Source organism: Suricata suricatta, chromosome 10 (assembly GCF_006229205.1).
Source record: "Suricata suricatta isolate VVHF042 chromosome 10, meerkat_22Aug2017_6uvM2_HiC, whole genome shotgun sequence".
Taxonomy (NCBI): Eukaryota; Metazoa; Chordata; class Mammalia; order Carnivora; family Herpestidae; genus Suricata; species Suricata suricatta.
The window spans coordinates 132,166,101-132,238,189 of NC_043709.1; the positions used below are offsets into that span (position 1 = coordinate 132,166,101).

A 72,089-nucleotide genomic window follows, 5' to 3' on the forward strand; every position below is an offset into this window, starting at 1 on the left:
GGAGACAAGGGGCCATTCCCATTTGTGCTCAGAACTGTTTTGTGAAAACTCTCAGCACATAGAAGTTTATGTGCTTATAAGAGATTCACCACATGTTTTCAGCTTCAGATGATTTCATCATTTAATATTGGGCGATGCCCTGAATAGATGCATTTGCTTGTACTTTTCACATATGTAGGCGCAGGACCTGCTTTGCACGTGTCTCTCTGAAGTAATGCATTCCAGAAACAGCCAGCGGCAAAATAGACGTAATTTAATAACATTATGTCAAAGTCATTCCTCAGTCTACTTTGGGGAAGGATTTTTTCATCCCTTGGTTTCAGCCAACTCTGAGAAAAGCAGGCATGTGTGAATGGGTCCGTAAAAGTCTTCCCCAGCATGGAGATCTTTGTTTAACCCCTTGGCAAGTTAGTGATCAGACACCACATTCTTGGTGAAAAGGCTCTTTCACAGAGAGAGTGCATTCAAGAAGAAAATAAAACTTGAATTGCTATTTATAAAGCGGGGTTTGAAAGACAGATGGAGGGAGCAGATTCCATGGGAAAGGAAAGAGGGAAAGAAAGAGAAAGCGGTGACTTGCCAAAGGAAAGCTGCCTGCAGCTCAGGCTTCTTTCCAAAATGCCAGGAGCCTTGGGAGGCAAACACTCCTCTCCTGGGCGGAGACCCAGGGCCAAATAACAGTTCAATGACTGGAAATGCACTTCTCCAAGGCACAGCCCCACTTGGAAAGCACTGAAAGAGTTTGCTAAAGGCCTTCTCTCCTTTAGTGAATCACTTGTGGAATCAGTAAGAAGCACATAAAAGTCCCAAGGAAGAGGACTTCTTCACTGGGCGCTGAACCCCTGGAAGGGTCGTGAGCGAGCTCCGGAGGTCTGTGAGAACCCCTAAGTGTAGGCGACAGCTCAGGCGGCGTTCGGAAGCGTTCTAGGCCACGTCGGTCCATATTTAGAAGACATTTCCCATTAGAAGCAGTGTTCCGTGGGTGTGGTATTCCTCACGGAGGACCACAAGCTAGGTGAGACGCCCACCGTTTCTTGATGTTCCAAAGCTCCTGGTGGCAGCTTGTTCCCTGGGCTCGTGGTAGAGGGACAGAAGGAAGTTCAGGGACGGGGTTTGAGGCTGTGCTCACACTCCATCTTGGTGACACGCACTGTGTGTGTGTCTCCGGGCGGTGCTGTATGGAGGCCCTGTTCAAGAAGTCGATGGCGACACACCTCGAGACTGGCTTAATCGGATGATCCGGTCACTTCTGTTGCTTTATAGCTCACCTGGGATTGACCACTAAGCAGAGGCTGCATTTTAACTTCTTTTTTTTTCAGTGTTTATTTATTTTGAGAGACACTGAAAGAGCTCGAGCAGGGGAGGAACAGAGAGAGAGGAAGAGAGAGAACCCCAAGCAGGCTCTGCGCTGCTCCGTGTGGGGCTCACACCCACGAACCGTAAGATCGCGACCTGAGCAGAAATCAAGAGTCACACACGCCACTGATGAGCCCCCAGGTGCCTCTTCATTTAGTTCTACAAGCGATCTTTATTCACAGTGCTGCTGCCATTTTTGTCCTTTAAGAAATTTTTCTCACCAGGAAAGACAAGATTGTCATTCTTTCCTGATTGAGTTGGTGTTGGTGTAGTGTATTTTTGGTTATCAAAATACTCATGGGGGCATTTGGGTGGCTCAGTCAGTGGAGTATCTGACTCTTGATTTCTGCTTAGATCATGATCTCACAGTTCATGAGATCAAGCCCTGTATCCGGCTTCATGCTAACAGCACGGAGTCTGCCTAGGATTCTCTCTCTCTCTCTCTCTCTCTATCTTTCTCTCTTTGCCCCTCCCCTGCTCACACATACTCTTTCTCTCAAAATAAATAAACATTTAAATAAAATACCCACAGCTTTTCCTGGGCTCCTACTCCTCTTTCTGGAAGGCCTACACCCCAGGTACGACTTCTGTTCACTGCGCTATCCTTACACAGGGCTTTCTTCCCTTTTCTGGCAAATGTTGGCACTCTCCCTGGATTTTCTGGAAGGATTTATAATCTCACAGGTCACAAGGTAACTGGAAAAACTTACTTAATGGTTCCAAGAAGAGTAACCTTCCAGGTGAGTCACACTGAGGTCCCTGGTGTCACACCCTGAAGTACTAGAATCCTTCTAGATCTCTCTCTCTCTGTCTCCTCTCTCCCTCTCTTTCTGTCTGTCTCTTTCCTCTATGTCTCTGTCTCTCTGTCCCTCTCCCTCTTCCTCTCCTCTCTGTCTCGTCTTGTCTCTCTCTCACACATACACACACACGCACAAACACACACACTCATGACTTTGGAACATTGGTAAACATTCATGACATATGAAAACTCATAATACATATTCTGTGCTCTTAACTTCAGAACAATATGAAGAGCAACTTAGAAGGTCAAGGTCAAAGGTAAAGTGCCTGTAGTTACAGATGATTTCTGTGTTCTTTGCTCTTTGTATTTCACATTTTCAATAATGGACATACTGGGGCACCTGGGTGGCTCAGACGGTTAACCATTGACTTCGGCTCAAGTCCTGATCTCATGGTCCATGAGTTCGAGCCCCACATCGGGCTCTGTGCTGACAACTCAAAACTTAATACTTGCTTTGGATTCTCTGTGTGTGTGTCTCTCTCTGCCCCTCCCTTGCTTACACTCTCTCTTTTCTCAAAAATAAAAAACATTAAAAATGAATAAATAATGTACATATTCATTTTTGAAAGTTTTAAAATAATACACTTTATTTTAAAAACTATATGCTGAAACTTGTGTGTATATGTGCATATTTGTAAGGAGAGGATTTATGGGTTTTTTAAGTTTATTTTTTTGAGAAAGAGAGAACATGTAGGGGAGGGCCACAGCGAATCCCAAGCAGGTCCACACTGTTTCACAGCCCACACAGAGCCGGAAGTGGAGCTGGACCTCATGAACCAGGAGACCAGGACCTGAGCTGAGATCAAGAGTCAGATGCTTAACCAACTGGGCCACCCAGATGCTCCCAGAAGAGGATTTGCTTTTATAGACTTGAAGAAGCTGTGAACTCCTAAAATTAAAATCAACTGTGATTTCTCAATTTTCCCTTTTTTTTAAGTTTACTTATTCATTACAGGGGGTGGGGAGGAACAGAGAAAGAGCGGGAGAGCAACAGAGAATCCCAAGCAGGCTCCAAGCTCAGCTCGGAGGCTGATGCAGGGCTTGAACCCATGAACCGTGAGAGCATAATCTGAGCCAGAATCAAGACTCAGATGCTCAAACAACTGAGCCACTCAGGTTCCTCTCTTTTCTTTTTTGTGGTAAAATACAACATGAAATTTGCCGTATTGACCCTTTTTAAGTGTACAGTTTAAAGGCATTACGCCCCTGTGCAAGTATCACCATCTGTCTCCGGAACACTCTCATCTTCCTCAACTGAAACTCTACCAGTTAATCACTAATTCCCCCACTCCACCCTCTCCCCAGCCCCTGGCTGCTACCCATTCTCCGCCCTGCCCCTGTCCCCGCATGATGTCCTCTGTGTTCACCCATGTTGTAGCAGGGGCGAGAATTCCTTTCTTCTCAAGTTAGAACAAAATTCCACTGTGTACACAGACCACATTTTGCTTACCCTTTCTTCTGCTGATGGACATCTCCGTTGTTTCCACCTTTTATCTTTTGTGAATAATGCTGCTATGAACATGGATGGCAAGTAATCTGTTTGAGTCTCTGCATTCAGTTCTTTACCATAACACCCAAAAGTAGAATTTTTAAATAATTCTATGTTTAATTTTTGGAAGAATCACCATACTTTTCCCACAGCAGCATCGTCATTTTCCATTCCCACCAGCAATGCACAAAGGTTCCGACTTCTCCACATCTTCACCCACCGCTTGCTGTTTTCTGTCTATATATGTTACGTTATATATATGATGACCCTCTGACAGGGTCATCATATATATATGCTCTTTTAATTACTGTGCAGAGTCATGGAGCTAGCAATCCTGCCCTCAGATCCTCACCCGTCTTCGTGTGCAACTTGGAGCAAGTTTCTTTATCTCTAGAGGAGGTGGTTTGTTCACTGGAAAAATAGCACACTTCAATTATTTATATAGCAAATACACATCGTGTGCAAACCATTGGGCTAGGTCTTGCCCAATGGGCAAGAAGCAGGGGAAAGGATGGAAGGATGAACAAGGCAGAAGACCCCTGCTTTCAAGGGAGTTCACAGTCTGCTGAGTAAACCAGCCCAGAGCCGAGTGGGTGGAGGAGGACAAGAGAGACCAGGGACGCGCTGAGGTGGCCTCGTGCTCACAGTTCCAGACCGGAGCCTTCGGGTCACACCGGGGCAACGGGCGTTAATACGCTTTGTCCAGATCAGGTCAGGGAACAAATACCCTGTCCATCATCAACAAATGGCATCTGCACGGACTCAGTTTCCCCTCTCCCACTAAATACTCTGCATAATCCCTCCCCTTGATCTCATGTGCTACAAATCCAGCACTACAATCTGATTTGAGTTTTAGGACTCAATATAAATATAAGGAAATTTGACTACCAATGTCACAACAAGGCATGAGAAAAGCATTAGATGACTCCCAAAAGATGACTTTCCGCAGATACTACAACGTTCAATTGACAGGGTTAAAGAAGTTCTTTTAACCTTCAGAAGAGTCAAGATTGATAGGTTTACGGCACCTGTCCCATAAAAATATCAGAATACGGGTGCCTGGGTGGCTCAGTCAGTTAAGCATCTGACTCTTGGTTTTTGGCTCGGGTCATGATCTCACAGTTAATGAGTTAGAGTGCATCTTCAGGCGCTGTGCTGACAGTGCAGAGCCTGCTTGGCAGTCTCTCTCTCTCAACATAAATAAAAACTTAAAAAAAAGATTATCAGAATAGATTTGAAGAAGTCATAATATTGGCTGATGTTTTTAATTTATCTTTCTCCTTTCTCCATTGTTCCAGATGTCATTATGAGAAACCTCTGACTGATTCCAGAAAAGACCATTTCAGTCATAATGCCACCTGCACCTTCTGTCACTCACAGAATTAATTCCTCTCTAGAGACTCTTTCTTCTTCCTTTCTTCCCTCCTTTCCTTTTTCCCTTCCTTCTCATTAATGACGAGACTTAGATATATTCATAAACATTACCCTATATAGGCCTCACAAAAATAAAGTATTAAGTATCATTGTGATTATTTTTACAACTTAGAAAACTGAGCCTCAGAAACACTCAGTAACTTGCCCAGAGTCAAACCACAGAGTCAAAATTCAATCCCAGAACTGAAAGACTCCAAGTCCATGATCAGTCCATTTTATTAGTTCGTTTCTGATTTTTTAAGAAACTGTTGACTAATCCTAAAGCTTGAATGAAACCACAAAAGATTTCAAATAGCCGAAGTAATCTTGAGAAAAAGGAATAAACCTGGAGGTATCACAATCTAGACTTCAAGATATAGTACAAAGCTGTAACAAACAAAGGAGTATGCTGCTGACACAAAAATGGAAACATACATCGATGGAATAGAATAGAGAGCCCAGAAATAAACGCGTGCTTATATGATCAATGAGTTTGCAACAAAGGAGGCAAGAATACACAATACAGAAAAGACAGTCTCCTCAATAAGTGGTGTTGGCAAAACTGGACAGCTACATGCTAGAGAATAAAACTGGACCCCTTGCTTACACCACACACAAAAATAAACTTAAAAGAGCTTAAAAACCTAAGTGTGATACTTGAAACCATAAAACTGCTGTAAGAGAACATTGGTAAAAATCTCTTGGGTATCAGCATTAGCAACATAGCATGTCTCCTGAGGCAAGAGAAACAAAAACAAAAACAACTATTGGGACTACATCAAACTACAAACCTTTTGCACAGCAAAGGAAACCATAAACAAAACCAAAAGGCAACCTACCAAATGGAAGAAGATATTTGTAAATAATATATCCTATAAGGGGTTAATATCAAAAAAATAGAGAACTCAGATAACTCAACACCCCAAAACTAAATAATCTAATCAAAAATGAGCAGAGGAAAGTGAAATCAAAGACAAATATCATGACTGTACTCATATGAGGACTTTAAGATACAAAACAGGCAAACATAAGGGAAGAGAAGCAAAAATAATATAAAAACAGGGAGGGGGACAAAACATAAGAGACTCTTAAATATGGAGAACAAATAGAGGGTTCCAGGAGGGGTTGTGGGAGGGGGGATGGGCTAAATGTGTAAGGGGAATGAAGAAATCTACTCCTGAAATCAGTGTTGCACAAAACGCTAAATACGTTGGATGTAAATTTTAAAAAATAAATTACATTTTAAAAATGAGCAGAGGGTCTGAACAGCCATTTTGCAAGAAGACATCCAGATGCCAACAGACACATGAAAAGACGCTCAGCATCACTCACTATCAGGGACACACAAATCAAAGCCACATTGAGATACCACCTCTCACCTGCCAGAATAGCTTAAATTGAAAACACAAGAAACAACAGTGTTAGCAAGGGTTTTGAGAAAGGGGAACCCTCTTGCACTGTTGGGGGGAATGCAAATTGGTACAGCCACTGTGGAAAACAGCATAGAAGCTTTTCAAAACTCTAAACATGGAAATACGATATGATCCAGAAATTCTGCTACTGAGTATTTATCCAAATAAAACAAAAACACTAATTTGAAAAAAAAATGCATGCACCCTATGTTTATTACAGCATTATTTACAATTCCCAAAACATGAGAGCAGCCAAAATATGCACTGACAAATGAACAGATAAAAAAGTGATATTTATGTGTGAATATATATATGTATATATGTGTATACACACACATACACACATATTAAACGATGAATATTACTCAGCCATGAAAAGAAATGAAATCTTGCCATTTACAATAACATGGATTCTCCCAGAAGGCATTATGCTAAGTGAAATAAATCAGACAGGAAAGACAAATATATGAGTTCACTTATATGTGGAATCTAAAACACAGAACAAATGACCAAACAAATAAGCAAAAACCAGAAACAGACCCATAGATACAGAGAGTAAGTTGCTGGGTTGCCAGAGGGGAGAAGGTTTGGGGCAGGAGCAAAATAGGTGAAGGGGATTAAGAAGTACATAGTTCTAGTTACAAAATAAATAAGTCACAAAGATGAAAAGCACAGCATAGAGAATACAGCCAGTAACATTACAGTAATGTTGCAGGTGACACATGGTAACCATACTTACTGCAATGAACATACAGAAACGCGTGGAATTGTCCAATCACTACACTGAACACCTGAAATTAATATAACATTGTATGCCAACTATACTTCGATAACAAAAAGGTTTTTTTTAAGTCATTGTTAAAAAAAAAACACTAAAGTCTTTTGGGGATTATTAAAAGCTAATTTTAAAGCTCATGTTAAGGAAGAAAAAACTTGCAAAATATATGTTGAGAAGATAGCATATTTTTATATCCCATAGAAAAAGAGAGAATAGAGGAAAACAATCGAGAAAGGATTAAGTGCTTCGAGAATCTTCTTGGGTCACCTGGGTGGCTCAGTCAGTTGAGTGTCTGACTTTGGCTCAGGTCATGATCTCGCAGTCTATGAGTTCAAGCCCCGCCTCAGGCTCTGTGCTGACAGCTCAGAGCCTGGAGCCTGCTTTGGAGTCTGTGTCTCCCTCTCTCTCTGCCCCTCACTCACTCACACTATGTCTCTCTCTGTCTCAAAAATGAACAAACATTTTTAAAAAATAAGAATCTTCTTGATGCATTATCAAAATTGATCATATGTCCTTAAAAACCATAATATAATTATCTAGGGGTAAAAATCAGGAAAAGGAAGAGGAGTCAGGAAAAGAAGAAGAAAAGGAGAAAGGTATAGACATCTCACATTGTAGAAAACCTGGTAGGGAAGCAAAACAGAATTTCCATGTGGAGTTGGGTTTTCACTTAAGGATTGCAATTTATTGCGAAGCTAGTCAGGGCAGGATATTAGTTTCTCCAACAATATTCAGTAGTTCAGTTCAAGTACAAAGGAAGTAGATCATTAGATTAAACCAGTGTTGGAAGTTTGCCAGTTGAGTGCAAAGGAGAGAGAATGGACTCTTAATATCCATTTATTGACCTGAACAAGAGTAGTGCCTCTACAGCGTGATTTTTTTTCTTTCAGGGGAAAGAAAGCCAAATAAATTGATGTAAACACAGAAATATTATAGAACATACCAGAAAAGAAGAAAATGTGTCAAGGGAGGTAATGTATCAGGGATCACCAGAAAGAGTAATTCGTATCCAATTTGTTGACTACTGGATCTCCAGCATCTGGAACATATAAGGGACTCCATAAATATCTGTTGAAAGGCCTCCTCTCGTGGATAGTGAGCACCTACCATCAGGCACATGCTAGACACCGTGCTGGGATGTGGGGAAATGCAGGTCCTAGGTTATGGACCGGAGCTGTGGCAGGATGGTGACAAAGCACATGGATGGAGGCGGCCTTGGAAAATCTCCCTTGGCCTCCAAGCCTTTGCCGGGCCCGTTCATGTTTGCGCATGACACACTGCAAAGCTGGAGCTCCATGCAATGGCCTGATGCCACAGCCCCATGCAGGGCTTGCCTGCTGGGAATAATATTTTTCCCCTTTACACAAGTTGTCAGTGGCCTCCCACATGACTTGGTTCAGGCCCTTGATCTGCGAGGCTCCTGGGATTTTTCCACACTGGAGTAAGTGACATCAGTCTCTACAAAGCCACAGCCGACAAATCATAGTGGTTGGGTGTACACATCGGACGGGCGTCTGTTTCAGGTCAAAGCATCGCAGTGATCGTTGGCGGGAATGTGGCCGGCCACGGTCTGCTGGCAGAAAGCTGAAGCACAGCTCCGGAGACGGGCAGACCTCACGTCCTCCTGACTTCCTGTCCACATCTGAGCTTCCAAGAGATGAAGCTGTCAGCCAATCAGGGTGTCCTTGAACCTCAAGGCCATCTCAACACCCCTACCCCAAAAAGAAAGCAGGTGGTGTGCCCTCAAAACTCCCCACTCTGCCAGTATGGTCTCCATGGCAAGACACACCTGCCCCAGGGCCAGTCTTGAGAAGGGGCAGGTGGGCCAATGAGAGCATTGTAGGGGGGTCCTCTGGACACCTCAGTGAGTCTTCTTCCCGGAAGGAGCCCTGCACCCATCCCTTTCCCCGGAATGAGAGCATGAAACTCCAGAAGAACAAGCTCCTAGCCACAGTAGTTACCTCCTGGGAAATGGATTTAGGATGGAGGGGCCACAGGGCAGTAAAAGGGACTTGCATGTTTTGACTTTATAAATGTTTATTATCTGAATTGTTATCATGAGTACACCTTGCTTCTGTCATATTGATTTTTTTAAACCCCTGGTCACCCTGGGAGTCATTGAGGTGCTTCTCCAAGATTCTGCACCTATCCCACCAAACATAAAGCCCCTACCCCCTGAAAACACACAGTCTTTGCTCAGTTTCCCCTCTCTGCAACACCCCTTCTGCGATCTGCTCATCCTGCACAGCCAACCCCCAAACTTCTTCATGATTGTTCAGCCATTCCCACTCTAAGCCCTCATCCTCCAAATCATAACGCAGCTTACATAGGCACTCAGAAATGCGTGTCATCTTGTATCTGCTATCATCATTCTTTATGGAAGAAGATGAGATAGAAACAAATGGAAATGAGGTATTGATGTATCTAATTTGCTGAATTCTAGCCCTCAGGATTTGGAAGTGCTTGTTTTCGTACTTCAACATCCCCATCCAGTTCCCTTTCACTCCACAGGCTTGTCTGAGAACACAGCACCAACTCCCAATAGATGTGTACTCTTTATTAATAAATGAGACAATTATCCAGACTTCCTACCATCTCCCTTGCCCTGGTTGGGTTGGACAATCTAGGAAGAACCTGAAAATGGACTTTTTCCTATCCTTGAGCCCAAGATGCCAGCTTTCCTAGATTCCAATGTCTGCTACCCTACTTCTCTAGACCCAAATACACAAATCCCCTGGAACCAAAAGGTTTTGAAAGAATCTGTTACCTCCTCTTTACAAAGGCTCACTCCCAAAATTCAATGAGGAGCGTTATGGGGAAGGATGCCTGTCACCCATCAAGTTCCATCTCTCCACTGCCTCTCAAGGTTTTTTCACTCATTTTGCCATCATTGCTCCCATTAGACTTGTGTTCTTGAAAGCAACCTAAGCACACCCCTGACGGTGTACCAAGTGCAAGTGGAAAGTCAAATCTCAAGTGTTTTCAGGTGGAGTCTATGGGCTTTGAGGAATCCATGAATACCCTGAATTCAGAATTTGGATTTTCCAGGCATAGTTGGATTCTTCCAGGCAAATGAGCCATAACTTTAATTCAGTTCTCAGAATTGTCCATGTGACATTTGAGTTCTCCGAGAAGCAAACACAGAGATAGGAGTTCAGAGTGCAAAAAGTTTACTGGGGGATAATTCCTCTGAAAGAAAATTAGACACGGGGCGCTTCCGTACCATGATGCAGACCTGATAAAGCATCTTCCCACCAAATGGGAGCTCCAAAGCAGACGTTTCCTACCCCGGGGAAGGAAAGGGCAGGAAAAGATGTTGCTACCACCCTAGAATAAGACAAAGCTTGAATAAAATTTAAAATCATAACTCTTGGGGGGCACCTAGGTGGCTCAGTTGGTTAAGCGTCTGACTTTGTCTCAGGTCATGATCTCACAATTCGTGAGTTCGAGCCCCACATCAGGCTCTCTGCTGTCAGCATGAAGCCTGCTTCAGATCGTCTGTCTCCCTCTCTCTCTGTCCCTCCCCCACTCATCCTCTCCTCAAAAATAAAATAAACATTAAATAAATAAATAAAATCCAAAGTCTTCCTGAACCCACTATGTCTCATGATGGGCAGGCTCTTGTGCCACTGACTTTCTAAGTCATTTTCCAGGGCAGCCACCCTGAGGAAAACGTGCCCTGAGCTACCACCCACCTTACCCAGCCCAGCCTTTGGCTGAGGTTTCGCCAGGAGGAGGGTGGCCTCAGGAACTACTGAGGTAGATCCTGGGGAGCTAACAGAGACTCCCCCGAAACCACAGTTCTCACAGCTGGGGGTGGGGTTAGTCCTCTCCTAACGGGGAATCCAAAGATGGATCTCCATGTCTACCAGGGTCTGCCTCTTGGTCCTCACAGCTCTACTTCTCCATACACACATTTCAGGGTCAGCCCCCGAGGCCCCGGTGGGCTGCTCGTCCTGAGGACAGAGTTACCTCCTCCAAAGAAGGCAAGTGGGAAGAAATCAGTTCCCATCACTGCAGCTAGTCTCAGCACCATAACTGGTATTCATGGTCTCCTTCCTCCACCATCTTCTCTAAATTCATCTTGCTCTCAGCTACCACCTCTGCAAGCCTTGGGAGCTTACCTTGTGATATGACACAAATCTTTGTTCCCAAGGATTTGTGTCCTTGGTAACCGTACCTTTCTCTGGCAGGCTTGCTGTCCCTTTTTTATTCAGTCACAAGAGGCACCCAACTAGGTCACGTAAGGCTTACACGTACTCTCCCCCACCCCATAGTATGACAATAACTTCACACACTCTCCTGCTGGTCAGGGTCAACTCTCCCTGCCAAGATGGTGACTCCTCTCCTTGCCTGCAAGTCTCCGGATGCCAGGAGCCCAAAGTGCCTGGTCAGCAGCCATGGACTGCAATTTAGTGGGACCCTGGCTTCTCTCTTCATGAGAGCACACCCCTTGTGCAGACCTCAGAGTCATGGGAACAGTTAACAAGTTGGTGACCTTTACAAAGTGATACATAGCCATTTAATTTCTTGCCAGACACAACCCCCCTTGACACAATGGGGAAAAAATGTTATGTCCACACAAAAAAGTGTACACAAATGTTCACAGGAATAGCCATATACCTTAGGACCCTCAGATAGTGGTGCTATGTGAAGCCCTGCAGAAACAAAGGCTAAGCCCATTCCTGGAACACGAGTCTATTTCTATTATAACAAACCCTAGTCCTTCCATAATGGGAAGGGGCCCAATGTAGTAAACTGACCACTCAGTTGGTCTCCTCCAAGTATAATCCTCGTCAAGAGCTTAGCATTGGTTTCTTTTGTGACGGGTTGAATACCAGGTTGTTGAAATCTCTACATCAGCCTTAGTAAAAGGGAGTCCATGATTATGAGCCCGTGCATCACCGTCCTCTCTCCCACCATGGACACCCTGTTGAAGAGCCACCAGCGCTGAGATCTACCAATGTCACCTGGCCAAAGGATTAATGCTTCCATGTTCCCTGGTGGGTGTGAAGATGTGGTAAAATTATCTCCACACTTCATTCTACTTCTCCCCAAACTTCCTTATCCCTGGTCTTCCAAAATCTCTCCTTCCAGGCTTCCATGGCTGGCTAGCTAGTCATATCATTTTCCACTTTAAGTCAAAAAATATATTAATCTCAGGATACTTCTCCTTCAGCACAAAGTAGGCAACCAGCTTCAACACCCAAAGCTCTGCCCACTGGGAGAATTTCCCCTCACTACTGTCTGTCAAGGCCACCTCCAGCCAGCTGCATAATAGCTGCGGGACACTTCTGGCTCGCATCACCTACCGAGATGACATGTCCATAAACCAAGCTCAAAGATCTGCCTCCCCTATATTGTTACTAACCTCATGGACTTCTGTCCAATCCTGTTAATCGACCCATGAAGCTTTCCACTTCTATTCTAGAAGGCCTTGACTCTGTCAACATCCCAACTTCGTCATCAAAACTGTCAAAATCTGTGATAGAGCAGAGATTTTGCCCTCAAAGACCATCAAGTCCGCCTGACACAGCATAGATGCACAAAACTCCTGGGTCAGAAATAAATGAGAGTTTGTTACTGACAGCAAATGCAGCTTTTAAAATAGCATTTCCACTTATTTCCCACGCCCTAGTTCTCACAAGGCTACAAATGACTAGCAGGTAAGGTATGTGTAGGCATGGGGTTGCATTACAGGAGACAAATCCCGAGCTTAAGGAGCCTTTTATAAAGGGAAGTAAGACCACCTGACCCTCAGACCAGGGGGAGACACTAACTTTGTTACACTGGATAGTAAACAACATGGCCTTTCCTCCAGGAGGAGAACTGTCTCTCAAGGCTGCTTACTATACAAACATCCTTGAAAACATAATCTGAAACCAGAGCTGTGAGTGAGTACCACTGTTCACAAGACATGTAGAAACATAAGAGACCCACAGAGAACCGTCTCCTGACATAACTTGGCAATTCCATTTTGGGGATTTATCCTACAGATAAAATCACACATGTGTGAAAAGATACAAGCGTAGGGATATTCATTAAAGCCCTGCTTGTAACAGCAAAAGATTACAAACAACATAAATGGCAATCAAGAGAGACCTTATCGGATAAAGTGTGGTACATAAATCGTGGAATGAAATACTACACAATCACTAAAAAGAAAACCTGCTCTATTCAGATGTATATGGAACAATCCATGATATATTAAGTTAAAACAAAACAAGATATAGAGAATGATGAATAGTAAATTATGTCCATATACAAAAATGCATTCTGTAGATATTTGCACAAACATCTCTGAAAAGACGCATAAAAAGCTAATAATTGTAGTTGCATCCAGGGCAAGAAATTGAGAGACAGGGGTTGGAGTAAGGCTTATTTTATATTATAAGCTGTTTTGTATATTTAAAAATTTCAACATATGCCTATGTTAATTATTTGAAATGACTAAACATTTTTTAAGGAAACTGGAATGTCAAATCTTTTAATGGCTCTTGCTGCTAAGGATGGAGCGTTGGAATTAATAGCCTTTTGTTTAGGGCAGTACCTTGATGGGCTATTTTGATTGAAAAAAGTAAAATCCCCTGATGGTGGCCTAGAAAGGAAGTTTGACTTTGCATAACAAATCAGTATGACTTTGTTATGTCCCTAGTCAGAATTTCCAAGGTTTAGGGGGAGGTAAATAGAGGAGGGCTCCTAGAACTCTTAAACTGAGAAACAAATGAGAGTTCATGGCTATGCAATAATGCTCATCTAAGTGGAAAGATTGCCATGGATGATGCCCCTGGAGCATGTTGAAGCTGCTAGCATTAAGTCTTAAACCATCTCTTTTTCTGGGTTCTGCTAAACTCCGTTCTATTATTCCCAAAAAGTAGCATTACAGTCTATTATACATGATTGCACATATAGTCCATTATTTATATAGCTGTAAATTCTGCCATATGTATACAAATTTGTGTCAATGGTCCTTTGTTGAGTGGAAGAGAAAGACACTTCTCTGGACCCTATCCTTAGGGTATCAAATTTAAGAAACCTATCATTGCTAAGAGTAGGACAACCTGATGTGACGAGTCATCCGATACGATACGATATGAACACAGCATCACCTATTCTTGCCAAAGATGTTTTACCTGAATCTAATCAGTATACAAAAATACTGGGGATAGAGAAAAAAGTTAAACAACACATCAAAGAATAATCAGACGGATCTAGAATTTAGAACATTCTATAAGAAAGAAAGGTTACTGTCATGAGGGGAAAAAATAGTGGGGAGACTTTTCTGGCATAAAAGAGACTAAAGAAACACAAAAACACAGTGAAATGCAAGACCTTTGACTGATCCTGGTTCAATATGTATAAATATATTTGATGAGTGGAGATTTGAATACGGGCTGAATCTTAGAAGATATAGAAGAATTCTTAATTGTTTCGGATGACATCATGGTTTTGCAATTATGTAGGACAATGTCAACAGGAGACGTGCATAAAGTAATAAGAAGGGAAGTGTGACGTATATAGATATCCTGTACATTTGTGGAGAAAGCAGGCATGAAGTCTGAAAATGTTCACAATAACTAGTTGGGGAGAGAGCTCAGGTTTGAGCAGAAACCCAGCAGCTGGAAGCTAACCACCACCTCGAGAATCTTGGTTTCCCCAGAACTCTTGGTGAACTCTTTGCCTTTTTTTTCAAATATTTTTTAAAGGGTGCCCCAGGGAGGACTTCCTTCAGTTCATACCTTATGAAGTACCCACTACATGTCAAGAACTCTGTTTGCAGTGGTCATGAGAAAGAAGAAACTGGGCGCTGATGAAGTTTCCAGCTGGGGCACATGTGGGTTTTGGACACACTCTGCTGGCACTGCATTCACCCTTGCAGGCCAGCAGCCTATTCCCCTGCCTCCTTCGCTGGGGAACCTGACTTGATTCGGGTAGCTTCCGCCAAGCCCCTGGAGATTTGTCATACTTCAAGTAAATCAATCAGGGTGATTTACTGGCCTAGAGACTGGCGAGTGAGACAGGTCTGGGTAAATCTCTTGGGAATCCTAGGTCAGCTTTTCCTCCTTAATAACAGAGGGGACAATGTAAGGGAAAGTCCCTTGCCCTGGACCCTCCTGCTTGGACTTTGCCATCTGCGAGCACAGTGCTTTGAGCCGTGGCATTCTGTCACTACCTGTGACAGGGGACATTGCCAACGCACAAAAAACTGACTGCAGAGAAAGCAGGGAGAGCCTGATCCTTCATGACTTCATTGGGGCAGGAACTGACTTTGGACTCCCCAACGTCCAGGCCAGACCTCTTATTACAGGACAGTAACAAACCCAAGTGAACCCTTTCCATCAGGCGGTCTACTGTCTCAGCTTATCAACTCTTAACCTTTGATCCAGCAACTCCACTTCCAAGAATTTATCTGAAGGGTCTGATCGAGCCTTTCCTTAAGGATTCATCTATAATTATAAACAGCACAGGGTTGTTCTTAAGCGGTAAAAATAAGTTTAAAACAAGCTTAAATACCCATTAATAGAATGCGGGTTAAATAAATTATGATATAATTGTACAGAGCAATACTAGTTAGCTATCACATATAATGCTGTAAAGAGTATGCACTGCCATGAGAAGATGCTGAGGATCCATTATTAGGTAGAAAAAACTAGGTCATAAAGCAGAGTGTGTATTACAGATCCCTTTGTGTAAGACAGGCCGTAGGCACAGAGCCACAGAGAGGAAGAGACAAATAAAAAATATAAACCAGAGTCAGAATGGCAATGATCTACGCACGGTGGGACAATGGACTTCTTTTCTTATTTGTATTCCTTCGTATTTTCTCACTTTTCAACAGTGAACATATGCTCTTTTCCTTATATTTTTCAGAGAACCCAGAATTGTTTTGAGCGTCAGCAAATATTCATTCGCCTAACACAAAGTTAAGGAAAGGGTTGCCAGGGCCCAGCACTCAGCCCTCTGCCATTCAGATTATTCTGGATGCTTTGCTCACAAACTCTTAAGCTCATCCTAAGCTTCAGTTCGCAAAAGAGAGTGACCATGCCACAGCCAGAGTTTAAGGGACTCTGTATAATTTCTACAATTACCCTGGATCCTACTCCTCTCCACCCTCACCCATACCTGCCCCCTGCCTGCTGCACCTGTCCCTCACCTGAGGGAAGGTGTGTGTGTGCACGTGCATGTGCGCAGGGCAGTAATGAGGATGTCGAGCTACTGAACTCCCAGGACAGAAGGGAAATTGTGTAAAGAATACAGTCCCCAAGCCAAGCCCAACTTAATAAGTACCAAGAGCCATGTCATTCTCCTTTCCCTTCTTTCCTTCATTCCAAGAGTGATTATCTGGCATCCATAATATGCCAGAGATTAGGCTCATGACTGACTATATTAAGATGAATGAACTATAAACTCTGCTCCTAATTAACTCATCCTCTAGTGGCAAAGAAATTTACAAATAAATCATTAAAATTTAGGATATTCAATGCAAGAAGAAAATAAGGCACAAAGAACAGTAAAGGCAAAAAAAGAAGGGATGACTGATCATTTGGGTGCGACCAAATCAGAAACGTTTCCCAGAGAAGGTGATGTGTGAACGGGGTCTAGAGTGCAAGACAAGAAAGTCTTCTATGCGAGGAAGAGCAGAGACGCAAGAGCCCCTGGCGCTGGGGAATCATAAGCGGTAGAAGATCTTCCATGTTCGCTTCCTGTAGCAGAACATTTACACCTCCCCTCCCACTCTATAAACTTATGTTTAGGGATGATCATGAAATGAAATGAATAATAATAAAGGCCAGAGGAGAAATGCAGAGCATGACATTTTCCTTACATTGAGCTTTGTGAGTATAATCATCCAGTTATAAAAACAATCAGTAAGGGACACCTGGGTGACTCAGTAGGTTAAGTGTCCTACTACGGCTCAGGTCACAATTTCACAGTTCGTGGGTTTGAGCCCTGCATCGGGCTCTGTGCTCTGTGCTGACCGCTTGGAGCCTGGGGCCTCCTTCAGATTCTGTGTCTCTCTCTCTCTCTCTTTCTCTCTCTGCTCATCTTCTGTCTCTCACAAATAAATAAACATCAAAAAATTTAAAAAAATCAGTTAATTTTAGTAAAATCAAAACATTTGCAAAAGGTATGATGTAGGCAACTGCTAAGTCATATCACTAACATTTAACCACTTGTTTCATCCCGTAGTTTTAAAAGAAATAATGAGCAATTAAAAAGAAGTTTTCATGCGAAGGATATTACCAAGTTTAGGAAAATATTTGAAACCTGAGCTAAAATTTGCTCTTGCAAAGCAAAAATAATATACTGCTCACTTCACACGGTTTCACCAATTTAAATTTTAAACCCTAGTGAATAAATCCAGGTGGTCACAGACCAAGTGAAATAACTTGTGTTCTGTTTCTCTGTGCTTCCAATCACTGGTCATCATCATTTATTTGAATCAGTTTAAGTATAGGAAGGTGTAGCGCCGTAGCGGCTGGAGATATTAACTGTGTCCAAAATGTGCCCGGATGGTCCTAGACTATTCTGAGCTTAGTCGTGAAACAAAGGCAGGTGGCCAAGTTTGCACATGTTGGACTGACTACCCGACTGGGAGTTCTCCGGGTTAACTTTCACATGGAAAACAATATTTACGAACAAACAAGTAATACAAATCTGCTCACTTGAGAGTTACATGCTTAAAACCCAGCCATAACCACAGCAACTGTTTAGAACTTTGACCAACAGTAAGATTTTTTTTCTGGGAGGTCTATTTTATCACTGACATTGTTTAGAATGCCAGCACCTGGTGGTACGGGGCAGACGACACGTAGGTGCATTTTAGTATTGTTCTAAAAAGTGCAGACAACACACCTTTATTGCTTGTGCCACAGTTGATGTGTTTCCTTACATCTCACAGCAGGAGAGGAGCCCAAGGACACGGGCCCCTCCAGCTGTCAGGTGGGATTTGATGACAGGTGGACAGATCCAGGCCAAAGACAACAACAGCATCAACAACAACACAGCTCTGAAAGAATTTGTGTTTGATCTGCCAAGAGAATGTGAAACTGAATCAAAGAAGCCTGCTCTAAAATGCATTTGGGAAGCCACGAAGAGAGAGCCCTCATGCTGACAGGTACCACTGTCTCAACGTCCTTGACCAGCAGGAAGAAGGAAGATCTCCATGTGCCTGGGTGACAACAAACTGCCACCTTTGCTCGCAGTGAGAAGCTGCCATCTCCGACTCTTCGTTCTCCTGCCACACGCTTACGCCCAAAAGGACTGTCCCCAATTTCCTCCTGGAACATAAAAAAAAAGCCAGCCACCCTTTGTCTCTCCACATTTGCCTGTGGTTCCCTATAGCTGGCTTGGCCTGAATTGTAGTTCCTCTGCTGTTCCTGAATAAACTCATCTTTGTTTAATGAAATGACCTTGACTTGAGGTTGACAAGGTCATCTGGACAGAGAAGAGGATCCTCCCACCTCACTCCGTGTTCACCACATAAAAGTTTGGCTGAGGCTTCCCGGCCACACCAAGTCTCCAAAGCCTTCCCAAGCGTCACCAGGACTTCTCCAGGGTATGACAACAGGCAATGAACACAAGAGATCAAAGCGGAACCCTCCCCCCCCAGCTCACTGCAACCAGGATCCTTCCACACAGCACTTTCCTATAACTGGGACTCTGGCTACTTTATCATTTTCTTTCATCATTTGGGATTTTTCCCTCCCTCCTTTTAAATGTAGTCCATGCCTCTGCTTGATGGGACATGTGATTCCAGGAGCTGTTTTACATAGAAGCCCTCACACTTTATAAGGAACGATTACAGAGAAAGGAAATGTCCCCAGCCCAGGAGCTGCCTGACTTCAACACTTTCTGGAGACTCTGGTGATATTAATACCACACACACTAGTGTGTTTGCCCCAGCAAAGTCTTTCCATGACTACAATCTGTAGTGGCTCCTTCCAGGGCTTCCTCCACTTTCATGAGACAAAAAAGAATCAGTGGAACTAAGAACCACGCCCTGCAACAGGACAAAGTACAGTCACAGGTAACAGGAGTAGAACACTGAAATGTCACCTATGACAAGAGGTAAATGTACGGCTACTTTCTACCAGGGCGAGGATGGGGAGACTACTGAAGGTGGACCACTGAAAGAAAAGTCAACTCGCACTTTCTCTGGAGCACTCTCCATATCTGGCAAGAACTGTGCGCCTCCTTTTCTACCAAGGGCAGAACAAGAGAGGTCATGCTGTAGCGAGGGCGGTTATGAAGTCACAGGTCCACGCGCATGCTCACACCACTCTTCACCAACCGTGACGCGTTAGGCAGAAACTTGATTTTTAAATCCAAATTTCAACATCTTTTTTAAAGAAGATCAAGTTAAATGGCATGGGAAACTGTTCAGAATGTACTAGTTAACTTGTTCTAAAGTGAATTAAATCATATATAATAATTCATTTTATGTATCAACAGATCATGAGAATTGACCAACATTTTCAAAAATCTTTCATTAAGAAAAGTTTTAGGGGGCGCCTGGGTGGCTCTGTCAGTTAAGCATCTGACCCTCAGTTTCAGCTCAGGTCACGATCTCACAGTTTCTTGAGATTCTTTCTCTCTCTCCCTTTCTACCACTCCCCCACTCATGCTGTCTCTGTCTCTTTCAAAATAAAGAAATAAACTAAAAAATGGTTTTAAAAAGAAAAGTTTTAGGAAAAGAAGATGGCATTAGAGTAGGAGGACCCTAGTCTTGTCTTATACCATGAACACAACCAGATCATCCTAAATACCCCACGAATCAACCTGTTGTTGACTGAGAGAACAGATTCCACAACTAAAGTGAGAGAAGAGGCCACACTGAAGAAGGTAGAAAGTGCAGAGATGTGGTTAGAGGAGAAAGAGATCACAGCTGCTCTTGAAAGGAAGGGATGAGGTCACAGAGAAGGTGGGAGAGAAGAGCACACAGGGGCACACAAGGAAAGCTTTCCCCAACGCAGTTGGCTTGGGAAACGAGAGGGGCTGAACTGGGCTGAAAGCCTGGAGTTTTAGAGGTCAGTGGGCTTTCTAAATGTCCATCACCTGATGAGTGGATCAAGAAGATGTGGTATATGTATATATATACACAATGGAGTACTACATGGCAATGAGAAAGAATGAAATCTGGCCATTTATAGAAAAGTGGATGGACCTTGAGGGTGTCATGCTAAGCGAAATAAGTCAGGCAGAGAAGGACAGATACTATATGTTTGCACTCATAGGCCTAGCAGGAGAACAGGAGAAACCTAATGGAGGACCAGGGGGAGGGGAAGAGGGAGAGGGAGTTGGGGAGAGAGAGGGACGCAAAACTTGAGAGACTACTGAATACTGAAAACGAACTGAGGGTTGAAGGGGGAGGGGGAGGGGAGAAAAGAGGTGGTGGTGATGGAGGAGGGCACTTGTGGGGAAGAGCACTGGGTGTTGTATGGAAACCAATATGACAATAAACTACTTAAGAAGTGCTCACAGAGATGCCTCTCAGGAGACAGAGTAGCTAGCTGGCCCCACTCCCTCCTTCACCCCTCGGCATAATCAGAGCCGCACGAAGGAAGTGGCTCAGAGTGGACACTGACTGCCTCCCTTGCTTCCATCAGGCTCCAGCCCTCTGCACTCTGGCCTGGCTGTCCTCCTCAGTGAAGTTTGCCTCCGTCCACATGCAGTGGGCTCCTCCCCCGAAAACCAGCACAAACCCCTGCCTAGACCACATCTTCCAACCAGAGAGTTCTATAGGGCCTCAGTTCCAGTGGAGGCGGTGATAGGCCTCGTTGTACCAGCAGATCAGAGCACATCTAGTTAAAACTCACTACCTTCAGGCAAGGGACCAAACTCTGCCCACAGCAGGCAAGGAGAGCCTCTGCAGATGGCTGGCCTGAAGCAGCCAAAACACAGCAGCCGAGTGCACAGAGCACACACTGGAGACCCTCTCTGAAGCATCAGGCTCTGGATGCTACCTAACTCTTCTTCAAAAGGCCATTACTTTTAGAAGCAGGAGACATAACTGGATTTTCTAACAAAAAGAAGAAGGCAGAGACTTCGACAAAATCAAAGATGGAGGAATTTATCTGAAATGAAGGAAGAGAAGCCCATGGCCAGCAATCTAAGTGAAACATACAAGTTACAGGCCTGAGGGAGAATTTAAAGCAGTGATCATTAGGATACTCACTGGCCTGAGATAAGAATGGAAGACATCAGTGAGACTCTTATCACAGAGATAAAAGTTAAAAAAGAATCCATTAGAGCTGAAGAATGCAATAAGTGATATTGGAAACAGGTTGATACAAGGAACAGCAGGGTGGAAGAAGCAGAGGAATAAATTAACGACCTAAAGACAAAGTTCTGGGGGAAAAAATGAAGCTGAACTAAAGAGAAAAAGAAGAATTATGCAACACAAGAATGGACCCAGAGAACTCAGTGACCCCATCCAGCATAAAAAACATTAGTATGAAAGAAGTTCCAGAAGAAGAGAGAGAAAAGGGGGCAGAAAATTTATTTGAAGAAACAATAGCTGAAAACTTCCCTAAACTGGGGAAGGAAGCAGACCTTCACATCTAGGAAGCACAGAGAATTCCCTTCAGAATCAATAAAAGCAGGCCAATATCAAGACATACTGTAGTTAAATTTGAAAATGATACAGATGAAGAAAAAAATCCTAAAGGCAGCAAGACAAAAGAAGTTCTTAATTTACAAGGGAAAATCCATAAGGCTAGCTTGAGATTTCCAACAGAAACTTGGCAAACCAGAAGGGTGTGGTATGATAAATTCAAAGTGCAGAGTGGAAAAAGTCTATAGGCAAGAATACTCTATCCAGCTAAGCTTCATTCACAACAGGAGGAGAGACAGAGTTTTCCAAACATAAACTAAAGGAGTTTGTGACCTCTAAACCAGCCTGTAAGAAACATGAAAGGGGACTTTGAATACAAAGGAGAGAACAGAGTGATGAAAACAAGAACAGAGAATCTCCAGACATAATGGCAAAACAAGTAAAAAAAAAAATGGTGCTAAATATATATCTATCAATAATTACTTTTAATGTAAATGGACTAAACACTCCAATCAAAAGCCATAGGGTGTCAGAATGGGTTTAAGAAAAAACAAGATTCATCCATAATCTGCCTACCAAAGATTCATTTTAGACCTAAAGGTATCTGCAGATTGAAAGTAAGGGGATGGAGAACCATTGATCATGCTAATGGAGGTCAAAAGAAGCCAGAGTAGCAACACTTATATCACACAAACTAGACTTTAAAGCAATTATGAGCCACTCTTAAATACTGAAAACAAACTGAGGGCTGAAGAGGGAGGGGGCAAGGGGATGGGGGGTGATGGTCATGGAGGGGGGCGCTTGTGGGGAAGAGCACTGGATGTTATATGGAAACCAACTTGGTAATAAACTATTTATAAATAAATAAATAAAGCAAAGACCGTAAGAAGAGACAAATTAGGGCACTGTATCATAATAAAGGGGGCTATCCAACAAGAAGTTATAACAATTCTAAATATTTATGCACCCCATATGAAGCACCTAAATATGTAAAAAAAATAATAACAGAAAGAAACTAATTGATAATAATACAATAATAGTAGGGAACTTTAACATTCCACTCACATCAATGGACAGATCACCTAAACATTTATTTCCTTATTTATAGGAAACAATGGCTTTGAATGACACACCAGACCCAATGAACTTAACAGCTCTATCCAGAACATTTCATCCTAAAACAGAAGAATACACATTCTTTTCAAGTGCACATGGGACATTCTCCAGAACAGACCATCTATTAGATTACAAATCAGGCCTCAACAAATACAAAAAGGTTAAAGTCATACCATTTACCTTTTCTAACCACAGTACAATGATACTAGAAGTAAACCACAAGAAAAGAATCTGGAAAGACCACAACTACATGGAGGTTAAATAATATGTTACTAAATGATGAATGGGTCAAACAGGAAATCAAAGAAGAAATTTAAAAATACATGGAAACAAATGAAAATGAAAACACAATGGTCCAAAGCATTTGGGATGTAGCAAAAGGAGTCATCAGAGGGAACTATATAACAATACAAGCCTATGTCAAGAAGGAAGAAAAATCTCAAATAAACAACCTAATGTTACATCTAAAGTAGCTAGAAAAAGAACAACAAATGAAATTAAAGCCAGTAGAAGGAAGGAAATAAAAAATATTGAAGCATAAATAAATGATATAGAAACTAAAACAATAGAATAGATCAGTGAAACAAAGAGCTGGTTCTTTGAAAAAAATCAATAAATATGATACATCTCTAGCCAGACTTATCAAAAAGAAAAAAGACCTTATAAATAAAATCACAAAGGAGAAATAACAACCAATACCACAGAAATATAAATAACTACAATAGAATATTATAAAAAAATATATGCCAACAAACTGGATAATCTGGAAGAAATGAATGACTTCCTAGAAACATATAAACCATCAAAACTGAAACAGGAAGAAATAGAAACTTGAACAGACCAGTAACCAGCAAAGATATTGAATCGGTAATCAAAAAACTCCCACAAGACAAAAGTCTAAGGTTAGAATTCTATCAAATATTGAAAGAAGATTTAACACTATTCTCCTCAAACTATTCCAGAAAATAGAAAAGGAAGGAAGACTTCCAAATTAATTCACTGCTCATCAGGGAGACACAAATCAAAACTATAGTGAGATACACCTCACTCTAGTCAAAATGACTAAAGTCAACAGTACAAGAAACAGTAGGTGTTGGTGAGGATGCAGAGAAAGGAGAACTCTCTTGCACCGTTGGTGGGATGCAAATTGGTGCAGCCACTCTGGAGAAGAGTGTGGAGCTTCCTCAAAAAGTTAAAACTAGGACTACCCTAGGATCTAGTAGTCTCACTAATAGGTGTTTACCCAAAAAACACAAAAATACTAATTCAAAGGGATACATGCACCCCAGTGTTTATAGAAGCATTATTTGCAATAGCCAAATTATGGAAGCAGCTCAAGTGTCCATTAGCTGATGAATGGATAAAGAAAATGTGGTATGTGTGTATACACACACACACACACACACACACACACACACACCACACACACACTGGAATATTACTCAGTCTTAAACAAAGAATGAAATCTTACCATCAGCAATGACATGGATGGAGTCAGAGAGTATAATGCTGAGTGAGATAAGTCAGCCAGAGAAAGACAAATATCACATTATTTCACTCCTGTGTGGAATTTAAGAAACAAAACAAATGAAGCAAAAAAGGAAGAAATTAGAGACAGAGAGAAACAAATCAAGAAACAGACTCTTAACTACAGAGTTACCAGAGGGGAGGTGGGGGGTGGGGATGGGAGAAACAGGTGATGGGGATCACGGATGCACTTTGATGAGCATCAAGTGTTGTACAGAAGTGTTGAATCACTAAATTGTATGCTTGAAAATAATATTACACTTTGTGTTAACTAATTCCAATTAGAATTGGAATGTATTATTTTTTTAGTTATGTATTTCTCTGTTTTTAATAGTTTATTGTCAAATTGGTTTCCATATAACACCCAGTGCTCTTCCCCACAAGTGCCCTCCTCCATCACCACCACCTCTCTTACCCTCCCCCCTCAACCCTTAAAGCTTTAAAAAAGAAGAAAAGTTTTAAACATTCATCAAAACAAAATAGTACAATGGATCCTCATATGCCCATTACTCAATGTCAGTAATTATTTCATAACTTATCTTGCTTCATCTACACTCTGTTCTCTTCCCTCTTCCAGATCACTTTTGAAGCAAATGATCACAGATATCATATTATTTAATCCAGAAATATTTCATTATATCTCTAAAAATATAATTCCTTACAAAACAATTGTAATGCCCTTATTATATCTTTAAGATTACTGATAATTCCTTTATGTCATCAAAAACCCATTGGTATTAAAACTTTGAATTGTCTCTGAAACGCCATAAATGTGTTGGAGTTTCTTTTTTTTTTTTACAATTTGTTTGAATCAGCATTCAAATAAGTTTCCCACATTGTGATTGGGGATTTTTTTCCTAAGTTTCTGTACAGACTCTGTACACCCCTCCTCACCCACATCTTTTATTTTCACTTGCAGTATTTTGTTGAGGAAATTAGATGGTTTGTCCTGTAGAGTTTCCTACAATTTGTATTTTGCAGATGCGTTCCCATATGTTTTTAACTTATTCCTCTTTTGTTTGTATATTTTGTAAATTGGTGGTTTGATTTTGACAAGACTACTTCATAGGAGTGGCAGACCAGCATTTTTTAAAATGAAGTTTATGAAATTATGTTCTAGTAAGTTTCAGAAACAAGAAATATTCATACAGACCAGGAAAATATAGACATAGTGCTGGTCGGATGTACAGTGATGACTAAGTAATAAAACTTACTCTCATGGGTACATGTTAACAGGTTAACTGATAACAAAGTAGACAGGAAGTTTAGAACTATGTCTAAGTGTAGACAGCAAAGTTTTTTAAAAGGCAATCATATGTTTAAGACCTATTTTTATTCCCTAAATAAATTAAAGAAGTATACATTTACTTGCTGATCTTAATGATACAGGTATATCACAAAGTTGTTTCTTGAAAGTTGTAGGGAGATGTGTGTCAAGAATGTTGAAAGGCTGTATGTGAAGTCAATCGCATCCAAAACAAATAGTGATGGCATCACCTCAGCAGCTTTTCCACGGAAAAGCTATTGCAAGAATTTTCATCATCTGTTGGCCTCTGGCACCAGACCATGAACCCTCAGATTCCCAAGGTGGTGCAAGATGCAGCAGTGGCAGAAGAAAGGAAGAAAGAAAAGAAAGCAGGGAAGGAGGGAGGGAGAGAGGAATAATCTGGGTGTTAGTTTCTCCCCAAAATTCATATACTGAAACCTAACCCCCAAGAGGATGATGTTAGAAGATGGGGCTTTGGCCGGATGGTACCATGTGGCAGAACCTTCACGAAGGGATTAGCATCCTTTAAAAAGAGCCTTCCGAGAGCTCCCATCTACCATGCGAAGACACAGCAGGAAGATGGTGGTCTATGGGCCTGAAAGGAAGTTTCACCAGACATCAGATCTGTTGGCCCCTTGATTTTGGACTTTGCAATCTCCAGAACTGCAAGAAATAAATTTCTCTTGTTTATATGCCACCCAAGATGTGGTATTTTGTTGTAGCAGTTCAAACCATCTAGGACTGAAAGAAAAGAGAGAAGGAAGGAAGGAAGGAAGGAAGGAAGGAAGGAAGGCAGGCAGGCAGGGAACCATTTTAAGCTGATCTATTCTCAAAGCATTGAAACTGTCCTTTCCCTAGGGACACCCTTGGTAGCCACCTACCTGTGGCTGTATTAATCAGGATTCTCCAGAAGAGAATAGAACCAATAGGATTATAAATATAAAGAGATGTCTTACAAGGGATTGGTTCACATAATTATGGAGGTTGGCAGGTCCAAATCTGCAGGGTGGGCAGGACCCAGAAGAGCCAGCATTCCAGTTTAAGTCTAAGAGCTGTCCGCCGTAGAAACAGGAAGCGTTGATGGTACCGAGGTGGTCTGCTGGAGAATACTTTCTTGCTTCAGGGAGGTCAGTCTTTTTGTTCTAGTCAAGTCTTCAACTGATTGCATGAGCGGCACCCACATTGTAGAGAGCAATCTGCTTCATTCCGAGTCCACCCACTTAAACGCTAATCAGTTCCACGAACACCTCCCAGATGCTCCCAAGCATAATGTTTGGCCAAATGTCTGGGCACCCAATAGCCCAGTCAGGTTGACATAAATTTAGCCATCACTCTGAAGAGTGAGGAAGTTGCCCTGAGGAGTCCTTTTATTGCCCCACAGCCCCGTTATCACACATTCTACTGGAAGAGCCCCGCGGAAGAGACCCGAGTGCAGCGTCCTCTCTGGCCAGTCCTGGGACTGCTCTGCCCTACAGGCCTGGGCCCCGGCCTTCCCTGTGCAAAGTCCTGAAAAATAACTATTCCACAAAGCAGAGGCTCTGTGGTGGGGTGAAGGACTTACCTCCTCCCTCTACTCACTGGACCTCAGTTCATCTTTCTGGGAGTTGTGTGTGTTACTTCTTTGTTTTATTGGCCTAATATGTAGGGAACTTTGTTACATTTTAGAAAAGCAAACTTGACTTCTGCCACCTGTTGATCTGAACTAATGGGCATCCCCTCCCCCATCATCCCCCCCCCTCCCACACACACACACAACACACACATCACTGCCTCTGGCCTGGCCCACAAACCTATAGGGAAGCTGCATAAACAGTCCATTTGCAACTGTGTGGAGGACTGAAAACCCCCAAACATTCTCCCAATGAAAATAACCAATAGGTTAAACATTCAACAGGTGTTTTCAAAGGCACATCTAAGAGGTAGGCAAAATCACACTCACGTGCTGAGTTTCTGCTGTGGCAGATGCACAGGGCCTGGGGACAGGAGATAAAGTCAGGACGGGCTCCGGTAGAGTCTATTACAAGCCCTGGCCCCGCCTCCGCCCCAGCTCAGGGCTCCCCAACCAAGGGCAGATCACCAGAGTAAGAGGAAGGAGAAAGGAACCCAATACATATTTTTGAAAGGCAATAGAATGTGCTTACTTGCCTTTGGCACTGTGTGGAGAGGGGGAAATCTGCCTTTAGAAATTGTTACCAGAAACCAGACTTCAGTCGTGTTTTGCGTCTGAATCACAAGTTACCTGTTTGATTTGAAACGGCTCATTTTGATATTTATATTTAAAGCGGTCAAGGTTGACAGCTCCCCCAGGCACAGGCAGAAGCAGGGAATCTCTAGAGAAATGCGCTTCAACCCGGGCCTCAAAAGAATCCCACAGATAAAGTAACCCAGAGAATCAGAGCTCTCGATAAAAGGATGACGAAACACACACACACACACACACACAAAAGCAAAGCATATGTGTGGACGTAAGCAAAAACAGCGCGCAGCAGATTCAGACTTGCCAATATTTCCAAGACAGTAGAATTATCTGATACAGAATCCTTTTTTCAATCATGTTTGCGATCTTAAAGACATTGATGGCAACTTGAAAGGAAAATCAAGGAACAAGAGACCATAAGGAATGGCCAAGCGTATGTGACCAGACACAAATTCTGTGAATGCAAGAATGCATAATACTGAACATTAACATTTCTGAGAAATGAGGGAGCATCTTGGGCACAATCATAATCTCATTGTACCCGGGTATGAGGAGGACCAGTGTCCCGGAACAGAGGCCTGAGGAAATGACGGGGACGCAGCGCAGAGGTGAGCTAACTATGGGACACCTTGGCCCCAAGTGGGTAATGACTCAAACTTAACACAGCTTTACTTCTGCTTGTAACACTGATCAAAGCAAGTGCTATTCATTCAAGCTACCCCACGAGGCAATTTGTGGACCTAGGACCCTTTCATCTGGTGTTTGTACCAGGCTCTGGGCCCTGCTTCTCCCTCGAACGCAGCCAACAGCAGAGCAAGGCACTGAGCATGGAGGTGCGCCTGGGTCTTCAAAGGTTGGCCCAGAAGTGAGCATTTCAGTTCTGTCGCTGTCCCATGGGCTAGACCTTACTAGAATCACTTATTTCTCATTTCTTAGGCTTTTATCTTTGAACCGGGAGTAAATAAATGTTATTTTGGTATATATTGAAGTCATGAGCTTATTTCGTATTAGACCAGTCTATGTGCTATTTAAATGTATAGAATCTTTTCTATTACGACATCGTGCTTTCTTTTTCCTCAAACCATCGCCGTGCAGCGGGATACTGCCGTGTTGTACCACTTCCTCAGATTTGTACTCGAATTTCCATTTCTCTAGAAAGGAAACCAGTGTATATTTTCATATCCCTTCTTCTCCTCCTTCTATTTCTTTGTATTAGGTTTCTTCTAGTTTTGTAAACGATCGTATTGCCTACACGATATATAACATTCATTATTCTTGTAAGATTATAGTGGCCCACAAATGCTTAAAGACATTAAGCTGGATTTTTAAAGGGCAAGTGAGTAAATAGTTGTTGAAAAACAAAGTATTGGTGCTTTACAAGGGCTTTCAGATGCTTGATTTTATCAGCGAGGGCCAGGCCAGCTGTTAGAGGGCTGAACCTTGCCTCTGCCCTGGCCTCCTACCCAAAAGGAAGACAGCTGTGGAAAACCCACAAAGACGCTAGCTTTGTGAAGCAGTAAAGTCAGCACGCTTCTCTGTCCCTGTCCCGTAAAGACGCGGACAAAGCAAAGTCACATTCCAGTCACTAACAGTCTCAAGGAGGAACCTGTCAGGAGCCGGTCATCAATCATTTACCAGAGCAGATAGCACAGCGGGTGACCTCCACCCCGCTCTCCGCGTGGGATACCCTGGGCGCTCCTTTCCTGGCAGGTACATGAAGGAAGGGGTGAAATGCAGTGTGGCCTCCCTTGTCAGGGTAGAGTGTCGGCGGTGAGTTTGAACCCCGTCGCCACTGCGGCTTGCCCCTATTAGGGCAATTCTGAGACAAGGTCTTTGAACTGAGCTGCTATTTAAGGCGAACTTGTTGTGCCACTAAGTCAAGTGGACACATTTATGTCAATCAGTGCTTTTCAAAAAAGGAGTAGCGGAAGCTTTCTTTAATCTCTTTGTTGTCGCACTAAGTATCTGGAAATCCGAAGTAGCACAACTCTGTTTAAACCAGGACTCCTCACTTTAAGAAGTGATGTGCTTCCCTAGGATGTTTAGAACAATTCAATTTCTAAAGAAAAACTTTTGATCAATACACTTGTTGTCACTCATAGGTCTAACAGAAGAAACCTAACAGGAGACCATGGGAAGGGGAAAGAGGGGGGAGGAGTTGGGGGGAGGGAATGAGGCAAATTATGAGAGACTTTTGAATGCTGAGAACAAACTGAGGGCTTAAGAGGGAGGGGGGAAGGGGGAGAGGGGGTGATAGTCATGGATGGGGGCACTTGGGAAGAGCACTGGGTGTTATATGGAAACCAACTTGGTAATAAACTATTAACAAAAAAATACTTATTTTTTAAGGATGTGACTCAAATGATGAAAGATTATACGTTGACCATTACCGACAGTAAGGGGGAAGGAAAATAATCTTAATCCCTTAAACATCCAGGAACGGGTAGAAGTCTCACATATGTGTTAGGAATAAATCTTAGTCCTGCAATCTAGAGATGCATGAATCATCACATTCCTTTATTTCCTTAAATCAAAGTAAACTCCAAGTCACTGAAAGAGTGCAAAGTCCAATTGTGGCTGCTTCTTCCCATTCAACACCTTCTCCAAAGTTGGAAAGAGCAACACAGGGCAAAATATTCATTTCCTATCCACACCTACATGGCCCACTGGAATCTGGAAGCCTGCGGCTTCCATGCCAAGTTTAGGCAGATGAATCTGCAGCAAGACAGTAGATTCGGTCGCTAGGACCCAGCCTCCATGGTGCACCACACGGCCACTCCCCTCAGAGGTCTTCTCCCCTTTCCTGACATTGCCAAAGAGACAGAGCAGGATCCCCCTACTCATGGGACGCACAAGTTCCGGCCCCTTCCTAGTCTTGGAATTACCCTTCTGTCAAAGGCAATAGCTTCTCTGTTCCAACGATGGCATAATCTCCCTCAAGAAGCCAAGCATCCTGACCTTAAATCCAGGAAGAAACCAAATCCCATTATACACAACTGCCGACTTCCACTCTGTTTCACAGGACTGACTTTCCTGAAGCAGAGGCTTCTGGGTGGCAGTTAATGATGAAACAGCAAGTAAGGGCGCTTTGGGGTGTGATACTTAGTTTCTGTTTCGTTCTAGAGCTGTTCCGGCCCCAGGAGCATACAGGTGAGTCGCTTTTGGGAAATGACGGGTCTGATGTTTCAGGTTAGCACGTGCTGATAAGCATCTGATATGTGTTGAGAAAGACTGCTGTGTGGCAACGCTGGGCCGGACTCGGCCGATAAAACTGATCTTGAAATGAGCTCACCGTGTCTCTAGAATCTACTACTTAGTCAGTAAGTACAAATATTCATTTAATACCTATCATGTACCAGGCACAATGTCAAATGATACAGGAAGGAAGGTGAATGAGACACAGTCTCTCACCTTTGAGGAGTTCAGAGTCTTGAGGTCAAAGGTGGAAAACTCCATACCGTGTGGTGTGTGCACACGAAAGGAGCCATTAAGGGATGTGAAAGAAGCATAAGAAACACATCCTGCCTGAAGTGTCCTGCCCGAACAGATGAGCAATGCATGACGACCACCAGGGAGCCGCCGGTTCCAAACCAGGAGTACTGACTCCAATTCCAACGGAAATTCCGGAAAGGAAGGACATCTGAACAGTGATCTTCCTACAGCGTGGGGAGGATTCGAATTAAATTGTACACTGCTCTCCACAGAAAAGCTTGAGTGCCTATTTTGAAAAGGCCCTGTGCAAGGCTCTGGGAATACAAGCACAGAGACGATAAAATCTACGCCTTAAAATGCTCTTGGAAGAGTGAAGGGGGAGGAGTGGACAGATCCGAGCTACTAGACAAGGTGATCAGGTCAGCAGAAAGAGGGAGGGGCTCCCAGAAGAAGACAGACAGGCATAGATAGCTTTCTCAACATAAGCAAAGTCGTTTTCGGCCCCTGGCCATCTGCTAAAGGAATAGAAGAATAAATAGCCACCTAATCACCTGATGCACGCTCTAGAGTTACTCTTCAGGGCACTGGGGTGGGGTGGGGCGGGGGGGTGGTGAGGTGGTCAGTTGGTTGAACGTTGTTCATTCTTGATTTCAGTGCAGGTCATGATCTCATGCCCGAAGACGAAGGATGCCCTGAACAAAGAATAAATGGCCTGTGACTTCTCTGTTCTCCCTGCTCTCTCAGTCCAGCCCCTGTGGGTATCACCCAAGGCCATTCTGTCATGGTCGCCCTGGAAGGCACAGCGTGGCTCCCATGGAGCGAAAACGTAGACACAGAGATCTGGGTTTGGCTCGACTTCCGCTAGGAGTCCGCAGGCTGGGTCACAGCTTGCGCCCCACCTTTTCTTTTGGCTTTTACTCAGGCTGATTTGCAAGATAAATAGACTGCTGGCCAAGAAGTCTCTTTCTTTTCCTCTTCTTCTTTTTGTTTTTTAAGTTCCTTAACTGAACAGAACATAGCGACTTATGGTACCAGCCCATTTATTAAGAGCCACTGCAGTTTGAAAATGCAATGTGTATGTTCTGTTCATCCACCTTCTTGACAGGTGCATGGACTGATGCCCCTAGAAAGTTGTCAGCAGAGGGAAGAAAGCCTGGTCTTTCAGAATACCGTGACTCAGGTACTGAACAAAACTGAAGGGACAAGTATTAGAGTCAGAAAGACCCACAGATATGAAAGAGGACCTGCGTGTGATACAGTAAGAAGGAAAGGTCTCCTCAGAAGTATCCTCCACTTTGCACAGCCTCTACCACACCACCATCCAGAGAGCACCCATCCACGTAACAAGCCTCTGCTCCAATGCGAAGGTCCTGAGCAAGTCCCCACGCGCAGAAACAGGTCTGCTTGGACTCCATCCCCCACACGTCCCTCACGGCAGCATCTTGCCAGAGTTCCTACAGCGGGACATATCTTGCTTCCTCCTAGTGGTACCACCCCCCCCCAAGCTGTGCCACATCCTTAAAACGTCCTCAGAGAATAGGGAGGACACCTCGCTGACAACTGTTCCTGACTCTACATTGTCCTTTGTCACCTGGGCCACAGAGCAGCCCTCCTGTCCTTGATTCATACAAATGCAGGCTTTGTATCTTTTACCGACTCTCTCCTTGGGGTTCAGACATCATCCCTGTGTCCTACCTTGAGAACAGGTGGTGTATATCATTTTCTCCCCAGAAATCTGCACAAAATAATGTTTCCCATGAAAGGCCCTTCCTTCATGCAGGTCAACCAGTACAAATGCATAGGAGGCAAGGGAACAGGACACTATTCCAGCACTCAACCCAACTTCTACTCTCAGTGCAACACAAAAGATGTCCTCAGACATCCCCAAAGTTCCCAGTAATTTCCAGGGAAGCCTGGTCAGGCATAGGAGACCCGACTCTATCTCAAGATTGCATTGCTGGTTTCCTACAGCTTCGTCGTGTACAGGTGAGGTCCAGTCCAATCGTCCCTCTGCTTCAGGTTCCTAGAATCTAGGTCTGGAGAGTCCCCTTAATGAACTGAACAGCTGTCAGGGAGTTCCTGACAACGCTTGGCAGACATAAGTCTGTAGTGGGTGCAGACCTCAGTCCTCAAACTAAGACGTAGTATAAAAGGCTAAATTCTTGTTTCCGGTTCAGCACGTAAAGAACTTGGAAATCATCACTGCCATGCTCACGACAAGAAAATAAAGCTGAGCAAACTAAAGATCAACAAGTCTTGTTAGATCCATCATAAGATGGAGGTGACAAAGCAAACTGCTGGGCCCAAACCTGGAGAGAGAGACAGACAAATACAAAAACTCACAGCTCATGCAGACCAGAGGCCGAGAAGTAGGAACCTGGGGCCGGAATCAGTATTTGTAGGAACACTTTAAGTCGTAATTGACTAGTTGCTAGCGGCTCAGCATAGACAAGCTTGAGAATTAGAAACAAGTCTAATGGGACCCGGTCTTAGGAGTTTCCTTACATTTTTGGGAGTTTTACCTCCGAGAGTCCTGCCAGATTCTCACTGTAGAGATCAGAGAAAAATCTCCTATTGCTTCCAATAAGGGAAAGGGAAAACATGCTATTCTCATTAATGAGTCCTGCCCTCAAGAGGAATTATTTACCAAAGTCTTACCAGCTGAGGCTTTACCAAAACCCTGGAGGGAGAGAAATATCCAACTCAGGCTCACAGAAAGACTGAGACCTCATCGAAGGACTTTGGGGTGCTTACTGTCCCTCACACCTCACCACCACCATCAGTAGGCCTTCTGTGTAATAGCAGGAGACTACAGCTTTAGAAAAAGAAAAAATGCAAACTTCAGACCCTGTATAAAAGTCTTCAGGAAGCTAGCAGGGGACATAAAAACAGGAACCTTAGGGGAAATCAGAGCCTCTGACACAGCAGCTATGTTAAAGAGTAAACGCAGCCTGACTTCCAGCCAACTAGACGTAAAACTCACACATCAAAGGCCTGACTACTTCAGATCCTTCCACCTGATACATCATATGTGACTTCCCACAAAACGTACAAGGCATGATAAAAGGCAAAAAACACAACCTGAAGAGACAAAGCAAGTATCATAACCAGACTCAGATGTGGTAGCAATTTGGGGGTGATGAGACTAATTTAAAAGAACTATGATTCATGTGCTAAGGGCTCTAATGGAAAAGGCAGGCGACATGCAGGATCCCAGTAGTCATGTGAGCAGAGAAAGGAAGCGTCACAAAGAGAATCGAAAGGAAATGCTTGAAATTGAAACCACTGTCACAGAAATGAAAATTGCCCTTGATGCATTCATCAGCAGACTGGACATAACCAAAGCAAGAATCAGTGAGCTTGAAGAGGTGTCAATAGAAACTTCCAAGATGGAAAAGCAAAGAGAAAATAATGAAAAGGGTGGATTGGAAGATCCAAGAGAACATCAGAAAGAAAAGAGAGTAAGGGACAGAAAAATATTCGAGGTAGTAATAGCTGAGGTTCCCCAAAAGTTATCTATACCAAACCACAGATCCTCAGGGAAACTCTGAGGACACCAACCAGAATAAATATTTTTTAAAAATCTGTGTCTAAGAAATCATGTTCAAACTGCAGCAAATCAAAGAAAAAGAAAAATTCTTGACAGAAGCCAGTGGAAAGAAAAAAGAAAAAACTTTACCTACAAACTAGAATAAGAATTACATCAGACCTCTCTTCAGAAACCATGTCAGCAAGAGGAAAGGAAAATGAAATATCTAAAATGTTGGAAGAAAAATAGTCACCTTAGAATTTTGTATCTAATAAAATTATCCTTCAAAAGTGAAGAAGAAATAAAGATGTTTACAGAAAAACAAATAATGAAGAAATCTGTTACCAAAAGAACTGTCTTATAAGAAATAATTTTTGAAATTCTTCAGAGTGAAGAAAAATGATATTGGTAAAAAAACTCAAGTGCATAAAGAAAGGAAGAGCATTCAAGAATAAGGGAAGGTAAAATAAAATTCTTTAATTGATCTAATAGATAATCTAATAGATAACAGTGTGTTCAAAATAATAATAGCAACAATGTATTTGGTGAGTAAAGCTTATGGATAAATGAAATGAATGACATTATGAAGGACAGACTGGAAGAATTGGGAGGACTTTGTTATGTTATTTGCGCTAACTATGAGGCAGTACAGTGTTACTCGAAACTGGACTTGAATTAGTGGTAAATGTAGATTGCATACTCTAGAACCACTAAAAAAGGTAAAAAAAAAAAGTATAATTGATATGCTAAGAGGAACAAATCATACAAAATGTTCAATTAAAACCAGAAAAGGCATTCAAAAAGATATAGGCACCCGGGAGGCTCAGTCAGTTAAGCATCTGACTTCAGCTCAGCTCATGATCTCACAGTTCGTGGGTTCAATCCCCACGTTGGGCTCTGTGCTGACAGCTCTGAGCCTGGAGCCTGCTTCGGATTCTGTGTCTCCCTCTGTGTCCCTCCCCCACTCATGCTTGGTCTCTCTCTCTCTCTCAGAAAATAAATACACATTAAAAAGAATTTTTTAAAGATATATGCATCCCCATGTTCATTGCACTATTATCTACGATAGCCAAGATATGGCAGCAATCTAAGTATGCACCACGTGTAGGCAAAATGTGATCTGTACCATGGAATACTACTTAACCATAAAAACAAATGAAATCTTGCCATTTGTGACCATACAGATGGACCTAGAGGGCATTATACTAAGTGAAACAGGGCAGAGAAACATAAATACCATACAACCGCACATATATGTAGAATCTAAAAAACAAAATGAATGAACACAACACAACAGAAACAGACCATCAATACAGAGAACAAATTGGCGCTTGCCACAGGGGACAAGGGTGCGGGGGAGGGATAGGTGAAAGGGATTAAGAGGTAAAAACTTCCCGTTATAGAAAGTGTAACTGGGGCTATAAAGTACAGCATGCAGAGTGTAGTCAATGATGCTGTAATACTGCTGTGCGGTGACAGACGGTGGCTACACTTGTGGTGACTGATTCACAAGGCATAGAAATGTCGAATCCCTGTTTTGTACACCTGAAATAATACCATATTGTATCTCAACTGTACTTCAATTCAAAAAATAAAAAATAAAACAGAGACGGCAGAAAAAGGGCAGAAGTAGAAAATAAGAGAAAGAACCAAGGGAGATGAGGCATTGAATAGAAAACAGTTAAAAATATGTTAAACACGAGGCACCTGCGTGGCTCAGTTGGCTGGGGGTCCGACTTCGGCTCAGGTCATGATCTCAAGGTCCATGAGTTCGAGCCCCATGTTGGGCTATGTGCTGACAGCTCAGAGCCTGGAGCCTGCTTCGGATTCTGTGTCTCCTTCTCTCTCTGCTCCTCCCCTGCTCACACTCTGTCTTGGTCTCTCTCAAAAATAAATAAACATTAAAAAAAATTTTTTTTAATTTTAAAAACATGTAAAATACTAAAGCAACTATAATAACTTCAAATATGAATGGTCTAAATATACCAATTAAAAGACAGAGACTGACAATGTGAATAAAAAAAGACCCACTCAATTACATGTTGTCTACAAGAAACCCACCTGAAATATAAGAAGACAGATAGATAAAAAGTAAATAGATGGAGAAGAAATTGGAAGTCTTCTGTGGTTCTGGCATAAATACAAAATAATGCAGCTGCTACAGAAAACAGATTGGCAGTTCCTAAAAACTTTAGCATAAATTACCATATGATCCAGCAATTCCACGCCAAGGTTTATCCCCAAAAGAATTGAATGCAGGGACCTGAACAGATACTTGTACACTCATGTTCATACCAGTATTATTCCCAAGAGCCAAAAGGTAGAAACAACCCAGATAGATGTTCATTAATGAATTTATGGGTAAACAAAATGTGGTATATACACACAATGAAATATTATTCATCTTAAAAGTGGAATGAAATTGATACATTACAGCATGGATAAAACTTGAAAATGTTATAGGTAAAAAAGAAGTCAGAGGCAAAAGGACAAACATTGTACAATTCCATTTACATGAGGGACTCAGGACAGGCAAGGTCAGGTGGACAGGAAGCAGAATAGAGGCTACCATCAGAGGGGGGAGTTATCATTAAATGGTCAGAGTTTCTGTTTCCAGGTTCTGGACATGTATAGCAATGATAGTTGAACAATACTGTAAATGTACTTAATGTCATTGAATTGTACATATAAAAATGGTTAAAATGGCAACATTTGTGTGATGTATTTTTTACCACAGTAAAAAAAGGGGGGGGGTAGAAAAAAGACATATCATGCTTTACCACTTATCAAAAAAAAAAACTGGAGTACTTATTTTATTTCCAGACTTGAGAGCAAGAAAAATTATCAGGGATAAAGAGGAGAATTATGTTGTGATAAAAGGGTCAATTCTCCAAGAAGACATAACAGTTCTTAATGTATATGTGCCTCACACAGAGCATCAAAACACATGGAGCAAAAACTGATAGAACTACAAAGTGAAGTAGAAAAATCCGCTATTATAGATGGAGACTTTGAAACCCCTCTAAAAGAAATGGTCAGATCCAACAGGCAGAAAATCAATAAAGATACAGTTGACTGAAACTCTCGGTCACTCAACTGTAGGTACTTCATCCAACAACAGCAGGGTGTGCATCCTTCTCAAGTTCACATGGAACATTCACCAAGAGAATGACCCATATTCTGGGTCAAGAAAATGTCAAAATATGCTCTCAGACCACAGTGGAATTATACTAGAGATCAACAAAGATAACTGGAAAAACACAAAATATGTGGAGATCAAACAACACACTGCTGAATAACACAAGTCAAAGAAGAAGACAAAGGAAAAATTTTTTAATGTTTTGAAGAAAATGAAAATACAACCCACCAAAATTTGTAGGCACAGTGAAAGCAGTGGTTGCAAGGAAATTTTTGGCATGAATGCATATATTAATATATAAATAGTATAATATATTATCATAATATATATTATAATATAATAATAAATTATCTAAACTTCTACCTAAGGAAACTAGAAAAGGTAGAGCAAATCAAATCCAAAGTAAACAGAGGAAAAGAAAAATAAAAATTAGAGCAGAAATCAGTGAAATTGGAAACAGAAAAACAACAGATAAAATCAATCAAACCAAAAGGTAATTCTTTGAAAAGATCAAGAGAATTGGTAAACTCCTAGTCATGCTAACCAAGAAAAAAAGAGAGAAGACACAAATTACTAATATAAGAAATGAAAGAAAGAGTGGACATCATTGCCACAGGTCCCATGGACATTAAAAAGGTAATAGGGGCGCCTGGGTGGCTCAGTCGGTTAAGCATCCTGCTTCGGCTTAGGTCAGATCTCACGGTTCGTGGGTTCGAGCCCCGCGTCGGGCTCTGTGCTGACAGCTAGCTCAGAGCCTGGAGCCTGTTTCGGATTCTGTGTCTCCCTCTCTCTCTGACCCTCCCCTGCTCCAGCTGTCTCTCTCTGTCTCTCAAAAATAAAATTAAAAAAAGCAATAAAAAGATAATAAAGGAATATTATAGACTACCATAGACCCACAAATTTGATAACCTAGATGAAATGGACCAATTCCCTAAACACGGTCTACCACAACTCACATAAGAAGAAATAGACCATCTGAATAGGTTTATATCTATTAAAAAATGATTCAATAATTAATAGTCTTCCAAAACAGAAAGCACCAGGCCCAGATGGTTTCACTGGTGAATTTTACTGAACTTTCAAGGAGCAGATCAAACTATCTACTACCTGTTCTAGAAAATAGGAGAAGAAACACTTCCTAACTAATCTATGAGATTCACCTAATTCCAAAACCAGACAAAAACATTACAAGAAAATTACAGACCATTATCTCTCATGACCATAGAAGCAAAAATCTTTAGCAAAATACTACCAAACCCAATAATGTGTGAGAAGAATTATATGCCACAACACAACCCAAGTGGAATTTATTCCAGGTATGCAAGTCTGGTTCAACATTAAAAAATCAGTTAATATATTCTATGTCATCAATAAGCTAAAGACATTTTTATCATACATATATTATAAATAGCTCTTATGCTTAATTACATAAATGTAATAAAGGGTTGTCCCCACAGAGGAAAAAAACAACTGATCCTGTCCATTCGAGGTTAGGAATGAATCATGGAGGAAGTGACAGGTCTTGAGAAATGAGCAGAATTTTTCCAGGGAAGGGTGGTTTAGGGAGAAGGGATGCCTGAGCAAAGATACCATGGCAGGAAGGTAGTCAGGTATGGTGTGTGATGTGGACAGTGTAGAAAAGCTCTGGAGTCCTTGGTCTCTTGCGCCCAGCTCCTCTACCCACCTGCAAATCCCAGATTTCTCCAAGAGACATTTCTTAACAACCTTTCCTACCCTGTATCCTGCCAGGGTCAAGCACAGTGACAATGTAATCTTTATAAGCCCAACATTGCTTTGATATGTCAAAGCCAATTGACTCTAGCTCCATTTATGTAATAGTAAATATCGCTGGTCTTTATTTGTCAAATAGCTGGAAATTTTACTCACTTCCTCCTGCCCCTGTAGCTAGTTAATGGTTAGTTTCTAATTGCTGCCTCACGTTGTCTGGCAGGAGGTTCTGAATGACTCAGGGTTTTACTGCGTATGACATTCCAAGAGGTCGCTGGAGAGACACTGTCCCTGAACGTGACCCCGGGCACACATGCGGTGAGCACAGGCAGACAGGAGGAGAGGTCCTCTCCCTTCCAAGTGTTCAGGCAGCAATGGAACCTCTGAAAAACAAAAGAAGGAATGAAGACACCTGTTGCTTATATGTATGGAAAGGGAAAAACAAAATCTGTTTACCCACTTTTATATGAGCAGATGCCATTTTCAAAGGTTGTTAGAAACTCCTCAACAGCTGCACAGAAAAGAACATTTCCATCCTTCCAAATGTCTAAAAATGTGCATATGTGGCTTGGTATTTGGCCATTAATGTTCCTAAGATAATACTGTACATTATAGGGCTAAGCAAGAGCTGTTGTTTCAAAAGGAAGACACAGATTTTTTTTAATGTTCATGTATACATAAACACAGAATTTAAATTTGTGTGAAAATATTATGTATATGATGGCACCTCTTCAGTCAAATGAAAAAGTTTTCCAGAATAGAAGCAATAAAAAGTTATGGCTATGGCATTATTATGATCTCATGTAGATCCATGATCTGCTTATGAATGGTAGCAGTAACAGCTGAACTTGATTAAGCAATTAGTGAATAACAGACCGTGCTCAGAGCGTCGTGCATTTCTTCATAACAGCCCTACGACAGCAGTCCTGGTGTTATCCCATTTTACAGATGAGGAACAGAGGTCTGCATTCGATCAGCCAGGAGGTGATAAAATCAGGCCCCAAACTCTAGTCTGGATCTAAATCTTTATTTTAACCACCCCCATACTGTCTGCTTGAAATGGCTACTTTACGCATATGCAGTCACTAACCCAGCCTAATTAAGGTAGTATTTGGTTGACTAACTGATGGATGAACACTGCTAAATACAGGAGATAAAAATGGTATAAAATGCAATCTGCCCCGAGCAGTCAGCATAGGTTTTACCTTGAAAATTACTATGCAGAAAGCAGCTTTATTCATAAGGGGGGGTGGAAAACACAAGGAATAAATGTGAATCCTTCAGTGTATAAATGGATAAATAAACCATGGTGAGCCCGTATCACGGAATACCATTCAGCAAAAAGGATACATACATGTACATGCAGCATCATGGATGGATCTCAGAGGAACTAGGCCAAGAGAAAAAAGTCAACCAAAAGCTTAAACACTGTATGATTCCATTTACATAACAACCTTGAAATAACAAAACTGCAGAGATGGAGGACAGACTAGTCGTTGCCTGTGGTTAGGAATGGGGAAGGAGGGGGAGCACGCAGCAGCGATGCTGATGGGACTGATGGACGGCGGTGGGTTCTAAGATTCCACATGTGGGATAATATTGCATAGAACTATTTGCACACCCATGATGCGTGTGAAACAGGGGGTCTGGATGAGCTCTGTGCACCGACCTCCACGCCCTGCTGATGATACTGTACTGCAGTCATGTCGGATGTTCCCATTAGGGGAATCTGGGTAAAGAGCACCAAGATCCCCCTCCCTCCCCGGTGCATTTTGTTTTGCAATTCCCTTGAATCACAATGATTTCAAAATTCTTTACAAAAAAATTTTAACTAATATGCAAATATTTCTCCCTTTTTGGAGACCATTCAATGTGGCAGTAGCTGCAACATTTCTGCCATTGCCCGGAGGCCATTGCCCTGAAAAAGCAAAGATTTTGCTGGTCCTTTTGGTCAAATTGATACCATTATAGTCAATAGTCAAAGCTGCCCTTAACATGCAATGAAGCCGCCAGCAGGTAAGTGGCAATCCCATATACAGAGATTTGTGTTTGTCTGTCTTTTGCTGAAGCATAATCCATTTGTTAAATAGATCCACAACCCCATTTTGAACTTTTAGACCTTGTCTAAAGTATGGTCTAAAACACATTATGACTCATACACACAAATAAGTAACAGCTCCCTCCATCCCTCTGTCTGGCTTCTTTGTGAAGAATGATCCTGTTTGCTATCTATATATAAAACCTGCCCCCCCAGACCTGGTTCCAATGCCAAAAATCCCACAAAATTAAGGTACCATTTGGCTGACTATCCACTCTGAATGACCAAAGCCTTTTCTTGGGTTGCAAGAAATCTTGGTCCTCTTTTTTACCAAAATCTTCGAATTCCCTCATAGGCTGTATTTTTATGCACCCGAATTTGCCAAATACAGGACGCCAGGAATTGTAAGAGACATCCTGATTTCGGAGATATTCAAGCATTAAAGAAGTGTGTCTTAGATTCAGTGGAACACTGTGATATTCCATTCAAATGCCTCCAAAATTCCATCCATAAATGTCTCCACGTGTAACCCCTGTGTTTATTTGAAGATCAGCATCCTCCCTTATGCCATAAAGAAAATGTTTCTATTTGTGGTGATGTAATCCATCCATTCAAACTACAAGATCCAAACAGAGGCTTCCCTTTTGTGTGATAAGAGCCTGTAAGGGAAGGGGGGAGTGTGGTTATTTGCACGAATGAGATGAGCTCATGTGAAACTTCCTGGAGGCCCCAGCGCCTGGGATCAGCCGCGTGTGAGTGGAGACCAGCTGATGAGAGGCCCATGATTCATCAACCACTGGCTCCATCACAAGGCAGGGATGCAGTGTCTGGGAGAGATAATCAGCTACTTCCTGCCTGTGTGGGACCCCAGGAAGGCTCGGTTGAGTCACACAGCAATGATGGGGGCAGCTCTGCTGAGTCACAGACCGGCGATGCAGGGAAGTCCTCTGGAGGAAGCCTGAGAAGGGACCTCTTCCACAAACACAAATAGGCCCTCCCGCCAGGACGACAGAAAGGAGGAGGGTGTGGCCTGACCACCAGCCCCTCGCACCAAGTCCGCAAGGCCCACCTGGAAGGTTAGAAGCCACGGACTTTAGTCTCCAAGGGGAATTCACCCGGAGTCACCTAGTCACGGATCCCCAAAGGTCCCAGACATTGTCCAGGGCAGGAATAGGTACACTTGGATGAAAAAAAATCCTTGCTCTGCTAGCCAACAATGGACACCTAGCATTGTAACCATGCAGGTAGCATCCTACCACAGCAGCCGCCACCAGTAAAACCACAACATGGCCACATCTCGTTATAGCTGTTGCCAGTGTCTTGAAATACCATGCACCCTTCATCTCTACTTAGAATTTATGGTTCTTTTAGACTTGCCGCTCTCTCGGTATTGAATCTATTGTTACAATAGCACCTACCCTCCTCTTCACAAATGTTTGGTATCTTGATGACTGCATTTCAGTAAACGTTCTTGGTAATTTGATGTATTATTTTTTATGCGTAAGCATTATTGTGAGGGGGCCCAGGGTTAACCTTAGACCACCGAAGAGGTCTGTGGCAGGAAAAAGCGTAAAGACTTCGTACAAGCTGGCTGAGGAGGCCGTGGTAAGTGGCTTAGACAACAGAAACGTCTCTCCCCGTCTGGAGGTTGGGAGTAAAAGATCAGGTTTCAGCTGGGTCCCTTCCTTCCGAGGCCTCTCTCCTTGGCTTGTAGATAATGTGCTTTTCCTGTGTTTGCTCACGTCACCTTCCTTCTATGTGGGTCCCTGTGTCCAAATTGCTCCCTCTTCTCCGACACCAGGCATGTTGATAAATAGAGCTCATCCTAATCACCTCATTTTAACCTCATCACCTCGGCAGAGGCCCTGTCTCCAACTTAGGTCATGTGCTGGGGTGTTGGGGGGTAGGATTCCAACATATATGGTTTGGGGGGGACACAATTCATGACAGACACATACAGCCATCCAGTCTCCATGCTCTCTTCACGAGGAGCCTCAGGCCCAGATCAGTGGAGAAACTGACAAAATTGCCAGAACACGGACTCCCCAAGGCCAAGTTCAGGACTCAGAGTGCTCTGTAAACTGGAAAGGGCTGCACAGCTGTAGGTTAAATGCGATCTCTCCCTTCCAGATGCTCTCAGAAGCCTGCGAGGCCCCATAAGAACGCAAAACTTTCATCTACAAGATAATCAGCTCGATGACCCCAGAGAAGGAACAGGGGCCACTGGTGATATGATTTCTTTACTTTCTGCAGGAAGCCGCTTCCATCATTAATTTTTGCAGCAGTTATGAGGGCCTGTATCAGGCATCCAAGATGGCAGGTAACGGGGCCCCGGGAATCTGCTGGCGGTCTCCAAGAACATGCCTACTGCCTTGTGGCACTTACTACACAGAAGATGTTTGAACGTTTTAGGAAAACGGGACATTTCACCACGTATTTTCTCTCAGAGGGACTCTCTGATAAATCTTGACTCCAGACCTAGTAACCAAACCTGAAATCCTGCCCGCCTTCCACCCATCTGACCTTGTTCTCAAGAGAGGGGAAATGAGCTCTTTCCACACAGCTGTGGGTATGCACAAATCCAAGACACGGAGCCAGTCCTGTGGGAACCAGTCAAAGCAGAGAGCTGCTGAAATCCACACAGACGTGTTTCAATACACTGGCCAGAATCCATAAATCTGATGGTCATTCAGGGTTTACGTAAGAAACCAGCACCCACCAGGGGCGCCTGGGTGGCTCAGTTGGTTGAGCATTTGACTTCAGCTCAAGTTATGATCTCATGGTTCATGGGTTTGGGTCCCACGTAGGGCTCTATGCTGACAGCTTGTCCTCTGGAACCTGCTTCAGATTCTGTGTCTCCCTCTCTCTCGGCCCTCCTCTGTGCATGCTCTGTCTCTCTCTGTCTCAGAAATAAATGACCATTAAAAAGAAAGAAATCAGCACCCCCATGTCTCACTGAGGCATTCAGAACGATCACCTCCACCAGGCAGCTTGAAGTCAAGGCAGGGAACAGGGGACATGATTGCCTGCAAGTCCTAAAGTGATCTCTAGGACACCAATCATCTCTGAACAATGCGCCCATCAGCCATTTACCAAAGTGCACCAGGCTGGTTGCTGCCCCCACATCGCATGAACTTGGCACCTAGCACTTCTTCATCACATACTAAGTACAAACACAGCAGCAGAGAGACATGTAATGGCCACGCACCTCCCTGTCCCTCCTGCTAGATCTAAGCAATATGGGGCCAGGGGCATGTGTGTCTTTCCCACCGCCATATTCTCGGTGCTGAGCACAGATTCCCACACATGGCCAACACGGATCAATATTTGCTCAGCAGACAAACAAATGCTTCTCCCACTTTCACACCCCTCTCTGATAGCCTGTGCCCTTGTGCGGCACTCTTCAAGGTGACCCGAGGTCATTTAAATTTAGCTTTAAAAATATGCCCAGGGTATGGGAGCAAAAAGGCTGCTACAGCCTGCCTTACAGACCGGCCCAGCGGACGGGGCCCTGCGGTGGTGCGGGTGACCGGGTCCCGACTGCTCTGCTGGCCCCTCTGTCGGCCCAGGGCTGTGTGTACACCGCCTCATTCCGCACAGGGACTTTATTTGAGAGACTTGCAGGCTAAGGGTTGACATGGCTGGAGGGTAGTTGTGGCATAATAGGAAATACATTTGGTCTGTGACCCCTATCCTGGGGCAGAGCTCCTAAAACCCTTGGAATTTCCTGAGTAATAGGAGTGTCCTTTGTTTTTCATAGGGCGCCCCTTTGGGTCTTACCTGAGTTTATGCCAATGAGGTCACACATTAGCAGAAAGCCACACATCAGGATGGGGCTTTCGGGGTGGGGAGTTTCAGCGCTGCCCTCTGACCCCTCCACCGGGGGAACAAGGAGAGGACCCGACCTTCCGGGCTGAGGATGGCGGAGAGGTGCAGGGAGAGGCACACCAGGGAGCAGGGGCGCTCCTCCCCGGGCCCCACGAGCCCAGCAACTCCTCCCTCTGGCCCTTCCCGACTGGCGTCCTTTATGATAGACCCATGACAGCGCCCAGTTCTGTGAGCCACTCCAGCGAATTATCAAACCTGAGGAGGCCCGCCTCCCCGGCGACATCGCCAGCGGGTCAGAAGTACAGGTGACAAGCTGGTGGTTTGCAGGTGGGGTCTGGAGGAAGGGACAGTCGTGTGGAACGGAGCCCTTGCCCCGTGGGGTCTGCGCTAACCCCCGGGCAGATAGCGTCAGAATTTAAGTGAATCAGCAGACACCCAGGTGGGGGAGACAGCAGGTTATTGGCCGGAATGGAAGCCCACACCTGGTGTCAGAAGTGGTCTGTTCAGTCGGTACTGAACCAGGACTGGAACTCAGATATGGCTGATTCAAACACGCGTTAGTCGGTGCAGTGTGGACCCAAAGCAGAGGTGGGTGTGTGATTTTTAAAGGCCAGTTGGCTTCCAGGACCCTCTCTAAGCACTGTGACCACGCCCTTCACCCTGCCGTGTCTACATTTGACTTCTTGCCCCTTGGCTCCCACGCTCCGAGCAGGCTGCCTTCAGAGGCCCTCAGTGACCAGAGGACGTCCCCAGACTACCCCGCAGGCACCCAGAAATCAACTAAAAGATGACACTTTTTTGCAGTCCTCAGCCCTGTCTTATCTGAGGTGTGACAAGGCTGACACGCCAAGCCCCAGTACCTGACACAGCAGCAATCAGGACTAGATGCCCCGTCCCCTGGGTTCATTGGCAAGAGGAGAACCCTCCCAGGTCCTGAGAATGCCGGCCCCCCTTCCCTTACCCAGTAGTTACTCACTACGGTGCCTGCAGTTAAAAAAAAAAAGTGAACAAATACAGAAAAGAGATTTCTCACCCACACAGCCTCCTTGGCTACCTTGGCAGTTGCATCGCACGGGTGTTTCCAGGAGAATCTGTTTAAATTCTAAACACATGCCCCCTTGGCTCTGGAAACAGGTTCCAGACGGTGAAAGTGGCTGAATACTAATTACTCGTAGCCAAGGACATTTAAAAACCAATCTCTCCCTTTTTCTCATAATTTGAATCATCTGTTCCTAACGCTTCTTGCCCAACCCACTTTTCAGAAAACAAGTTAAGAAATGGGCAAAACCCACAGTTAGGATGAAATTAACGAAGTTAACAAGCTTTCTCTCCTTCCTTCCCTTAGGTGACAAATATTTATTGGGTGCTTCCTCTCCCCAGGCAGCGGGCTAAATGCAGCGGCAGAGAGCGATGCGTGAACACCGGCGGGGGGCCTCCCCCCACCTCCCCTCCCCAGGCTGACTTCTAGCAAGAGAACAGGCATGAAGGAAATAATCACACAGATAAATGTAAAACTGCAAGTCGGGGAGCCCTACAGGAGAGAGGGGCGTGGTCTCATGAGCGCATTTCACAGGGATTTGAGCTGGTCCTGAGGTTGGGAGGCTGCCCTGAGCACATGACACTGGATGCACAGGAGCCAGCAGGCGGACCGGGGACACTTACTAGGCAACGGAATCAGCAAGTGCAAGGGAAGTTCCAAAGGGAAGGAACATGGCCAGCTTAAGGGAGCTTCGGAAAGTCGGCATGACTGCAGGAGTAAGAGGGGGTCAGGGAGGCGGGCAAGGGCCCCCTGATACCCAGTGAGCTGTGCTGAGCGAGGTCGTCACTGAGATGACACAATCAAGCTACGATGACACCTCAACACTGTCACTCTCATGGTGGCATAGGTAATATGGGCTACACTGCACTTTTCATACGAACTAGGAAGAAGTACAAATCATTATCTCCTCTGGAGATGACAGTCATGACATGCAGAGAAGGAAATCCACTTGCCTGGTGACAGCACACGCGGGGCTGAAACATGGGACACTTGTCCCGTGTTCCCAAGTCTCTGAAAAGCCATTTTTTGAAAAGCGGATCAGGAGCACTTGGGTGGCTCAGTCAGTTTAGCATCCAAATCTTCATTTTGGCTCAGGTCATGATTCCAACATCACAGAATCAAGCCCCATGTTGGGCTCTGGACTGAGCATGGGGCTGGCTCAAGATTCTCTCTCTCCTTCTGCCCTTCCTCTACTCTCTCTCTCTAAAATAAAAAATAAAATAAAGTAGATTAAAAATTTGTCAATAGTCACATTAAGTGACCCCCTCAACTTATGAATCTGACGTGCTGGTCTCTGAAGTCGTGTTGGTGTAAAGGACTCAGCCTGTGGCCACCTGATGTCTACTTCTAGGCGTGGTTAAGCTTTGCTTCCTCTTCTCTCCGCACACTGGGTCGATTCCTCTGCTCTAGGGCACCCCCAACTTCTTGCCTGCAATGCCTCGGCCCTCGCAAAGGCTATGTTCACTGCACTTTCAGCATGACCTTGTCACCACAGATAAAACCGACCCTGGAGTCTTGGAAAGGAACAGGAAATGTCATGTGTCTCTCCCTAAGACTGGTCTAAATAGTCCTGGACGACTGAGTAATAGTGAGAGAAGGAGCCGGGCCCCAGTGAACAAGCACGAATGGTTAGAGGCTTCATAGGCTCAAGGAGGTGAAATGCAAGACTGAACATTTCAGCAGAGAAATGGGAATGATTTCTTTTAAAAAGAACCAGCAAACGTGGCTGTTCTTTGGGGTCCACTGGGACCCCCTGCCTTTGGGGAAGCTGTATGGCCTCTCCTCCATGCAGGGGGACTGCCTTTCCCCGTGTGGCCCATGGACCCCTCAGACTCCCCTGCCTGCTCCTGGGGCCTCACCCCTCCCCACCAGAGTGCCACCAGGTAGTGGGCTCTGGAATTTCCAATTCTGCGCTCCGCTGTTTATAGAATTGAAACCCTCTCCTTGCTCCCCGTCAATGGTTTTGGAGAACAGATTTCTTGCTCAGTCCCTTGTGTTTCCACTCTTTCTCTTTCCAGCTACCTTTGGGGGGAGTCCTTCTCCTGCACTCTCCCCGCTCTCTTTGTCCTCTCTCCACAAAAACAGCTCCCTACCCTCTAGCCCCAGTTCGCCTCTCCGTGTCGCACGCCGGCCGACTTCTGTGGCTCAAGTTATGCACATTGCGTGTTAATCCTCAGGTCCATTTCCTAGGCGTGCAAGATGGTTTGTGCAGATCTCACTGCATTTGAGGGATGGGAGAGGCCGACAACTTCCATGCTGCTCCGCTCTCTTGGCCCCCAAATTTAAAAGAACAAGTGGAAGTTCTAGAACTGAACATACAGTATCCCGGACTAAGAATGCTATGGACACATTTAAGAGAAAAATTGGAAAACTAAACTATAGAGGGGAAAAGGGAAGCATAGTGACAAGTCACCGAGCAACAAAAACGTGGAACGCACAACAGAGCAGGTGACAGCAATGGACCACAATGAGAACGTCTAGTGCATGTGCGTGTGAAATTCCAGAAGGAGAGAAGAGAATGAGGGGAAAGTGAAACTAAAGACATTTTAAAACTCTCCACACAAATCATCCAGGAGTGAAGGTAAGCCACACATGCCTTCAGCATTACCAGAATCCAGAGGATCTCCCAGTTTTGCAGAGAAACACGCACCTAATGGCAACAAAGATGTCACTGGTGCTCTGCTGGCGCTTTAAGACCTTGGGAGTAAAGAGTGGGGAGAGGAGTCTTAAGAAAATCCTTGAAAAATAGGAGTCCTGTAACCTGCGCAGTCGCCCAGGGCTCTGTGCTCAGAAGAACCTGCCGTTGGTTTGAAGCTCTGTTGCCGCCATCTTGAAATCCTTTACCATTTTATCTTCTAACCGATGCCATCACACATGGGAGTTCATGAGGCTCAAAGCGAGTGCAAAGAAAGTGTGTCATGCCTGCAGACGAATAAGTGTGAAAAGAGCCCCAGGAGACCACGCTTTGTTTGACCCTGACCTTACTTTGACTGCACACAGAAGGCTGCGCCCTAGAAAAGGCCAACGACCAAGGACCTTGAGCATCATCTTTCTTCCCTCCAGTCGCCAGCCACATATGCTAAACGTGATGACACAGAAGGAAGGGGACAGGCCAACACCAAGAGAGCCTTTTCTTCTCAGTCCTTCCTCCCTCATCAGTAGCCCAAACTGAGTGAGTGTTGGTAGCGTGTGGGCATATTATTAAGTGGAATAGGAGTGCCTGGGTAGCTCAGTTGGTTGGGTGTGGGACTCAATTTCAGCTCAGGTCATGATTTCACAGAACCCCACATCCTGCTTCATGCTGACAATGCAGAGCCTCCTTGGGATTCTCTCTCTCCAGATCTCTCTGCCCCTCCCCCCCTCAAAAACATATAAGCTTTCTTTTCTAAAGTTTATTTATGTTGAGAGAGACAGTGCAAGTGGGGGAGGGGCAGAGAGAGAGGTAGACAGAGAATCTCAAGTGGGGCTTGAATTCATGAAATCATGAGTTCATGGCCTGAGCTGGAACCAAGAGTCTGATGCTTAACCGACTGAGCCACCGAGGCACCCCAAAAATAAATAAACTAAACAAAAAATAAAGTTGAGATTCTGCAATACAAAGATGAACAACAGAATTCGTGCTGATAGCTTACATTTAATTTTTTGTTATTTGAAATGACATGAAGTAGCAAATATAAAACACCATGACAGGAGGCAGCAAATGAAAAGAAGATGCTTTATGTTTTAGTACATTTGATGGGGAGCCTGGGTGGCTCAGTCAGTTAAGTGTCCAACTTCAGCTCAGGTAATGATCTCTTCGTTTGTGAGTTTGAGCCCCGCGTCAGGCTCTGTGCTGACAGCTCGGAGCCTGAAGCCTCTTCAGATTCTGTGTCTCATTCTTTCTCTGCCCCTCCCCTGCTCACACTCTGTCTCTCAAAAATAAATAAACATGAAAAAATTATATTTTACTATCTTTGATGACACTTTCCCCTTTTTGAACAAAGGGCTTGGCATCTTCATTTTACACATGGTTCCCAAATGATGTGGAAAGTCTTGAGCAAATGTGTCAATGTTGCCAGTGATCATTCTCACTATGGAAAAAGGGAGACGATACAGATATGAAATGATTAGGACAGAGCCTGCCGGGTGTGTGAGATGCAGGCAGTCCCAGAGGGCTTGGTTCAGTGCTCTTTGCCCCTGAAATTCTGGATAAATTTTGAACCAGAGGTCCCACATTCCATCTTGCACTAGATTCCACAAATTATGGAGACAGTCCTGGATGACTGTCCTGGCTGGAATTGGAGCTATCAGTGGGAACCTATATGTCTAATAATATAAATATATATAATTTAAATATAAATTATATGTAATATATTAATATAAATATATGCAGATATGTTCTAGTTAGTGTATGATTGTATTTACATACACACGTATATTTATCTTAGCCCTGGCCACCGAAGGAGCAATGGACAGCCCTCCATCCAGATCCAGGAACCAGAGTTCAGGGGAGACGTGGCTGGTTCCATTGGTGAGACAGGGAAGGTGGAGATGAGCATGGACTCTTGGGCCAGAGAGTAAGGACCCAGGAGCCAGCTCGCAGATATTCCCACTCCTGAAATCTGGGACAATTTGAGAAGGAAGGAAGGGAGGAAGGAAGGAAGGATGGGAGGGAAGGAGGGAGGGAGGGAGGAAGGAAGGAAGGAAGGAAGGAAGGAAGGAAGGAAGGAAGGAAGGAAAGAAGGACGGACGGACATTAATGAATTATAATTCATTGACTATAATAGGAATCCATGAGTCCATAAAACAAAAAGCAGAGAAACAGACAAGTAAATGAGGGAGAAAGGAGGACTCCTGCGACGTCACGCCGAATGCTGGATGATAAATGTGGAGGAAGTGGCAGCACTTCACTTTTTTGCCATCATCACAGCAAAGACTGGTTCAGGCAGGAATCCTCAGCGGATGCTCACAGCAAGGCAGCCGTCTAACGGGGAGCAGCGTATTTTTGGGGCTTCGGTGTTTCCCCCCAGACGTGCATGTTAACGTCCAGGGGAAAGAGAATATGTGCGCAGTGGAAAGACTGAACACTGCTTTGCGTTGGGTGATCACAACCGTTACCAACGAGAAGCAGGTGGGCACCTCGTGCCTTCAGACGGAACACTCAGAGACACGCATCCTTCGCGTCTTCCAGCCAGCGGTGCGTAATCTGATTCTAATCGTGAGGAAACGTTAGACAAACGACTTGAGAAAAATCCAAGAGGATAACTGGCCTGCAGCCTTCCGCGCAGCCAGCATCATGAAAGCCCAGGAAGGCCGTGGGTTTGTACCACATCAGAGTAGACAGGCTCAGAATGATAATGAAATGCGGTCTGTGCTCCTGAACTAGGTCCTGTTCTAGAAGGATGCTACTAGGACAAATTAAACTGGAAGGCAAACTGCTTTAGATGACAGATTTAAATCAAGGCTAAGCTTCCGGTATTTGAGAACTTCATTGTAGTTGTATAGGAGACACTCCTTATTCTTATAAAACGTGCGTGTTAGGGGCGCCTGGGGGGCTCAGTCGGTTAAGCATTGACTTTGGCTCAGGTCATGATCTCACGATTCCTGAGTTTGAGCCCTGCATCAGGCTCTGTACTGACAGCTCAGAGCTTGGGGCCTACTTCGGATTCTGTGTCTTTCTCTCTCTCTGCCCCTCCCCTGCCCACTCTGTCTCTCAAAAATGAATACACATTAAAAGAATTAAAAAAAAAGAAAATGCACATGTTAATATTAAAGAGTAAAGGGAAATGATTTATGCAATCTACTCTCAAATGATTTAGAAAATAAAAAATAAAAATACCTATAGGTAGAATGAGAAAGAGAGAGAAAGACAAACAAATGTGGCAAGTTTCTGAGGTCAAGTCTGAGTACAGAGAATAAGGGATTTAATTTCTCAGGGCTTCTATAAGTTTGAAATTATTGCAAATAAAATGTCAAAAGAATACCTAAAAATATATGTGATAAAACATGTGTGAGAACAAAACAGTACCAAGTATCATGATGAGAAAATATTAAAAACCTAAATAAGACAAGGAATAAGCCATATTCATGCAATGAAAAACCCAATACTATAAAGATATCAATTCCCCAAAGTTATCTACAGAATCAATGCTGTCTAAATAAAAATCCCAGCAAGATATTTATGGCAATTGGAAAGCTTATTCTAGAATCAAATGGAAATCCAATGGGCCAAGTCTAGCCAAGATAATCTTAAATAGGAAGAAAGTAAGATGATCTACTTTATCAGATACCAAATTTTATTTTAAAGCTACATCGGGGCACCTGGCTGGTTCAGTTGATTGAGTGTCCGACTTCAGCTCAGGTCATGATCTCGCAGTCCATGAGTTTGAGCCCCACGTTGGGCTCTGTGCTGACAGCTCAGAGCCTGGAGCCTGCTTCGGATTCTGTGTGTCCCTCTCTCTCTTCCCCTCCCTTGCTCATGATCTGTCTCTGTCTCTCAAAAATAAACAAATGTTAAAAAAATTTTTAATAAAAAAAGAAAATATCAAAAGAGCATTTAAAGAATTAAACAGCAATTATGCCTCAATAAAGTTGGTACAAGACTTCACACCATATCTTGCAAATGGTGACATACAAATGTCTGAAAAATATACAAAAAGTCATTTGACCTAATATTGCATAATACACTCAAAATAAAATCAAAGCTAGATATCACTACAAACCATCAGAAGATCTGGAATTAAAAAGACGGGATGCAGTTCCATAAACACACCAGAGCCCTATGTGTGGAAGGGTCACTTAGTACAACCAGTTTGGAAAACCACTTAGCATCGCCTACCAAATTCAACGCATGCCTACCACCAAGCGATTTCAGTCCTGCTTGCGTATCCGACTGAAATGTAGCCTCTTTGCACTAAGAGTCATGCGCAAGAATGTTCATAGTAACATTTGTAATAATTGCCCCAAATTGGAGAATCACAAATGTCCAAAAATAGAAGATTGGAAAATAAATTGTGCTGTTTTCATATAATAAAATAGTATACAGAAAAAATAATTGGATAAAAGGATGAATCTTAAAAATTGAATGTCACTAAAAAAACATACAGTATGATTTGTGTTTAAAAAACAAGCAGGACTAAACTATACTGTTTAGAGACGCATGCTTACATGGTAAAACTGCAAAATAAAAATCAGAGGTTGAGGATAGCAGTGACTTCTGGAAGGTAAGGAACGGGTGATACTTGAAAAAGGGGCCCACCGAGGGCTTCTGGGAGCTACAATGTTCTATTTTTTACCTCGTTATAAATATACGACTTAGCTCTTTGATCAATTATTGAGCCACACCTTCTTTGTGGTGTACCTGTTTTTATATACATTCTATTTCACAATAAAGAGGATTAAAATGTAGATAATACATACGTCTTAGGGTCTCTGTAAGGATTAAATGAGACAGAGCATATAGAGAGCTTTGCACAGACATGTAATAAGCACTCAGTACATGCTGGTTGTTATCATCTGGTGTGGCACCACTGAGAGACAAAAGTAACTACAAACCCAGGCCCAGGAGAAAACACACCCTAATGAGAAGCAGTCAGAGGTACTAAAATGGTTTCTAATGTATGTGAAAGGCTGTAGGTAAAAGTTGGAGGTGAATTTCAAGTGTGTTTGCGACAGATAAATGTCAAAAGACTAGGAAGAATGCCAGCACATTGCCTGCCTTATGACACCCTCTTGGTAATTATTATAAACATGGATGGATGGATGCATGGATGGATGGATGGATGGATGGATGGGTGGATGGATGGGAGGGTGGATGGATGGATGGATGGGTGGGTGGGTGGATGGGTGGACGGGTGGATGGATGGACAGATGGGTGGATGGATGGATGGGTGGGTGAGTGGGTGGATGGGTGGATGGATGGATGGATGGATGGACAGGTGAATCAGTAGGTAGACAAATGGGTGCATGGATGGGTGGGTAGATAGGTGGGTGGGTGAATGAATGTGTAAGTGAGTAGATTGGTAGGTGACTAGGTGGATGGGTGGATGGATGGACGGATGGACAGACTAAAGGATGGGTGGATGAATTGAAACAAGAGTTGGTCTGATGCAACCCTTGCAGCTCTAAAGTGAAGAGACTTTCTTCATGCAGTTTTCTTTGCCTGGAGCCTAACACAACACCATATACAAGACTTCATTTCAGACTCTGCGATTACAGGGGTGTCGGTAACCACTTTTGCAGACTTTCTCATGGTTCTTCTTGGTTGTTTACTGGCCAGAGGAAAGGATTATATCAGCCTGGATCTATAATACCTACCATCAGATCTTAATTTGATTTTACCTGCAAATTAAGCGTCTGGCAGAGCTACCAATTCAGGCTGAAGGCAGAGTATTAGAGTAGCTTTTCCACCCAGACAGACCCCCCACAGGGAGCAGAGGCTAAACTAATGACCATCCAACGGATGGGGACTCAAGCATGAAGAGGAGGCACCAGGCTAAAAGCATGTTTCCTAAGACAGCCTAAAATGACAAACAGGCATCCGGAACGGAGACCACTGAAGCCACAATTTCTAGTCCAGTATTGTAGGTAATTGTAGCCTTCAAAGTTTTGTTCATTGCAGGGAAACATCACGATACGCACCAAGCAATCACTAGGTCCCTCTCACTCAGTAAGCCTGTCTGGTTCCGAGAACTGCAGACACAGCTGCCCATGGACGACAGAAGCGCACACCATTGTCACACAGCAGAGGTCTCGCGTGCTGCGTTAGTTTTCCTGTCATAAAGCATAACACGCTTGCCCATAAATCTGGACGTCCCCCCCTGCTGGTCCACCCCCCCCTCAGGCCTTCATGTAGTAACACAATTAACAGTTGAGTCTGTTTCCATCCAGACTTTTTTCTTTACACGCACAGATACATACATTTTTCTAATTTAAAAAATGATATAATATCTGTGTCATATAATAAGCAATCTATTTGAGCTTTGCCCCCAGTTCCTGGAACAGAGCTCCTAAAATTCTTGGGATTTCCTGAGTAACTGGAGAGCCTTGTTATGCATAAGGTACCCCTTTAGGTCACACCTGACTTTACGCCAGTAGGTGACACAGGTAAGGCCCCTAGACAGCTTCGGGATGGGGCTGGACCCAAGTGATCAGAGAACTGCAACTTTCAGCTCCGTCCACTAGCCTCAGGGAAGGGGGGAGGGGCTGGAGGACAAGCTCTATAAAAACTCTTGCATGAGATTTGATGAGCTTCCGGGTTGAACAGGCAGGTGCTGGGAGGGTGGTGCACCAGAGATGGCACTGGACGCTCCATGCCCCTTCCTGCATACCTCACCCTGGGCCTCTCTTCCATTCACCTAGTCCTGAACTGTATCCTTTATAATAAGCCAGGAAATGTAGGTGCAAGTGTCTTCCTGAGCTCCATGGGCCACTCTAACAAATTCTTAAACCTGAGGAGGGGATCCTGGGACCTCCAATACGTAGCCAGCCAGCCAGAAGTACCGGTGATGGCCTGGGCCTTGGAACCGTCATCTGCTGTGGCAGTGGTCTTGCGGGACTGACTCTCCAGGCGTGTTGGAATTGAACTGAATCACTGGATACCCAGCTGGGGGTGGAGAATGGTTTGGTGCCAGGAAACACCTTAGAATATGTTACTTGTTAACTTGCCTATTTGATCAGCATTTATCAGAAAGGACTTTCAATGGGAGGACTTAGCACTGCATTCTTTTCAATAGTTGAGTAGGTAGGTAGAGTCGAACCAGCTCAGCGTGTGTCCATCTCCTGGCTTATGCGCACTTCTCTCTAGCTGCGAGCACCTGCTAAGGCTCGCCCGGGATCTGCCCTAGAACCGGAAGCACCTGCACGATTATGACAGCCCTGCGCCTGGCCTCCAGTTGGCACAACTCACACTCCAGGGATCACCCAAAGGGATCGAGTGTGTGCTGGCGTTTGTCTGAAATCACTCCCTGGCTTGATTTCTTTCCCTTTCCCACTCCTGCCTCCTTCTCACGCTCCTAGCAACACTCCTGTAATAACTCATAACAAATCACATGCAGTCAAGTCTTCACTGCAGGGCACATTCGGGGAAGAGGACTCCGTGGTATTGGATGTGCTGTTATCTACCCAATTAATCTCCCGTTAGCGGCCTTTCGTGTGATGTCTGAATTTCTCTATCCCAGACCATGCTGTGCACACAAGCATACCCTGCTCTTACAATAGAGTCCTCCGTGGCCCCCTACTTGGCCACTCTCACCAGGTGCTTCCGTGGTCAAGTCAGCTGTCTGGCCCCCTGGGGACACTGCTTAAAAATAAGAATTCAAACACCACTGGCAGCAACCCACTACCTTCATTAGCAACCATGAAGATGCATGAGTCAGTGTGCTTGTTTATTTTCCCCTGAGTTAAGTTAGGATCAAAGAGCTCCGCCCACGCAGCTTCCCGAACCATCTAGCTCTCAGATTCCTAAGTAATCAATGGTTATTATCACACACCCTCCCCAGAGGCTGATGTAGACGTATTTTCAGATCAATGACTCAGAAGGAGTCCTTTGAGAAATTACAGGGTCTTATGTCCCAGTGTCTAACCTTTTTCCCACTCCTTGGATGGTCCCCAGTAAAAAAGATGAGCTCCGGGGCACCTCGGGGGATCACTGGGCTGAGCGTTCGACTTCGGCTCAGGTCATGATCTCACGGTTTGTGGATTCGAGCCCCGTGTCAGGCTCTGTGCTGACAGCTCGGAACCTGGAGCTGCTTCGGATTCTGTGTCTCCCTCTCTCTCTGCCCCTTCCCCTCCCATGCTCTGTCTCTGTCTCTTTCAAAATTAAATAAACATTAAAGAATTTAAAAAAAAAACAGATGAGCCCTTGCTGATGAAGAGACTTCATGTATTGATGCAACTGTGAAATTTTCTGGGAATTTCTGAAAGGAAAAGACTCCATGGGAGTTGAAGATTTTTTGAAACAAACAGCTAAGCCATGTGGAAAGCTGTTTGGAGCTCATGTTTTAGGAAACCTTTAAAAATAAGCTAAACTGTCTTACTCTCCAGGGAATCACGGGAGTAGAAACTTCCTCCACATCCCTCTCTCTTGGCACAGAACAGAGCAGGCGGCGATAACTCTGTTCCTTCCTTTTTCTCTCCTCGTGGGTGACTGTGATCTATCAGTGTCTGAAAGGCCCCACTCATCTCTGACTACGGATTTCTACTCCCTGAATCATTCTGAATGAAGCTGCAGTATGACAAATCCCCATCATATTGAATGTGCCTGGCGGTAGCCCCGCCTCCTCCTTGAAACTTTCCAGGGCCTTGAAGGAGGTCAGTCCACTTACAACAACACAGCCTTCCTGGGCAAAACAGAGACGTGGCAGGTGTGTCGCAGGTGCCTGAGGGCCTGGCCGAGAGATGGAACAGGAGACAGTGCAGCAACCCTCCAACCCCGGGACCAGCTGGGAGCGCACAGCCTCTCTCCGTCTCTCTCTGTCTCTCCGTCTCTGTCTCTCTCTCTCTCTTTCCCATCAGGGATGACAGATTTAAGACAGTTTGACTCACCTGCACCTCTTAATCTCCTATTGACACACCCCTTCCTATCCTGGAGAGGGTGGAAAAATCCTCAATCCCGGGCTATTCACTTCCTGGGGTCCAAGGAATGCTGGGCCAAACCATCTGGAAAGGGGAGAGTGAAATCTTTAAAAAAAAATCATCTCAGCCCTGATGCTAAGAGGAAAAGACAAAGTAAGGGCTGAGGGCACAGGCCCCGGAATCTTCGAGGTAGAAGGGAACGCCGGGATCAGACTGCGAAGGAGCAGGATATGGAATACTGGTATCCAGATTTTAAGTGGTTTGCCCCAAACCAGGTCCTTAGTGGCGACTCTGAGATTGTCGCCCGCTCTAATTCCCGGCCTGGGGCTCTTTCCTCTCAAATACGATGCTAATGTTATTAGAAGCAGAAGGAACAGGAGAGAGAGGGAGGGTGAACATCAAGGTCCCTGGATCACCTGCCAGCACGTCTTTTTAGCGTTATCACTACTACTAGTGTCATTAGCAGACAATGCTGCTGTCACCTGGTTTTCGCACTTGGCTGACTTCTTTCCCACGCTTGAGTGTCTGGCCTGCCCAAGCGGCCCTCTGGGACTGGAGCCTGAGCAGGGCCAGCCTCACCCTGTGAGGTCCGCACGTCAAACTGTCTCTGGCTCAAGGCAAAGCCTGCCTGACCCACCGACCTGGCCAAGTTCGGCAGACCTCACGAAACGACACAAAATTCCTCTTAATTATTCTCCTGTTTACACCCTTGTAAAGGAGACACCTGTTGAAGGAATCTTACCCATAAACGTCATAGGATTTCACTCATATGTGGAATTTAAGAAACAAAACAGATGAACATAGGGGAAGGGAAGGAAAAATAGGATAAAAAGAGAGGGAGACAAACTATAAGAGACTCTTAAACACAGAGAACAAACTGAGGGTCACTGGAGGGGTGGCGGGTGGGGGCTGGGCTAAACGGGGGACGGGCACTAAGGAGGGTGTTTGTAGGGATGGGCACTGGGTGCTTCATGTAAGTGATGAATCAGTGGGTCTCCTCTGGAAACCAACACAATGTTGTATGTTAACTAACTTGGATTTATTTAATTTTTAATCTTTTTCATGTTTGTTTATTTTTGAGAGAGAGAGAGAGCATGAGCAGGGGAGGGGCAGAGAGAGAGAGAGAGAGACACAGAATCCAAAGCAGGCTCCAGGCTCTGAGCTGTCAGCACAGAGCCCAACATGGGGCTCGAACTCATGAATTGTAAGATCATGACCTGAGCCGAAATTGGATGCTTAACTGACTGAGCCACCCAGGTGCCCCGACTAACTTGGATTTAAATAAAAATTTAAAAATAAAAAAAAGAATATTATCCAGACCAAGTATATCTTGCATCTTTGCATTAAAATTGATTGATTAAAAAAAAGAGTTTGACTTAAATTTTATTTCATTCCCATGGGGGTCAGAAATAAAAACAGATGGAAACCCTCCTCATGATGCTGCAAAAGACGCCCAAGAGAATGAACAGCCCGAAAAGCCAGGCTAATGGGAGACAGCCATGTCCAGTTGGTCTGCGCTGGCAAACACAGACCTAAAGACCCTGAGCCTTCTATTCCACACAGCTGACGCTGATCTGAGAGTGACAGCCGGGCTCAGAGCGGGGACACCCTCCCTCTGGGGCTCATCTCGGTCTCTGGTTAATGCGTGTCACCAGGAGCTGCTTTCAAGAGAGCCAGAGGGGTGACAAAGCCGCACAAGTTGGGTCTGGGCTCCGGGCTGCTGGGCTGTGCGCCCGGACGCCCAGGGGCGGGACTGGGTGAGCTGGGGTCCCTTCCAGAAACTCCACTCTGAGAGTTCTTTCCCAAACTAGGAAGGAGCACACTGCATTGACTGGCTTGAGTCAAAAGGGGATAAAGAAGAAAGGACGTGAATTAAAAGACCGTCTGTTCCCAATCCCAAATAAAACCTGCTACTTTTTACTAAAGACTGTGCCCTTTCCCTGGTCTTGGTGGCGCACCAGCTGCCCTCCTGCACCCCCGCCCCCAGCACCAGGCTACGGCAGCCTCCTTTCTTCTCTACACCAGCGGCCAGGGTAGAGGGATGTGGGAATGAAGGCCGGGGTGCTCTTTCTGAGCTACCAACTCACGTCACAGGACCCAGGCCACCCCTGGCTGTCCAGTGACAACACCCTGTCACCGTCATCTAGAGCACCTCCTTCTGCATCAGGTGACCACATCCTCCCCCCACAGACACCGGCTTCAGCACACCTTGCCTGCAACCTCACCGGGTCGCCGGTTCACCCCAAAGCCATTGTCTGATTGGTTTAATGTTACGAAACCACGTCAGAGTTCTAGAAGAGAAGGTAGCTTGTTTTTAAATCTTGCAATAAGCAGCCAAGCTTCAAGAGAAGGCCCAGAAGAAGAAAACTAAAACTCAAGACCTTTAAGATTTTACTATTTTTTAAAATTCAAGTTACTTAACATATAGTGTAGCATTGCTTTCAGGAGCAGAACCCGGTGACTCACCGCTTACGTAGGACGCCAGCTCGTCCCAACAAGTGTCTTCCCTAATGCCCGTCCCCCAGTGAGCCCATCCCCCCACCTCCCTCCATCAACCTTCGTTTGTTCTCTGTATTTAAAAGCTCTTATGATTTTCCAGATTTTAATATTTTCAATTATATATGTAATAGATTTAATTGTTCTGCCTGTAGAATACCCAAATATAGAAGTTTATAGAATAAAACATAAAGGTCCTGCTTTATCCTTTCCACCCACTTTACCTCCAAAACTAACTTAGCTCTATTAACAGTTTGATACATATCCTTCTAGACTTATAGGACTTTTTCTATGAATTAGCATATAATATACATAAGTAGCATTTGTATATGACAAAAATGACACCATACTATACAATAATATGCATTAGAGATCCCGTCAAATCTGTACATGTATGTTTATCTCATTATTTTTCATTGTTGCTGTTTTCCATTGTATGAATATATTATAGTTTAAAAATTTTTTTTATTTTTGAAAGAGACAGAGTGTGAGAGGGAGAAGGGCAGAAAGACAGAATCTGAAGCAGGCTCCACGCTCTGAGCTGTTAGCACAGAGCGCAACACGGGGTTTGAACTCACAAACTGTAAGAACATGACTTGAGCCAAAGTCTGACGCTTAACCGACTGAGCCACCCAGGCGCCCTATATTATAGCTTTCTAACCAGTTCCATAAGACGGCCATTTTAGTTGTTTCAGAGATTTTTATAATCATATATACATGATTTTACAGACATATATCATCCCTTAATGTAAGAAATATCAATAACTTCTAAATGTATCCTTATTATAAATAACTTTCTACACAAATCTTTGCCTGCATTTATGTCTTAAGACAGATTTCTGGAAGTTAAATCACTGAATTAGAAGAAACAGTTTTTAAAACAGAAGTCTTCCATGCTTCCATATCCAATCACCAATCAGAAAGTCTACACTCCTGTTAATGACAAACACCACCCAAAAAAAGGACAAAGGAGACATTTAGGGGATGTTCTAGGTGCTAACAATCTTACCATGAGTTTTGGCATACATTTCCTTTTTTTATTTTTATTTTTATTTTTATTTAAGTTGTAGTTACTCTACAGTGCAATATTGGTCTCGGGAGTAGAATTCACACAGTACCCAGCGCTCATCCCCACAAGTTTGGCCTCCGTTTTCTGCCCCGTCTCGTTCCTTCTCAGATAACACAAAGTTCTCTGCAGGAGTCCAGGAGCCGAAGTGTCTTCCACAATTACGCCGGGGTAACAGCTTGAGCCCAACAAAGAGCATTATTTCTATCTTAGTCATTCAGCAGGCGCAGTAGCTTCCTTTGGCCAATTACACAAAGGAGACGGAAGAGTTCAGGCGTCAGAGTCAGACACGAATTTGAGTCTTTCCCTAGAAGTTGAAGCCTATTCTCTCATAATATCCCTCTCATTCATCAACTTCCGCTCCATTCTTACAACATCCTCTCTCCTGCCCGTATCCTGGCTCTCCTACATTTAACTGGTCCTGCCTTTGCCCCCAGATGAATCTTCCTGTACGGTAATTTGCACGCTTCCCTTTTGCAGGGCTTCCCAGCACCAAAGAGAGAACCACTTACAACTGGAATACAGAAGAAATGATCACACCCACCACCATCCCCTGGAGAAGAGGAAAAAGAAACAGAAAACTGGATAAACTAGCAAACACATATTTGTTTAAAAAAGAAGAAGCTACTGGGAACTATGGATTCAAAGTGTTCTACAAACTAAACTCCAGAGGGAGCAAAGGTCTCTCCGTCCTGTGAAGGCAGATGGCAGGTCGTTCTGGAGGCCGTGATGGGGATGCGTGGGAGAAGGGACGGGGCTGCCGTAGACTGAGTGAAGGTGAAGTGTAATCCCTGTGAGGTTGAACTGAGATAAAATAATCCAATGGTTTCCTCCTACCCCAGCCCTCTGAACATCCAAGGTTTCCTCACATCAGTTTAGACTTATGCAATCTGAGAGCTGGAAAAGGTAGTTTGGGTTACTGTGGTTCATGGCTCTGAGCCTTGGCTGCATGTTAGAATCACCTAGGAAACTTAAAAGAACAACCATGGGGGGCAGGGGGCAATGGGGCATCAGGCCAATTAAAACAAGACCTCTGTGGGAAGGTCTAGACCTCAGCACTTTGTAGAGTTCACAAGGTGATTCCGGTGTGTCGCCAAAATCAGGACACACAGGCTTAATTCAACAGGCTCATATGATCCCTTATGGTTTAGGTTAGATGTTTATGTATCAAACTATTTTGTCTCCTTTCTTTTTCTGACTGCTCAGGTGACGTATAAAGAACATCTTTGTATCTTTCACAGCATTCCACAGAGTGCTTTACCCAAAGCCAGTAGAAAGAAGGAAATAATAAAAATTAGAGCAGAAAGAAATAGAAACAAAAGGAAAAGAAAAACAACCAGAACAAATAAGTGAAACCAGGAACTGGTTCTTTGAAAAGAGCAACAAAATTGATAAATCTTCAGCCAGACTCATTTATAAAAAAGAAGAGAGAGGACTCAAATAAATAAAATCAGGAATGAAGGAGAAATGACTACCACAGGAATACAAGGAATTATAATACTATGAAAAATTATATGCCGACAAATTGGACAACCTGGAAGAAAGGAATAAATTCCTAGAAACATACAAATTTCCAAAGATGAATCGGAAAGAAATAGAAAAACTTGAATAGACCTATTACTAGCAATGAAATTGGATCAGTCATCAAAAGACCCCCAGAAGTCTAGGACCAGGTAGCTTCACAGCTGAATTCTACCAAACATTTAAAGAAGGGATTAATACCTATTTTTCTCAAACTATTCTAAAAAACAGAAGATTAAGGAAAGCTTCCAAATTCATTCCAGGAGGTTTGCATCACCCAGATGTGAAAACCAGATAAAGACACAACAATCAATAGAACTTCGAGCCAGTATGTCTGATAAACACAGATGCAGAATTCCTCAACAATATATTAGCAAACTGAATCCAAGGAGACATTTAAAAAATCATTCATCGGGTTGCCTGAGTGGCTCAGTCAGTTAAGTGTCCCACGTTGGCTCAGAGCATGACTTCATGGTTCGTGGGTTTGATCCCTGAATCGGCTTCTGTGCTGACAGTTCAGAGCCTGGAGCTGCTTCAGATTCTGTGTCTCCATCACCTTCTGCCCCTCCCCTGCTCATGCTGTCTCTCTCTCTCTCTCTCTCAAAAATAAATAAATATTAAATTGTTTTTAAAAATTCATTCACCACTATCAAGTGGGATTTATTCCAGGAATTCAAGTGTTGTTCAATATTCACAAATCAATCAATATGGTATATCCCAAGAGAAAGGATAAAAAAAACCACATGATCATCTCAATAGATGCAAAAATAAATAAAAGACATTCGAGAAAGTGCAGCATCCATATGTGATAAAAAAAAAAGCTCTCAGGAAAATAGGTTTAGAGAGAACATATCTTCAACATAATAAAGGCCACATATGAAAACCTCACAGGTAACATCATCCCCAATTGTGAAAAACTTGAGTTTTTCCTCTAAAATTAACAACTAGGCAAGGATGCCCACTCTCACCACTTTTATTCGACATAGTACTGAAAGGCCCAGCCACAAAAATCAGATAAGAAAAAGAAATGAAAAGCATCCACATTGAAAAAGAAATAAAAGGCATCCAAATTGGCAAGGAGAAGTAAAACTGTCACTATTTGCATGATACTATGTATAGAAAACCCTAAAAACTCAGGGCACCTGGGTGGCTTGCCAGTTGAGCGTCCAACTCTTGATTTTGGCTCAGGTCATGGTCCCAGGGTTATGGGACTGAGCCGCGTGTGGGGCTCCACACTGAGCATCGAGCCTACTTAAGATTCTCTCTCTCTTTCTCTCTCTCTCCCTCTGCCTGCTCACTCCTCACGCTCTTTCTCTAAAAATAAAATAAATCTTTTTTTAAAAAAAGAAAAACTCTAAAGACCCCACCAAAGAAGTTACTAAAACTGATAAATAAATTCAGCAAAGTCATAAGATACAAAATTTATATGTAAAGAAATATGTTGCATTTCTAGACACTAATAATGTAGCAGAAAGAGACATAGAGAAAACAATCCCATTTACAATTGCACCAAAAATAATAAAATACCTAGGAATAAACTTAGCCAAGGAGGTAAAAGACTCTGAAAACTATAAAACATCGATGAAAGAAACTGAAGATGATACAAACAAATGGAAAGACATTCCATGTTCATGGATTCGAAGGAACAATATTGTTAAAATGTGTAAAATGTACACATTTAATGCAATCCCAATCAAAATACCAACAGCATTTTTCACAAAACTAGAACAAATAATCTTAAAATTTGTATGGAACCACAAAAAAAAAAAACCTGCATAGCCAAAGCCATCTTGAAAAAGAAGAACAAAACTGGATGTATCAGAATCTCAGATTTCAAGATATATTACAAAACTATAGTAATCAAAACAGTATGTTACTGGGACAGACATAGACACACAAATCAATGGAAAAGAATAGAGAGCAAGAAATAAACCCACAATTACCTGGACAGCAACACACAAAAGAATGTTAGACCACCTTCTTTCGCCATCCACAAAAATAAACCCCACATGGATTAAAGACGTAAATGTGAGACCTGAAACCATAAAATTTCTAGAAGAAAACATAGGCAGTCATTTCTTTGACATGGCCACAGAAACATTTTTTTAGATAGATCTCCTGAGGCAAGGGGAACAAATGTAAAATTAAACTATTGGGAGGAAACTGAAATAAAACGCTTCTGCACAGTGAAGAAAACCATAAAAAAAATCCTTAAGGGGTGGGAGAATATATTTGCAAGTATATCAGATAAGGGGTTAATACTCATTTTATAAAGAACTCAGGTAACTCAACACCAAAAAAGAAAGAAAGAAAGAAAGAAAGAAAGAAAGAAAGAAAGAAAGCCACAAATAATCCAGTAAAAAATAGGCAGAGGACCTGAATAGACACTTTTCCAAAGAAGACATTCACATGGCCAACACACACAAAAAGGTGCTCAACGTCACTTATTTTCAGGGAAATGCAAATTAAAACCACAGTGAAGTATCACTTTACACCTGTCAGAATGGCTAAGATCAAAAACACAAGAACAAACAAGTGTTGGCAAGGATGTGGGGAAAATGAAAGCCTTGTGCATGGCTGGTAGGAATGTAAATTGCTGTAGGCACGGCGGTTCCTCAAAAAATTAAAAGTAGAATTATCGTATGATGCAGTAATCCCACTGTTGGCTTTTGACCCAGAGAAAATGAAAACACTAGATGGAAAAGATAGGGGTACCCCTATGTTTATCGCAGCCTTATTTTCAATAACCAAGCGATGGAAGGAACCCAGGCGCCCACTGATAAAGGGGAGAAAGAAGATGTGGTGTGTATATACAATGGAATATTATTCATCCATGAAAATAGAATGAAATCTTGCCATTTGCGGTGACATGGAATGAAGCTAGACAGTACAATGCTAAGTGAAATAAGTCAGGCAGATAAAGACACATACCATATGATTTCACTCATATGGGGCATTTCAGCAACAAAGCAAAGAAAAAAAAGAGACAAATGACTATGAAATAGAACCAACTGGCGGTTGCCAGAAGGAAGGTGAGTGGGGGCGGGGAGAAGTAGATAAAGGGACTAACGCTGAGCACGTGATGAGCACGAAGGAATGGATAGAAGTGTTGAATCGTTACCTTGAACACCTGGAACCAGTATAACACTTTGTGTTAATTATACCCCAATTTAAAAAGAATTGTTAAAGTAATAAAAAAAATAAAAGCCTAGTGCTTTACATGTAGTAGGGATTCAACAAATGTTCACAAGGTGATTGATTAAATACACTCCCATGAGACTTAGTCTTTAAGAACTAAATATCAGGGATTCAATGCCTTTTTAAAATTAATTTTTAAAATTAATTGTCCTTCCAATAAAGGAGAAAGGTTGGCATTTCCAACCCAGAGAAATTCATACCTTACCATTGGCCCAGGAGAATGGAAGTGACCACGTTTCCAGGGAGACCACGGGAACAAAAATGAAGGAAAAGGTCCATTTTCCCATCTCAAAAGCTTTCTCCCACAAGGTTTCTCCTCTTTCACTGACTTGTCTCTCGTCAAGTTGAATCTGGCAGAACAATGTTGGCTTTATGGCCACCTGGTAACCATGGTTACCTGGCTTGATCCCCCTCCTCTACCCATCTAGGGCAAATTATCCAACCTCTCAAATTGTTTAACCTTTGAGCCAAACGTTTCTCATATACATTGTTAAAAGATAAACTAGGGCCTGTTAGAATTTCTGAAAGTGTGAGGAAAACTCCATTCAAGTAGAACAAACATCCAATCTAGAAGATAGATTGGAACCCCGGGTTGCTGTACAAAAGGAGTGTCTTCTACAGGCAGACTGGAGCTGGAACGGGGTTATATTAGGCAAAAAAAAAAAAAAAAAAAGCATGTTGATGATTACAAGGTCACGTTCCTTAGGAGACAGCTGGGGTCTATCTGGCAGATGACCTTGCCCGCGCTACTCAGGAGAGTCCTGATTGTCTCATTTAGGATTCCATTTCTGGGAGAACCCACACTGTAATTAAGTCTCTGTTTGGTGACGTGGGGCTTAGCATAAGTGACTCCATTTGGAACTGTTGTCTTGTTTTTTAACAATATAAAATGGAAAACGAACCTAGAATTAGCTCATAGAGCCACGGAGAAGGTTCTAAGACTAAACATCTAGCCCACAGTGGGCATTCAAATACTGCTTCTGTTTACTCTTTGGGACCATTTTTCATATACTCTCTAGTAAGAACGCCAAGTTCTTGCTTCTCGTGACTCCCAGAACTGGCTGAGCACCCAAACTGACCGCTGAAGAGATACAAGATGCCCACGTCACAACTACCAAGGTTGGAGGAGGAAGGGTCTGGAGGATAAAACATCACAGCGGTGGAATGGGACCAGAGAGCTGGCCAGGCCAGGAAGAGACAGATGACTTTTTCTCTTAATGAAGGGGGAGCTGAACTCTTGAACCAACTGGATGTGTTTCCCTTTGTTTTGCTTCCCCTGGACTCGCCCACAGCCGTGGGCGGATGGATGTCATTGCCCATTTCCTGCCGCCTGTGTTTGTAGACCTACATTTTGAGAGGCTAATTGTTGAAGCCCTCTCCCTTCTTCCCCGCAAAGAAGAGAGCTTTGTTTGGCAGTGAAATCAGGCTAACACGCAAAGCCCTTCCATTTTAGAGCAAGGTTTGGTCCCCAAAGGAAAAGAAATGTTGCCTCTTTTTTATTTGGCTGACAATGTTTTCTCCCTCAGAGACCGAACTGGACTTTTCCACCCCATGAAAGCACGGACCACCCCCCATGCATCCCAGGAGGGGGGGGCCCCAGTGAGCCCAGCAGAGCATGACAATAACCAGTCCGACATCTTGTCTCTGCTTCCAATGAACGAATACAAGCAAAGATTGCCTTTGGTTTGTCCAGAGAATGGCCTCAGTCCTCTCTCTGCCTTTCCATGGGACTTGCCAGAGGTCACGCTCCCCACAGCCTCCTGGATCCCACGTGCCATCTCAAGAGGTCTCTTGGGCACCCAACTTGGCAAGACTGATGCATTTTTCTCTAATGTTCCAGAGAAAAGAAGTCTCATGGTCACCTTAAAGTGACCGCCTGCTCTCAGATGAAAGGGTTGTGTGCTGTGGCTTTAATCTGAGTGCAAACGCCCCCTGTCCTTTCTTGGGGACACACTGCTCCAGTTTCACGTACAAGCCACATGGAGAGTTCACCCTTCAAACAGGAGACTCGGGAGCCGGGCTCTGGCGGGGCAGAGAGCCACCACCACGGAGCGAGCCAGGAGCACCCCAGGGCAGAGGGACCCCCAGCAGAGTCTCTGAGAAGGGCTGGAGGGTCGGCTTTCCGGAGGGGAAGGAGACGGTCTTCCCTGCAGTAGCAGCGCATCTGGCGGCCTGGAACTGTCCTCGGAGAGCCACACAGTCTGCCACGTCCTGTGGCACCGTTCTCTCTCCCTCTCTTGCGGGAGGTTAACTCTCATGGAAAAGAAGAGCCAGACGGAGGGTCAAGCTGGGCGAGTCCCAGTTGCTGTCAGGCCTGAAATTACGGTCCCTCCCTGAGCCTCAGTTTCCTCCTCTGTTGAACGAGAGCACTGGGAAGTTCCCAGCCCCAGCACGCTAAGCTTCTAGAACGAAAAAGGTCATGCTACAAAGTGTTTGCACTTCTCCTCGCTAGGGACTGGGGTTTTCCTCACGCCTCGTCGGTAAAAGCTCCTCCCAGCACGTCGTGTTGGGCCGCAGGAGGGACTCCGAGAATCCCGAGCAGATGAACGAATGAATGAACTAATGAACCCAACTTAACCCAGGTCTTCGCGCTCCCGCAGCTGCAAGGGCCCCACAGGACGGCACAAAATGCCTTTGTCCTTACCTGCCCTCTGCGGCTCCTCGGTCCCCCGGATCCTTGGTGAGCTGGGGATTTGAAACACCAAGAATTGCCTGAGCATATGACCTGCTCGCCAGGGCACTGTTCTTTCCCGCAGAAGGGAGCCCACGCGCTCGGCCGGGCTAAGGCGCACTTCGGGTCCCGCCGACCCGGAGCCCCCTGCGCGGGCTTCTCCTGGTGCGAGGCCCAGGGGTCTGACCGGAATGTAGTCACTGTGTCTCTAGGACAGAGCGAGTGAGCGGATCACTCCAGGGAGACCGTAGGGGCTCTAGACATTGCCTTCCAGTTGGACGGAACCCCTCCTCCTGCAGCCCATGGCCGTCCACCGCGCTTGGGGGTCACCAAATGTGCCTGAAGCCTTCTGGGGCTTAACAGCAAAGTAAAGGGGCGCCCGGGGGGCTCAGTGGGTTAAGCGTCCGACGTTGGCTCAGCTCATGATCTCACAGTTCGTGGGTTCAAGCCCCACGTCAGGCTCTGTGCTGACAGCTTGGAGCCTGGAGCCTGCTTTGGATTCTGCGTCTCCCTCTCTCTCTGCCCCTCCCCACTCATGCTCTGTTTCTCTCTGTCTCAATAATAAATAAAAATTTAAAACTTTAACAGCAAAGTAAAAAAGTCTTGGACCAAGTTTCCCTCGAATCTGGGGACTGGACAGAAGATGGTAAATTTATCGTCCTGGGACCTTCGGCTGCTCCATTTCCAGACATTACAATGTGGTTTTTAAAGGAAGCCCTCTCTCTCGCTCGCTCGCTCTCTCCCCCCCCCTTCCTTATTCTCTAACGAGAACTTCTGAAGCTCTCGCTTTCTTCTCTATGCGGCTCCTGTGGCTGTTCTGGACCCAAGTCATACTGGAAAGCGCCCCTGGATTGACTAACATCGAACCCTCGGCCTGGGCAGTCACAGAACGTGCCATTTGGAAAACTGTTTTCAGTGCATCACACAGAGAATATTTTCAACCGGCGGGCTTCGCCCAGGTGGCCGAGGGAAATCTTCCCTAATAACAAAGACCCAGGAGGCAAACGGGAGCCGGGGCAACGCTGACTTGCAGGTCAGGTCACCCCCTCTCCCCCGGGCCAGTCAGGGACATTATTAGGTGCTTGATGCGCCCGGTAGTGGAAGGCGCGTCTTCACGGAAATCAAAGGGTCGAAGTTTAAGCGACACAAAAACTCATCTACAAAGGAATACCCACAATTCCATAGCAATATTCCACAGGAAGATCCATCCACAGTATACGTGGTTGGATAAGTACTTCAGGGGCAGTAGGGGCACATTTTCCTTCGGGAAGAGTCACACATCAGAAATAAAAAAGGGGTAAGGGAGGTAGACAATTGCCACTAGAACATCACAGCCATTGCTGCGGGGAAAATACGCTCACGGGCGCTAAAATCAGAGGCTGAGGAGCTGCTGGGGGCTCAGTCGGTTGAGCATCTGGCTCTTGATTTCAGCTCAGGGCATGAGCTCATGGTTCCTGAGTTCGAGCCCCACGCTGGGCTCTGAGCTGACAGGATGCAGCCACCATGGGGTTCTTTCTCTCCCTCTCTCTACCCCTCCTCCCTCTGCCCGCCCTATTCACATGCTCTCTCCATGTCAAAATAAATAAAACACTTAAAAATAAAGAAATACATAAAATCAGAGGCTGAAACTGTAAAAAGAAACAGGATATTTGTATGTCCTCAAAGTTTCTCTCCTGATACACGTACTAGTTATGGTGGTGTTTTAACAGATGTCTGCAAATTCTTGGACACTGGGAAACTTACTAACTCTGCAGCGGAGAGAGCCGGCGGGTGCCACCTTCCAAGTGATCCGGTAACATGACCAGTGAAGTCATGTTGTCGTCATACCCTCCTCCCGCACACAGTGTGACGAGAAAGTCCCCTCACCTCCGTGTTCCCCAACATGCAAAGCCTAATCCAACCATGAGAAAACAGGAGACAAACCCAAACCAAGGGGACAGTCCCCAGGGCCCCTGACGAGCACTTCTCACAGTATCGAGGCCACGAAAGAAAAGGGACGACGGACTGATGCAGATCTGAGGAGGCTAAGGAGACAGGAGGACCAAATGCCACATTCCCTCCTGAAACAGGATCCTGGAACCAAAAACGGACATCAGTGGCAAACATGGGAAAGTTCAAACAGAGTCGGTAGCTTTGTTAACATAGTAGCGTACGGACAGGACTTCCTGGTTTTGATGGCCGTGCCGTACATCTGGGAGACGTCAACGTGAGGACGGTGAGGCCCACGGGCACTCTGCACCGCCTCTGCAGCTCTGTCAATCTGAAAGTAATTAAATAAAAAGTTTTTTTTTTTTTAAAAAAACTGAGTCTAAGCTCTTCATTTTAAATATAAGAAATCTATGGGATGCCTGGGTGGCTCAGTCGGTTGAGTGTCTGACTTCAGCTCAGGTCATGATCTCCTGGTTCATGAAGTTGAGCCCTGCATGGGGCTCTGTGCTGACAGCTCGGAGCCCGGAGCCTGCTTCCGATTCTGTGTCTCCCTCTCTCTCTGCCCCTCCCCTGCTTGCTCTCTCTATTCTTCTCTCTCTCTCTCAAAAATAAATTAAAACATTTTTAATTTTTAAAAAAATAAAATAAAATAAAATAAATAGAAGAAATCTAGGGATGCCAGGCTGCAAATGTCCAGCATCCTACCTAACATGGTAAGTGCTTGATGAATGTTTGCTTCATTTCGTGGACTTTATTCTAATGGCTAGCAGGCACACCACCGTCCCCAAAATGCAGGCATCCTGGGCAAGTCCAAACAAACACTGACTCTTAAAGTAAGGATAATAACTTTTTTAAAGTTTTGCTTTTAAAAGATAAAACAGAAATAAAATAAAACCAAGAGGTAGCTTCATGGCTTTCACTGACCATCAAGTTCAGGTTTTTTCTACATATACTTCATGAAACAGAAAGGCAGGCATACGTAAAATCTAATCTGAGCAGCGGGTGCAG

The 72,089-nt window shown here is 44.0% G+C and overlaps 2 long non-coding RNA genes across 2 annotated transcripts in view; one reads left to right on the forward strand and one right to left on the reverse strand.

Annotated features, from left to right (window-relative positions):
• LOC115304698 overlaps window positions 1–3,077 on the forward strand; it is a 3,754-nt gene extending 677 nt beyond the window's left edge. The window contains exon 2 of the long non-coding RNA XR_003914566.1: window positions 2,898–3,077. This is a non-coding gene — a long non-coding RNA (uncharacterized LOC115304698). The remainder of the gene's footprint in view (window positions 1–2,897) is intronic.
• Window positions 3,078–36,720: 33,643 nt separating this feature from the next.
• LOC115305398 lies at window positions 36,721–46,769 on the reverse strand. The gene is made up of 3 exons (XR_003914765.1): window positions 46,642–46,769; window positions 39,902–40,125; window positions 36,721–36,758 (listed from the first exon to the last, which is right to left on the reverse strand). It is a non-coding gene; the product is annotated as an uncharacterized LOC115305398 (long non-coding RNA).
• Window positions 46,770–72,089: the final 25,320 nt, after the last annotated feature.